This window comes from Amphibalanus amphitrite, unplaced genomic scaffold (assembly GCF_019059575.1).
Source record: "Amphibalanus amphitrite isolate SeventyFive unplaced genomic scaffold, NRLGWU_Aamphi_draft 000434F_arrow, whole genome shotgun sequence".
NCBI lineage: Eukaryota > Metazoa > Arthropoda > Thecostraca > Balanomorpha > Balanidae > Amphibalanus > Amphibalanus amphitrite.
In genome coordinates, this window is record NW_024881928.1 from 152,306 (window position 1) to 222,665 (window position 70,360).

Genomic DNA, 70,360 nt, shown 5'->3' on the forward strand with positions numbered 1-70,360 from the left:
TTTAGCCGAAATACTGAGCAAGCTGCGCAGGGCGATAGGTGCTCGTAGCGTTGAGGTTGGGTAACCTGTGAGCTGAACGCGATGTCGTGAGTTCGAGCCCCACTCCCGGGTCTGGTTTTATCTAGACACAACCAAACCCTTTCCTTCTACTGCAACACAGCTAAGCACGATGACATCTTTCCCCAATATCCTCCCCAAAAGTCAAAATTATCGCTTATAAACGTTTAGCTAAGTTTCATTTTTTTAGGAACATATTTTTGGTCATTTGTCTGGAGCCATTTCAACTCTTTTTTCTTTTCTGATTCTTTTCGACCCGATAAAACCCACCAAAACTGAACGTGCCAAATGAAAAATATCGAACTCAAATAACAGTTTAGAAAAGCCTCATCATGCATCATGAAAAGCATCATGCAACTATCGACTGAAAAGTTGCATGCTATGAATACGTCCTAGATTTCAATTATCATTGTTCAACATTTTGGCTGGAACTGACGCTGCTTCTGGCTTGCCCGTTTGTTTGAGATAATGATTCCCTTCAGTCGCGTTCTTGCCGGTTCCACATGAACAGGATACCACCATACCGGAGTGAACGCACCCGCAACCATCATCCCCTCCCCTCAGCCTCGGCGCAGTGGCGGGCGGCCCTGGGCGGCCAACTCCCGGCGCTACGCACGCCCCATGCGCCGTGATACCGCGTCACTCCCCCTCCCTCCTTCCCCCACAATGACCGGTGACCTCACTTCCCTCGGGATTTGGACTCGCCCTACCCCGACCGTAGCGCCACGTGGTGGCTCTGGAGATCTTAAATAGACCCACTGTACATGAGCCTACTCCTGAGTAGCTACTCGAGTCAGATGATGGTGTCCGTCTAACCCAGAATAGAATGATCAGGGCTCCGACGGGAATGATCTGAAGGTCATTAGGACTGAGCACTTTGATGCAAGAATAAAGGAAGGAATGAGTCGTACCTATTTTTAGGCAAGAATGTTGGTCGTGCTATCGAGCCAAACACCAGACGGCAGCGTCCCCTATAGCAAGGTAGGCAGGTAGTGCAGCGACCTCTGTAGCTAGGTAAGTGAAAGTGTAAAGTGAAAGTGTCTCGCTGGGGAGACCCACTCGTGACCCAAGAGCTGGTGCATGGTGTTCGAATCAGCCAAGCGTTGCATGATGCATGATGCATAGTAGCTAGCTCGTTGTCATCAGAGAGCAAGCAAGTGACCAACGGAGCGAGGGAGAGAAGAGACGTAGGGAGCCAGAGAAAAAAAGAGTAGAGACAAGACAGATAAACAGAGACCGACATAACAACAGCACCATATTTTACCTGTGCCCATGGGACCCATCATGAACCACAGATACCTATGTGTTCTCTAACACACCTACCTTCCTTTTCTCAATCTTCCCCTTATCTTTTATATCCTTCTCTCCCATTGTTTCTCTTTCCCTCTCCTCCTTTCTTCTCTCCCTCTCCCCCTCCTCTCTTCCCATCTACCCTCCCCTCCTACTCTCTCTCCCTCAGCCCTCTCACTCTCTTTGTCACCTCGCTGACCCTGTTTCTGACCTGCCCATAGCGCGCGCTCCCCGCCCGGGCACTTTCCTCGGGCGCCCGGCGGCCACACTCAGCGCTGGCTCTCGCGCAGTCATCGGCCGTTTTTACCGGCGCGGCTCTGGAGCCGAGACCGCTCTCCTATCCCGTCACAGGGCCATTACTGGGAGGTGCACGGCCCGATCGGTCACAGGGTGAGGGTTTCACTTCCCTAATGGCCGCCGCCGCCGCCGTAGAAAGGCTGAAGTTCACTGGAGCGGCCGATCAGCTGAGCGGCCGGCCGGCCCGGGAGGTGGTGGCTGAGTGTGGCACTTTTGGACAAGGCTTCACTGCTTCATTAGTTGAATTCTATTGAACTCGGTCGGCGCTTCTGTGAGACTGTTATTCCTTATCATCTCATTCATTGAAGTCCTGCATGAACGAAACATACTTTATTTCTTCGGATCGGAGTCAAAGATTTGCAATACAGAAAATTAGTTTATGCCTAAGAGCGTCTTGGTATGATAGGGATTCACTTAGTTGAATGCATACAAATTTCTAGTTTTTTATTTAGGTATATGAGACTTTGGGCAATTTGAATACACGGGTATCCAACATCTCTTTTATCGTGATAAAAACCACCCAGTAGACGGGCATCGTGACCAAGATTACTTTCGTGACTGCCATCAGCGCTCGTACGTCCGGCAGAACATTGATGAAGCTGGCACGTGCAGTTTCACCATCGGACCTCATTTTCGCGTCATGACAATGGCCGTCACGTCTCGGCCAATAGGTATCGATTCCCGAAGCTGTTAGGTCGGCGAGAGCCGCGGTGCGGTTCGACGGCCCCGAGAGCTCGATACCCTCTCAGCCGTTCACTATAGTTTACAGCGGAACGGTATCGGGGTGCCGTGGGCCACAGAGGACATGAGACATTTCTTTATATTAGGTATTCATTTGCTCACTTGACCTTGTTTAGAGGCCGTTTTCCATTATTTCCTTTTTCTTATTTTTAGTTATTTTCTGGTGACACTCTTACGGTAAAGTATATGTCTCAACCCCGGATTGGGAAAGTTTTCACTAGCATTTAGTTTGTGTCCGATTATAATTAACCCATGAGTGGCTTGGTGACTATTATTCCGGTAAAATGTGCCATGTGGGAGCACCTTTTAAAACTTCCCGTACCTCCAAATGCCGTCAATATGCTGAAATTATGCCTTCATTCGCAGTTAGCTTATTGATGTCATTAGTTTCGCTAGAGCCAGTTTGTGGCCGGCACTAGGGCCAATTGCACCTCCAGCAGACCACGAAACAGCACCGTCACGAGAAACCCGTCACGGGGCATTAAAGGTGACACCGTCACGGCGGATGTCACAGCAGACACCTTCACAGTGAGCGTCACAGAGACACCGTGATGGCAAGCGTCACGGAGGCACAGTCACGAGAGGCGCGGTCACGGAGACGCGGTCACTGAGAGCGTCACGGAGGCACGGTCACGGTTGACCGGTCAGCTGGTGGCTGGCGGCTCGGGGCGGGCGGGGACCGATGTTTGGCAGACGGAGAAAGTGACCCTGTGTCAGCTCACCGCGGCCTGGGGAGGAGATCGGTCTGGTAAAATTGAACCTATCCGCGAGCTCATGTAACACAAACAGTAATAAGCAAGACGAGGATAGCTTCAGACTCCATTACTTGACGCCATTAGACCAAGGTTTTGATGGCGAGACGGACAATGCCTGTTTGGCTGTTACCTCAGTCCACAAATCATTACGGCTCTGCTACCTTAGATTTACACACCTAAACTTTTGAAGTTTTTATTTTTAACGCCTCACAGAAACGTTCTACCATCTTTTTTTCAAGGGAATGTTCATTATTGAATGTGTCAACCACAGACTTCTCTATATATAGAGAAGTCTGTGTGTCAACGGATTAGCGCTTCCATTGTTTTGTTCGTGACGTGAGTTACATAGATAATGCGTAAATGTGCATTACGGAAACTTAATTACAACGGCCGGTAAACATACTTACACTGCTAAATAGCCGTTCTTGAATGGATGGATTTGTCGCGACATGAAGTAAATAAATAAATAAATAAATAAATAAATAAATAAATGAATGAATAAATAAATAAATAAAGGGATGAAATATCATTAACAAAATAAGACCGAAATTAACATCTGCTATTTCGCACGTTTCGTAGAAATTGTTACAGCTGGGCATTGCTTTTTGTCTAGTTAACTGCCTCCCATTTACTATAAATTAGCCGCTGAAGATTACCTTTCCGGAGTACCACACGATTAAAATCTGGTAGCTGCAACCACATCCTGTCATTGAAGCATCGTCATGGCTCCAAAGGACGGGAGGACACGCAACGACGAAGAAATTACTTTGGTTCCATTTCACCGTAGACCGATACCGTAAAATTGCCTGTGATGTTATATCTGCTTGCGCGGGCATGACCAACAGTGCTATAAATTGTTTTGATGTAGCGTATCCGTTGGTTGTAAGAGAGAGACTTGGGGAAATGGCTCACTGCTTTTCACTGAGCAAGCCATTCGCTTTCTGAGCTGTACTTCGAGCCTTCGGCTATGCTTGGGCAACCACGCTAGTCTCTAAGCTTATGAAGCTGGTTCTGGTTGGTAGAAAACGACTCCCTGAGAGTGAGGACATATTTTCACGTCATCGCTCACACTCACAAAGATTGCGTGAGCTGACAATTGAACCGTGTGATGCGACGAAAGCACCGGCGGCTCCTCCACGGCACTGTGAAGCCATTAGTGGTGACATGACTTCGGGCTGCAGCTACATGCGTTTTGTGTGTCAGCTGCAGGTTACTGAGACGTTTTTGTAGCGTTTGTAACGCAATTATAAACAGAAAAATCGTCAACGGTCGACTTACGGACAGCCACATTTATGATGGTTGAATGTGGATGGTGCATCCGTCTTATCAGGTGGGGCTAAAGTTAAATGCGTGACGATTCGGTCCTGTATTTCTAAATCTGAGATGTCTCACTTGTCGTGCTTGTCAGCGCCAGCGGTCACTCCATGATGTTATGAAGCCGTCCGTCACTGTCACGTAGTTAAGCCGGTTTGACGGAAGACTGTCAAACTACAGGGCGGCGATGTCGTGAACAGTCGTTTCGCTTAAATTTGTCTTTAAAAATACATTTAACTTTTAAACGTTGTGATTGGACTTAAAGCAAGCTTTATGTTGTTTTATAAAGAAAACATGTGATCGCTCGTGTTATGATTACATACCACGCTAGTCTCTAAGCTTATGAAGCTGGTTCTGGTTGGTAGAAAACGACTCCCTGAGAGTGACTTATGGTATTAAATGTAAACAATTATTAGTTTTCATAAGTCACTGACTATTCTAGTCAGTGTTCAAATAACTATCACCGGCCACACCCAACTCCACACCATACCATCGTTAGATCGGTCAATGCGACATCGACAGCACGGCTTTCCGCAACTGAGAGTACCTACCCATTTGAGCGTGACGGCGGGTCGCGACCGCTTTCAGCCGAGTTAGCCTGCACAGGGCGACAGCCGCGGGTCACGGTTGGACGAATTTGACGGCAGCCTGACCCGCTTCCAGCCCTGCCATGGTTCGGTCTTACCAGTGAGTGAGAAGGCTCAAAATGGTTGCACACGGTGGTGTATTTGGAGGTCTCACATGTCTCATATGTTCGATGAAGAATATAGCATCAACAAACACGCCAAAGTTATGCATTATGCACGATTGTGCTGATAGATAAGACACCTATTTGACTCACGTCGAGGTAAGGGTGGACCATCGTTACAAAAAAACAGCATGCTGTCTATACCATTGCAAGATCTATCGACGTAGCTTCTGTGCGCAACTGATCGCCATAATTTAGCTAGCACTTTAGACGGCAGTCTATCCTGCAGTCTGCGCTCACCTGACCCGTCTATGTATGTATGTACTGGCATTCGGCGAAGCAGGCCGGTTATGGACTTGCCGAAACCGCGCGATGAGGATTCGCTCTTACACCCGAAGGTTTTGCCATTGCGAAGCAGGCACGGAGTGGCGTCCAAACTGTAGCAAATGACAGCGTGAGAGCCGAGTGTTTCCACTGAAACATGTAATATGTATGTGAGAAATGCTGGTCTCTCGACTTACACTTTTTGTTGATGCTCGCTATTTATGCCAACTTGTCACTTATCAGCCTTTTCGATGCTTACCTACCCTGTGTCCCTGTCAACAAGTTAATTTACATACATGTTATGTTAATATGAATTAGTTTTCATAGATGTTTTTGAATGCTTTAGCGACAGAAATAGCAAATAAAATGGTAACAAAAAGAAACGGTCATGTCATTGGCTCGAAACTTAGGCATTTATAAGTCAAAATTAGATATTTTGTTCCTATGTTGAAGAGAGGACGAAAAAGAGAAGGGTGCGTGATCTTTTCACATAATAAATCACGAACGGTAGCTTTTTTTGGCACGACAACTGGTAATCGAAGACATCGCCTAAGCAGCTGATACCTACCAATGGGCGGCGATACACAGCCTTGCAGGGCACCACGCCCTTTTGGCCCGCGCTGCCGTTGCTCTTTTCTCGTCGCCGGGGCGCCACGAAACGTCTCCGCCTCGTTCAGTCGTGGAGCTCCCGGCTGAACGACTGACTGGAAAGCTGGGAAAACGCCGCCGAGACGAGCGCCGAGCTATAAATGAGCGCTGGGAAAGCGGTGAGGGTAGCACTGTGAGCTGCACACCCGAGCTCGACAGACATGGCCTCTCTCAAACTGGTGAGTGCCGGTGCCGTCGTACAGTCAGTCAGGCGGAGTGATGGAGAATGGAGCAGTGGCTGTGGTAGTTACGGACAGTGATGTGGCCATGGCAGTGATATTGCAGTGGTTACTTGAACAGTGTGCTGTCGAATACGCCAAACTGGTGGTATAGGGCTACATTTTAATTGATGTGATACGGTTTAGTGGAACGAAGCACTACCAAAACCGCCTAAAGTGATTACGAAGTGGAAATGCGATTGCCTCCTTTTTACTTCAGTGATTTGTGAATTTTAGAACCAAACTCTAATTACGACATGAGAGTTTGCTTCTACGATCAGATTTTCCTATTCTTACTTGTCTCTTTTATGACTGAGGCAAAATTATTTATTTACCGCTTTGCAATGGTCTGACATGTGCCGTCATTATCCTCTTGAACCCATTCTGACCCTTCTGACCGCTCTGACCGCACCGGGAACCCCTTTGACCGGTCTTATGGCTTTATCACCCGTATATCTGATATCAAGGGACCCATACTGACTCGCCACCCGTTCTGCCCGACAGTTGGCCCTTGGCCTGCTGGCGGTGGTCGCCGTCACCGAGGCTCTGCCCCGACCGCAGGCCGCCACTCCCGAGGACATCCCTGTCGGTGAGTGACCTGCTCAGGTCAGGTCAGGTTAGGTCAGGTCAGACCAGGGCGTTCTGGTCTGAATTTATATTTTTGCTATCACATAAGGTTGATTTGTAATAAATAATACCTTCAGCATTCCGTTTCATATAAACCGAATCTGCCAGATTGAGTCCATGGGACTGATCAGAGATACCAGCTTGTCCAGTGAAGCGGACTGTGACTTCGCTAATCGAGCGGCGGAGAAAGTGCCGGGGTGTTATTGATTGAGTTTCACTGCGCTTATCGTTCCTCCATGGGAAGAAAGCCAGCTGCGGTTCACTGGCTTCAGCCGCACTTCATTTGCATTCTCAGACCCTCCACAACTGATTCGCAACTCACCTCAAGGTCTTTCCTCAATGTCATGAATATGTTAAGAATACAACCTCCATGAAAAGTAGCTTGAACATTTGCATGCAATTATCATGATAAAATATCTACCAAAACGCTGAGTCCCTGACCCAGTTGACAAACATGTCATATCACATTCGCGGCCACAGCGAGCGAACCGAGCAGAGACAACTGTACTGTTGGAATATGCCGTCGATGTAATTTCCATTTAGCCCTCCCTCTCCCCGCCCCCTCGTGCAGTAAAGCCGTTCGGACGGTAGCCCTCTCTCCTCCCGGCGCTGTGCTGACCGGTCCTCTCTCTTTCAGTGGAGGATGTTCAGCGCATCCGGCGTCAGGGCGTAGCCGAGAACAGGGACGACCCGTACGGACCTCCGAGCTACCAGCCCGAGCCCTACAAGCCGGAGCCCTACAAGCCGGACCCGTACAAGCCCTCCTACCACAAGGGCGGCCCCGTCTACGTCAAGACCTTCGTCAAGACCGACTACGACGGCAACTTCAAGTGGGGAGTGAAGCACAACATCGAGGAGGGATACCACTAAAGATGTTGAACTTTGTTACAATGCGGAAATGATCAGATGTTGTTATACGGAGACTTGCCGCCGGTTATTGAAGACATGGAGTGTACTAGTCCCACTGTAGTCGCGCGCCGCCTATGTTGCTGTTATTGGTCCAACATGTGACGTCATCGGCGGGGAAGTGTGATAACGGCTGCGCGTCTCCGAATGTTATAGGGATGTACTGTACAAAACGACCCACTTGTTACGGTAAAATGGGGTCGGAATACACACAGAACATACATGCAAGGTGTTTTATGATGCTCGTATTTGTATGATTCGCTCGGTTGCTGTACCTTACCAGCACTCATATCGTACTTGATTGCCATGTAATTTCAACGACACCACTAGAGACAATTACGCATATGACCCATAACGGGCATGCAGGAGCGCCCAATATGGCTGGAGACAGTGGCACTACATAAGCTACAAATGGTCGCTGAAAAACGACTTGTACAACACTTTGAGCCGCCGCACGCCTGAGCTCAGGAGACATGGCCTCTTTCAAACTGGTGAGTGCCACCGTCGGCAGTCAGCCGGAGAGATAAAAAGGACGATAGAAATCCATTAACTGCACTTTAATTTTTTTCTGGTGTGTTCTGACTAGCACTGATTCCAAACTGCCTATTTATATTGTTTGTTGTGCACCTGCCTGTTAATCGACAGGTGGCCCTTGGCCTGCTGGCAGTGGTCGCCGTCACCGAGGCTCTGCCCAGACCGCAGGCCGCCACTCCCGAGGACGTCCCTGTCGGTGAGTGACCTGCTCAGGTCAGGTCAGGTCAGGCTAGGTCAGGACGTTTTTGTCTTCATCGACCCACACAAATCACAGTGGCATTGTTTATTCTCTGAAGGTTTAGCGTTGATTTTCATACTATTTACTTTTGTTTAAACCCGCACCCTGCTTGGTACACCTTATCATACATCTTTCCTACATATGTTGTGACAATTTCAGACCCAGGTCACTAAAGGTCAGGTCACCAGGTCAGGTCAAGTGACCTCAATACATAAGAAGTTTCAATGTCTGTCAAAGCTACACCGAGTGACTGATCGCTTTGAAACTTTCAGAGATTGATCAGAACAGAAATTTGTGCAAAATGTTTATCTTGGAATTTTGATATCGATGACCTAAGGTCAGGTCAATTTTGCGACCTCCCCATTATAATGCAATGGGAGGAAATTGAAAGTCGCCTTTTTAGACAGAAGTAATTATAAACACTCTAATAAAACAGTATTTTTAACACACTGAACATAAAAATGGCACCCGTGACCCCTTTTTATGGCCCCTGAGGTCATCTCAGGTCACCAATGGTATCTGACTGTTTTTCGCGAATAACTCTTGATAGAGGCATGCTAGAGCGATGAAAACACCTTAGTTGTGTTTGGATCGACGAAACGGATCGACTGATATGCAACTTGACCCTTACCGGTCAGGTCATGACCTTGACCTGAGGTCAAATTTCAAATTGACCTTTCAAGGTCAAGTGATAGTCAATTCGACACGTCTTGACGAGAGGAACACGATGCTGGTAAAAGAAATATTGGCTATTTTGGTAGTTTTTGCCCCCTGTATGCAAAATCGTTGACGGTAAGTCAAATCTGAGAGCATTATTCAGAAAGAACGCTAATAGGGCTATCAAATGAGCTTTTCCGCGGCGCTGTAGCCTTATTAGTTACTGAGCTGTGCGTCGATTTGTTGAAAATTGTCGACATCTGACCTGCAAATCGGCGAATTTTGGCCTTCAATGACCTCTGGTGACCTGACCTTGGACCTGACCAAAAAGTGACTGGAGTGATTTCTTTCTTATTTTTGGCGCTCTTTCGAACGCCGCCTTTCCCGTATCGCTACGTCATACGTGGCTCAGGAGCCGAGTTAGAAGGGGGTGTTCAAACACCCACCCACCCCCCACCCCCCAGCAGGGCGTGGAAATCCAGGACCCCCAGCTGGGCGCAATTTGAGGCTGACTTCCGTTACGAGAATAGTTATGCACGTCTGTTAGGTTAAATACCTCGTAATGTCATTCGGTAATGTTAGATAAATACGGTTTTGACGGGGATTTTTTTTTACGAATTCCCCTAAAGCTGGAATTACTTTCAACATATAGTGGGCAACAATATATTTTTACAGTAGGTACCGATCAACAAATAACGAATAATAATGGTGACATCTTTTCGTGCTAGCCTGTCCCGTTATTCCAGTCCCGTTACTCCTGCACTTAACTTATTCCAGTAGTAAGCCGTTTCGTTTGTGGTCTCTCCATGGTTCTATCCTCGGAGTTACACTTGTATACCTATTCCCTATCTCTGTCTATAGCGGAGAATGCTGAGCGGACCCGGCGCAACAGGGACGACCCGTACGGACCTCCGAGTTACCAGCCCGAGCCCTGCAAGCCGGAGCCCTACAAGCCGGACCCGTACAAGCCCTCCTACCACAAGGGCGACCCCGTCTACGTCAAGACCTTCGTCAAGACCGACTACGACGGCAACTTCAAGTGGGGAGTGAACCATAGCGCTCTGGAGTGATACGATTTAAGATGATTGTTGAACAATGAGCCACGCTGCAATGAGGATGTGATGAGGTGCTGTTATACGAGCCCTTGCCGCCGGTTTTAGGAAGATGCCGCTGCACGTAGGCACTGTAGCGCTACCTATGTCATGCTGCCATTGATCCAACACGCGACATCATTAGCCCGCGCCCTGGTGGGGTCTGTTTATAACGCGACCTGGTGGGGGGGGCTATTTTTTGCCCCCCCCCCCCCAGTGGCGGCGGAAGGTATTTTGGGATGGGGGGGCACACCTGATCCTTCCCGGAACCTAGGGTACCCCCAAATCTAGTTTTCTCACCGGTTTTAGGCCACTTATTTTTCACCTCTTGGCCTTTACAACAAAAATAAAAAATAAAACATTTGCAAATAAGTGAGATAATTAGTCTCATCTGAGTCAAGAAACTACCTTTTTGGTAACCTGGAATAAACGTTTAAAGCTTCCACACATGAGCTGTCAAGTCAGGTACGGGGACCCGCAGTTGCTACTGTACAGCGACCCTGAGTAAATTGTCCCAGCACCCTCACAGGGAACAACGATAAGCTGTCAGAAGGCACGCACAGAAAACCTCAGCTGCTCTTGTGCAGGGACCGGCAGTCGATATCAATGTTATCGGTTGTTACTGGACAGGACAGACGGCTAGAGTTGGGGTTCGTGTACAATAGCAACTGCGGGTCCCCGTACAGAGGGGAATTTTTTTACTTAAATAGGTATTGTCTTCCATTCAGCTTTTCTTTGAGGCCCTCGGCCGCTAATATGGGGAGGACAAGCTGCCCCGACGGTTCCTGGCCCTTTGAAACTTTGCGGGAGCAGAGACCCCCACGGCCCCAGAGTTGTGGGGGCAGGCTGCCCCCATGCTGCCCCCCGGCTCACGCGCCTATGCCGGCTGGCGTCTGGCAGAGTCGCGGGGAAAGGCCTGTGGCACGCTCAGACGCACTTTCGTGACGTCCGTGCCGCCTGCCGGGCCACTCGCGTTCCGTCCTACTCTTCCAGACTTCGGTTACCGGTAGCTCGTAGATAGCTCTGCTTGATTTCTGAGCATTATGTGTGGAGGGCGTTTGGTGGAAATAGTCCGTCACGGACTAGCTCGCCGGATAGCCCGTCGTGAAAACGGCTATTATCAATCCAAGTTACTTGCTATATCAACTTAATAAAAAGGTACTCAGCCAAACTGGCATATGTTCCTGACGTAGGTAGTATGGAAGTATTGTGGTACTTCGTCGATAACAATTTTGGGGGGGCAAAAAGATATGTTTGCCCCCCCACCCTGGAAGATGGGGGGGCGCCGTGCCCCCGCTGCCCCCCCGCTTCCGCCGCCACTGCCCCCCCCCCCCCCCCTTGTATCTCCGAAACTACTGGACGGATCCGCAAAATTCAAACGGCGTTCGAAAGGCCTGTCAAATTTGTCGAAGGAAACCAAATTTCATTGACCTCGGGGTCACCGATGACGTCACAGGTCAGGTCAAAGATGAAATGTTTCACCGTTCACGGGTCTTCTAGGGAATGCGCTATAACACCGAGGAAAACGCATTTTGTCGAGAATCAGCGGTAGGGCGTCAGTTGCCTAGTAGATATGTTGCTATTAGAGGTCACTGGCAATACCAGGTCAGGTCACAGGTCAGGTCACCAAGGGTCACAGGTCAGGTCACATGAGCCCAACTTTACTAAGGTTGTGTGATGCATGTTTTATGGCCAATTTTTCATTTCCAACTCAATGGTGTTGGTTATAAGACTATCAGGTACGGCTTAGGTCACTTTCTGGTGAAGTTCAGGTCAAGGTCAGGTCAAGGTCAGGCCAAAAAAGGTCAAATTTTAAAGTTGATAGTTTTGCATAAAATGAGTATTGATTCGATGCAGCTCGTCACGGGGAGTCTAATGGTGGTCTTTGTTTTGCGCTACGGGGTCTAGAATTGCTAAAAATTGAGTTTGAAAATTTGACGTCATCAATTTTGAACAGTTTTTTCGCTATAACTTCGCCAAAAAAGGAGGTATCAATCTCAAATTTGGTATGTGGATGTAAGACGGTAAGGACTATCACATATATTCCGGTTTTTGTGAAATTCAAAAAACTTTTGGGATTTTTTGATTATTATTTCCAAAAAATCTATTTTTTGATTTTTGGGGATCGAAATCCAAAAATTTCAAAAATCCGAGATAGCAGTTTTGTAGCCCTGTCCAATCTACAGCTTTTATGTCTTTATCATTTTTCTGTATTTGCAAAGCTATAGGCCTGACAGCTCTTCCCGCGAAACCCTTTTTTGGGTCGAAAACGGCAGAACATGACGTCACTCTGACGTCATTTCCGGCCAACCTATCATAGCCTTTGGAAAAAATTTTGGGCACAATGTGTAAAATTGATGTCCAGGAGGGTACTGAAAGTTTGGTGACGATTGGCGCAGCGGTTCTGGAGATATATCGAAAAGTCTGGAGGGGGGGGGCAAAAAATAGCCCCCCCCCACCAGGTCGCGGGTTAGCGAGGAAGTGTGTGATCGCCGCCGCTCGTCAACGATGTTGTGAATGTATGCAGGCATGTACAATTCATACCCATTGTACAGCACGTTGTTACCTTGTTACGGTAAATTATAGTTGAAATCAAATCATGATCAGTGGTTTGTAATACATGTGATTTCCATTCATCGTTTTTTTTTGTGTCCGCCCGCATACCATCTGTCAATAACCTTGACCTGACCTTTGCGTGACCTCAGCAGTCAGCATCCACTATAAACCATGGGACACTCAGCATGTCACATGTTGACACGTTTCTAATCACATAAAGTCGGGAAACGTACAGGCACATGCTCCGAATCGGTATATAACGGCCTGACATGGTCTCGAAAGACGTCTGGTAGGTCAAAGGTCACTTGGGTCAATAGGTCATGAAATTAAGAGTATCTATCTAGGCATTATATTGATTATCACGAGAGTAGGTACTAAAACTTTCGTCGCTATCCATCGCTTTTTACGTGATCGCGTAAAAATGACTAGAGTTATTCGTGAAAAGCCAAGGAATTCATCTGACCTCCCGCTCCTTATCAGTGCGACGGTTGATGCCCGTTTGTTGCCTTCAAGCCGTTATCTCCCACCCACACGCTGACATTTGAAGGTCCAAGGCCGGTCTGTGAGGACCCCAAAGACCCGAGGGCTCAAAGTTGACCTGTGGGGACCGTTTGAGTCACGCAGAGGCTTTAATGATCACGTCAGTCACTGGGGGACTGAGGACCATCCTCCTCTTTAGGACCATCCCGGCCTATGAGGTCCACCACTGACATCCAAGAACCCTACGTCGTCCTCCGAGGGCTACAAACTTGAGACGGCCCCACTCAGAGTGTTAATTTGAGAAATCTGACAAATTTGGGAAAACCTCACATCGGTACCAACTACTTAGGCAACGGTAGGTACTGATAGGTAGGTATACCTACCTACCTTTCCCTATGGACGACAAATTAGTTAGGCAAGTCCCTTGGTTTACTATATCCTGCAGATTTCGTCGATTCAGGCACATATATGCGGATCCAGAAAAGCGGTCTAGGACGTTGGGGGGTGGGCGGGGCACCCCAAAACAGTTTCTCCGAATTGGCCAGTGTTGGATCCGCCAGTGTTCAGGCAGTCAGTAAGTTTTATGATCGAAGTAGGAAACCTTTGATCTTCAGAGATTCAAATTAGGGGGAGACATTGGTCTGGGCAGACACCCTAGACTGAGAGTCGCCGGGGCTGAGCCCGTCCGAATGGACAAGCCGACCAGCCCCCCTCCCCCCCCCCCCAAGCACTCTCTGCACCCGGCTACGGGGTGAGCTCCCTCGGGAGCAGCGTGCCGCTCCAAGGGAGCAGCCCGCATGAGATCCGGTGCCTGTCCATGTCCCGACGTGGGGGTCGCCGCGTGGAGGAGAAGGATTTCAGCATTCTGAGGATGGAATTTGGAAACGATGGAACGGAGGGATGGAGGATCCGGAATCCGGATCACCACCGTCAGCCTGTTATGGAATTGTGGTTGTGATTTCCGAAGTCTGCGACATCTATAATCGAAACCCTAGCGCCACCTGTCACACGACTTCGCCAGCTATGAGAATTTGTGAGAAGAAAATCAATCAGTTGATGCATTTTTTATTTTAAAACTCATTTTATTTTTCTTCCTTTGTTTTTGAATATCAAAAGCACATCCTAAAACGAAAAAATATGGGGAGCATGGTCGAAATAAATACTGTAATATTTTGTGACGTCCTGTTTTCAATACGATTCGTCTGCCTATCTTGAATTCTTATGCCCTCTTTTGTTTAGGCTATTTTTACGTGTGTGTGCGAGTGCACGCCCCGTCGGCTGTGAGGGTTTGGGTGAGTTGGTGAGATTTATATTACCTCAAAATAAGTGTTATTTAAATTCGTATTAAATGAATAATGGCAAGCGTAGGATGTACGTTTCATCCAAGAGTGAAAAAAACTGAAACGCACCAGTACAAGTACTGAAACGAGTCAGATGCATTTTCTTTTCATGGATTTGAAGGAGGTGCCTTACCGCCTACTGGGTGATAGAGATTTGATATTGTAATATTGGTGTGAAGATTTGCGCTTTGGCAGATTTGGATATTTTCTTATTTCAGTTTGACGTGCACCATTCTATTTTGATTTCAGGTGTACCACCTGCCCAACAGCCTCACTGCCTCAAGCATCATGGGCTCCACTCAGCAATTCTCATTAAAGTGGAACAAGTATCAGCGGAATTGGGACAATTATTTGTCAAAGTTGTTGAATAATCACATGTTCAGTGATGTAATGGTGGCCTGTGATGGACAAGTATTTCAACTGCACAGGATAGTCCTTGCATCATGCAGCTCCTACTTTGAGAAGACACTACAGGTAAGTGCCTAATTAAAATTACTGCTTCTATGGAATGCTAGACAGATCTGTGCTCTTCTCATTGATTGGTTCAGTACATAGTGAGACCTCCAATCAACTTGTGTGGCCAGGTGCTGGTGGCCCATGCAATTCAATTCTAAAGTTAATTCTGGCCAATCTGATAAAGGTGTTTCAGCTTTTAGCACATTTGGCCCAGCCATTCCTTAGATATAGAATTGGCACCCTGCATACCTATGCATGTGTGCAAAATGAGACCCCAACTGGCTTGTGTGGGATGCCCTACTAAGCTAACCCTAAGGGCTATCTGATCTGAGCCTGATTGGCTCAGCCATTCTCGAGCTGTGGAAGCAGCCCCTGCAGCACTTATGTGCCTGGAGTAACACTCAAACCATGATGCGCAAGAGTGCATCATCTGGTCAATGTACACCTATTCACTAATTCACCTATTCACTAAGCCAATGTTCAGTATAATATATCCAGTCAATGCTGAGTTATTGTGAGGGGAATGATTTTGTCACCCCTGATTTTACAAGTGTTGTTATGCCTTATATCACTAACATCCTTATAAGACAGCATGCTCAGTAAGGATAGAATCGTGCATTATCAAAGAAATTCATACTGATATCCTTTAACACCTCCCACCCATTTTCCAGAACATCCCGGCCAAGGAGACGCCGATAGTGATGCTGAGTGAGATCACGGAGCTGGAGATGCGCACCCTCATCGAGTTCATGTACTGCGGGGAGGCCACCATCGACCAGAGCCAGCTGGAGGCCCTGCTGAAGGTGAGCGCTGTTCGTTTGTGACTGGAGTGTGGGTGTCAGTATAGGTTACTGGTAGCTCTGGTGCACTACGTGTTTGTTCTGGGTTCAGCAGTCATTCCCATATTCATCTGAAGATTGCAGGATGGATTTGTGTTTGGTTTGATCCTGACCGTGCATTGAACCAATGTCTGGGCCGGGAACCAAATGATAAGGGTGAGGCATTGGGCTGATTCGATTGCCGTCTGGTGTGCTGCCACTGTCCTGTGAGTCCATCTGCCTGAGTCTGATCTGCGAGAGAGGTTGAGCTCCTGCTCATCGTATATTCTCCCAAGTTGATGTGTATTTATGCTAGGTAGGTATATCGTGTGCAGCTTCCCAGTCGTTATCTCACTCCAACTGGACTCGGTTACACGAGGTTCCCAGCCTTTGGCACTCATTTTCACGTGTTTTAAACCATTGGACAAGTGACCGGGTTTTAGACCATCGAACCCCGCTCACTTGCTCCGATCCCGTCCCATGCCTGCACATCGCCGTCCATTCCCGTTCGATTATTTCCAGTCATGGTCGGTCACCTATGCTGGTCACCGTGCACTTAGTGCCAGCACAGGCAGAATATAGTCGATACTAAGCATGACGGTGTGTCTTTTCGGTCTGCCTCGCTAACAGTCCAATCGTGAAATGTAAAATACGGGGTTCAGCGGCCGCACTATGAGCTTACTGAAGCACTGTTTCTGAACACCCACTGCGCAGCAGCCGACGTGTGTTTCGACGTAGGTAACTAGTTATATCGATATTTGATCGCTACTTTTTGTTCGGAGTTAAAGGGACCCTCCCACCTTAACACCAGTATAACGCCTTATGGGGCGACTAACGGAGCGAGCGAGAGGGTGGGCCTTGCACGTGCGAAATTGCGAGGGGGTACCTCCAACTGACTTGTGCACGGCACCCTACTAACCGGTCTCTAGCGATGTGCCAAATTTGGGCACAATCGGCCCAGCCGTTCTCGAGATCTGGAAGCGGCACCCTGCACGTGCGCACGTGCAAAATGGGTCCCAACTGACTTGTGCACGGCACCCTACTAACCGGTCCCAAACTGTGTACCAAATTTGAGCGCAATCGGTCGAGCCGTTCTCGAGATCTGGAAACGACCCCTGCACGTGCGCACGTGCAGCAGCACCCCAACTCTGGCACATGGATATGCAGTGCCTAGTGGGTGCCTACCTACATGCCAACTTTGAGCGCAATCGGCCAAGTAGTTACCGAGATATTGCAACAATTGCAAAACTGACACCTCTTCGTTTTGCACGTGGCACGTGCATAAGGGGTCACCCACATGCATCGGGAATAGTCCAATACTTGGTAGAAGGAATGAAGCTACCCTACAAAAATTACCGCATGTAAATCGGTCAAGTGGTTGCTGAGATATAAGCCTCGCAAAAGCGTCCGCACGGCCGGCCGGCCGGCCGGCCGGCCGCTCATACTCAGAAATTTCCGTTAATCTAAGGAAAGACTCCGCTCGCTTCGCTCGCTCCGTAATTAGATTTGAGTTGAGATAGCCAAAATGGGGTCCCTGGCTCACAATTACCGGTTTCGGCACTCACAACATCGAGAAATGCCTTAAATCGGAAATATTGAATTTCAAAATTGCAGCATTTTGATTCAGAGGGGCTAATGCATAGGAATACCCCTCTGAATGTGTGACGTCAGCGCAGATATCTAACGATTTTTAAATGTTTGACTAAAACGTTTTGTAGCATGCGGTGGTATATGCTGCTTTGCGCGCAACAAATGCCGCACTTTCAAATAAAGTCGCTAGGAGCAGCGGAGATCCCAAAAAGTAAACAAAAGTAAAAGTCTAATATCTAGAAAACCGGTGAATATTTTCCGATGAAATTTGGTAGATATTCGTTTTCACTCTTTCTGAACCGAGCGACATCACTTTCATGCCAATTCATTTACTTTTTTGAAGGTGGGAGGGTCCCTTTAAGTTCGATCGGCTACATCGATGTTTGATCGGCTTTTATCGATATTTCATCAGCTACTGAGAACGAATAAGGCAACATGTGGTTGTCTGGTGATATGCTGGTAAGGATAAATGATAACAATAACACGTCAAATGTATATTTAAACACACAAAGCTTTCGGTATGAAAATACCTTGATCACTGTGTTAACAGAAATGAGGACAGAAATTGTCACCGGCAGCTTGTACAAAAATATAAAATAACACTCGAAAAATAGATCACAAATCACAATCACGAGATTATCTATCGGGGTCCTGCCACTAAGCTTACAGCGCATGTTGCTAAAGTTATAAATCCAGTCCTAGTAGGTATTGATGGTATCGCGTGCTGATATGTGAGCCGCTTCTAAGATTTTTCGTGTCGTTTTTCGTGCGCCTTTCTCTAATAATCGAGTTGCTCCCCAGTTCGGTAAATGATGAGATTGTTCGGCATGTACGACGATTGCGTTCGATGTTCGATGAAACTTAAGGTCACTTTTATGTTCTTTAAGTCTCGTTTCGACCCCCCTCCCCGTTTCTCCCACGTAGCTTTTGTTACACCCACCACAAGGAATTTCGTATACTACACTTTTCGGAGAATCGGATGTGTCGATTACCAATAAAGAAGATTATGTTCATTTTTACTCTGGCCACAGTGAACGTGTGAAAAGTGGTATAGTTATAGGTTTCTTTTTACGAGCAATGAGAATTTGTGATGAGGAGTTCCTGGACGAAGAGATTAAACATATTTACAACGCTTTCACGAAACTGAAATACCCGAAGGGATATCTCATTCGGCAAAAGCAAAAGGCCGAACGAATAAAGAAGAACCCAAAACAAAAGGAAAAAGAACAAGGAAGGAAAAAGCGAAAATGGATATCGATTCCAAACTTCAAGAGCGCGGAGGTTATTTCTAAATCACTTGAGAAGACAGGCGTACGAGTAGCAACGAACACGGGAACGAAGATACACGAGATGATTAAACGAAGACCGAAAGAGACGTCCGACACATCCGATTCTCCGAAAAGTGTAGTATACGAAATTCCTTGTGGTGGGTGTAACAAAAGCTACGTGGGAGAAACGGGGAGGGGGGTCGAAACGAGACTTAAAGAACATAAAAGTGACCTTAAGTTTCATCGAACATCGAACGCAATCGTCGTACATGCCGAACAATCTCATCATTTACCGAACTGGGGAGCAACTCGATTATTAGAGAAAGGCGCACGAAAAACGACACGAAAAATCTTAGAAGCGGCTCACATATCAGCACGCGATACCATCAATACTAGGACTGGATTTATAACTTTAGCAACATGCGCTGTAAGCTTAGTGGCAGGACCCCGATAGATAATCTCGTGATTGTGATTTGTGATCTATTTTTCGAGTGTTATTTTATATTTTTGTACAAGCTGCCGGTGACAATTTCTGTCCTCATTTCTGTTAACACAGTGATCAAGGTATTTTCATACCGAAAGCTTTGTGTGTTTAAATATACATTTGACGTGTTATTGTTATCATTTATCCTAACTGTCTTGGATATTCTACATATGCTGGTAAATTGTGACATTGCACCTCTATTTTTTACTATCTTACAATTGTTTGAAGGGATAAATATCCGAAGGACTGTCGGCACGTACCCCAAAATTTTAGGCACAGTGACTCGCTACGGTGTTGCGTTAGGCGGCACGGGCGGACATCGATAGCAGCGCCTCTATCGGTCACTAGGGAAAGCTGGGCTGTAGGCGAAGAAATACCGGCTGAGTTGTCACACGTTGAATAGGTTTATAGACATCAGTCTTGTGAAAAAATTTGAACTTTTGCCTTCAATATTTCTACAGGCAATTTTAGAAGTGTCTTCACATAGATTACAAAACCGTTTAGATTATTGTATTCACTTCAAGCCTTCCCTATTGTTCTTGACGATGATGCGGGAACTATTTCTAATTAGTGTTTATAGCTTAGTAAAAGAACATATTGTGCAAACGATGAAAAAAGCATAAATGTAAGATATTAAATGCAATTTTCTCTAGCAATTAATGGTAAATTATCTACAGATCAAGGAAAAGGTGCATGCTAACTGATAATTTAAAGTTCTTGGGGCCAGTTGTTTTCTTCTTTTCTTACGTCGCCCCAATGGCCGCGAATACACTTGTGATAACGCCTATCGGGGGTGTCTGTTTGTGCGGGATCCTGTCTAGGTGGGCTTTACTGGTGACCGTGTCGACTTTGTGGTGTCACCGCGGACCGTGGTGACATCACAGTCCCCCCGTATCCCTGGGCGCGCAGCCCCCTCCTGTGTCCCACGCCACTACTCCCTCACGTCCATGTCTGACGTCCCCCGTTTTGGTGGCTTACCGAAAATTCCTGAGCCTTAGACCCCGCACCCGCGCCCGCGCCGGAACTCCTATTTTATTCGGTAGACGTATTTGACGGTATTTGCGGCCTACCCCGTCTGGACCTTGCCGGCTTCCTGCGGAGTATTGTGCGCAAGTGCTATATGTGGAACCCTTGCGGTTTTCCCCTGGCGTAATGCGGCATAACTCATGTCTACTTATGGCCCGTCCCCGTGATTGATGGGCGTTAGAGGGAAGCGGCGACAAAAAAGGAGGGGAGTGGGGGACTGGGGCCGAGGTGGCCGGGCGGACGGAGGGAGGGGCGGACCCCCATGGAGGCATCAGACCGAACCAGGGTCGACGGTGGGTCTCCTCAGTCAGGTACTCGACAGTCGGCTGGCGGCCGGGATGTAATGGCCGCCGACCGGATTGTTTTTGTTTGGCCGGCCGTTAGTGCCACTATCTGGCACGGTATCGTGATTTACACAAGATGATGAAACTAGACGGTAGTCGAGACGCGCAGGAGGCAGGTGCATTGTCATTCATGGCAGCTGCTAGCTAAACTGCCAGTCATTAGTCGGTGGAGAGAAAGTCGCAAACGGGTGGTAAACAACCGGGGCTATATCTGGCAGACCGTTCTTTGTTTTAACGTGTAGATGTGCTACCAACTTGTGTAATCCGATCTCCGGAACTGACGAAGAAAGTGGCACACACACTGAAAGATACGTGATTATCTTCATCAATGCTTCCGTGCGTACTTGCATGTAAAGAGCTGAAATTCAGTAAACAAAACAAATGTTGAAATTAAGCAAACCATCTTTACCCGAGTCACTGTTAGTCAATTGTCAATATTTTCCGTCAGCGGCGACGCAGTGGCCACAGAGCCTGCTATACACTTAAACTTTACCGTCTTCGACCGGCAAACATAACGATCGTAGCTTTCTAAACTTTGTAAATAGCCAGCATTCGGAGTTTGGATGTGGACCGTGTTCGAGCTACAAGTTACATTGCTACATGAACGTTAACCATACACCGACACTACGGGTATGGTTGACAATGGCACCATGCAGTTGTTGAATCGATAAAGCTGCTCAAAAGCACGCAATTGATCAGCGTTGGATTCTTTTGTCTTGCTGGGGTTCGCTCCTGCAAGTCATAGAATTTACGAGTTGCTAGCCTTTGTTTATGTTCACGTTTCATTACACTATATTGTTCTCCTCCTTTCACTGCAACGAGCACCGACGCCCACCATGCTCGAATCATTGATCCGGTCTGTAACACCCGCAGTATATCCCGATACGTTTTCACCGCGGCACAAAAACATTCCATTGGTATGCTGTGTCGCTTCTGCTCCGATTGACGGCGTCACAACAGGCGGGTGTGCTCAGCATTCGCACCCGGTGGCCGCTCGGCATTGACGGCCTGTCCCGCCTGCCGCCCGGACGACTTTGTCGCTGATTACGGAGGAAAGGGGAGGGGGAGGGGGTACGGGAGCAGCCAGACCTACGGGAGCAACCTTTCTGGGACTCAAGATGGACGGCGGCCTCACCTTCAGTGAGCACATCAAGCAACTGAAGAAGTTGATGGCCAGACGCAGAAACTGCCTAGCCGCCCTCGCCGGACGCAGCTACGGCTGCAGCCGCCGCACGCTCCGAGCAGCCTATATAGGATATATTAGGCCTCTGGCGGACTACGGCTCGGCAGTCTACATGACACATGCCGCCCCGGCCTCTAGACAAGCCCTGGAAGCGGAGCAAAACGCATGCGCCCGTATCATCACGGGCTGCATCCGCCCGACCAGACGAGACGCACTGCTCGCCGAGGCACAGCTGGAACCCCTCACGGTACGAGCCAAGAAACTCTCCTCGAACGAAGTCCAGAGACTGAAGAGGCTCCCTCCCGACGACCCGGCAAAGGAGGTGTTTGATCGGGACGTCCCACCGAGACTTAAGTACAGAGCCCATGAAGCCTGGATTCGAGAGGTACAGCAAGCCGGCACAAACTCCGGCCCTCCCCTGCCGTGCGATGAGGACGTCGTGCTGGATGCAAAACCCTGCGTGCGGCGAGTCGCTGCCTGGATGGCGAGCGAGGCGGGCATAGCGGAGCTCCCAGCGGAGCCGCTGGCCCTGACACCGCCTGTCCTTCTACCGGACTCCACAAGTCTGACTACATCGACCTCTCTGACGGTGCCCACCTCGCGCACAGACCCACCGGAAGCGAGAAGAGCTGCAGCGGAGAAGACGCTGGCGTCTCTCCCGCAGCCCGACGTGTCCATCTGGACCGACGGTTCGGCTGGGGGCGGCACGCACGACGGCGGAGGGGGAAGCCCTGCTGATCTTCCACCAGGAGTCCCGCACCGTTCAGCTAACGGTAGCGGCCAGGAAGGTATGCAGCAGCACCCGGGCTGAACTCGTGGCCATCCGCGAGGCGCTGGCCGAGGCCGCGGGCGATCTGCCTGACCGGCCGAGTATGCTCCTCCTCTGCTGCGACTCGCGCGCTGCCATCCAGTCGCTACAAGACACGGCGGACTCCCAGTCGGCTCTGGTAGCGGAGATCAGGGACCTGCTAGACACCATCACTCGTTCAGGCCACAGGCTCCACTTGCAGTGGGTGCCCGGCCACGCGGGCCTGCCGGAGAACGAGGAGGCGGACCGTCTGGCAGCGATCGGGAGCTCGCGCAGACAGGACCAGATCCCTGTGGACCTGTGGTCGGCGAGAGCCGTGGTGGCCCGCCGGGCGCGGGCGATGTGTGATGCGCGCGCCAGACGCAGCCACCCGCACCCCGACCCGACGCCCGGGCACGACGGACTGGACCGCCGAGCGTCGGTGACCGTGGCGCAGCTCCGGGTGGGATGTTCGCCCCTGACAGGAGACACCCGGCACCGACTCGGACTGGCCGAGTCCGACGCGTGCGTCGACTGCGGCGAGCCGGACTCGGTCCCGCACCTGCTGATGGACTGCCCCGCACACCAGGGGCCTCGGACCCGCCGGTGGGGCCCCCTGCCGACGCTGGGGGAGATATTCTCCACCGAAGCTGACCTCATCGTAGACTTCCTGGTGGAGACGGGCCGGGCCCCGCGGGACCCGGCCTAAGCTGGCAAGGAAGGAAGGAAGGAAGGAAGCAGCCAGAAGCTAGGTAGGAACTAGGAAATTAGGGACGGTGGATGGTCTGTGGATGTGGCAGAGAATCGTTGGCATATTAGGGAATCGCCATGGCTCGTGAGAAATTATGATTGTGCTTTTAACTAGCTAGAATCCTGAAGGGCATTCAGCTGGAATCACGATTCGACATTTGATGCATGCTCTCCTAGATATTAGTACGTTTCGGTGGTAGGTATTTGATTCTGGGAAGTTCTCGAAGAGCGGTCACTATCGTGTCTGAAGGTAAAACCAGCCCGCCTACCAGCGACCACAGGGCACCAGCCAGCCTCCGTACCTCGGCTGCCTGCCACCGTTAGTGTCTCAGGCTGGCACGTTTTGCTGCGTCACTTCTGGAATCGTTCTATGGTTGGAATGACGGGACGCGGTAATCGTGGTCGTACAGATTCGCATCACTGCGCCTCTAGAACGTTAATGTCGCTCGATGAAATGCCACAAAAGGAGATTAAATGAACCAGTGAACTGAATGCGATGGAACTGTGCTTAAACCGATAAGTCAATATGCAAGTCATATTTGCCTCATCTTCTGTTGAGAAGGGTCGTGATAATTCGTAGAGCTCGCTCGCGGCAATTTAAGGCCGCCCCACACTGGAACTCGCATGCGGGTTGCGAGTTTTTGAGTTTTCGGGTTTCTTCAAAATTAAATAATATAATCTATGCTGAGTGACCCATACTACCATGTAACAAGCGAGTCTACATGTTTTTAGCTTGCAAGCCACCTTGCATCGCATCCCAAAAGTTGATTTTGGGTCAACTTTCGATTTTCCTCGCTGCGAGGTCTGCGAGTTCTGCGAGGTTTGCGGGTTTTTCGTTGGAGGCGAATTTTGGTTCGTTGCGCTGGTATTGCGACTATATGTTAGTTTCTGAAGGTGAACCGGCTTCACTGCATTCATTAAATTACCACAAGGGAGCGGTCTAATCACTCTATGAATTAGTGTTATGCCCGCAAACTTAAAACCCGCAAACTCGCAACCCGCATGCGAGTTCCAGTGTGGGGCGGCCTTAAGCTCGTTATATTTGTTTTCCAAACTTGCCCATCATATCCGTACGCCCTTCTTCCTGTTGCCAAATCACCATCATGTTGACTTTTTACCTTGTTATTTTCCTAAATGCTGTCCGAATCGCATTTTACCTATGGTGCGACATATTTACTCCGCGGATCATGTCATCTAAGTCCGCGCGTCCCCCGCCGTCGGCCCTCGTGGTCTGACCTCTCCGTCTCCGTCGCCAGGCCGCCGAACGTCTGCAGATCAAGGGTCTGGTCAAATCGGACGCGGACGAGGAGCTCTCCGATGACGCCGAGGACCGGGACTCTGCCGAGCGGCGCCGCCCGGAGCGGCCGGAGCCGGAGCCGGAGGAGCCGGACGGCTCCGAGTCGGGCCCGGAGAGCCCGGAGCCGGCGCCGGAGCCGGAGCGGCGGCGCTCGGTGCTGGACACGCCGCCACCGCCGCTGCAGCCGCTGTCGGCCGGCCCGCAGCCGCCGCCGCTGCCGCATCCGATGGGAGGACCGCTGGCCAGCGTCGGACCGCAGGTGAGCCGGGAGGGACTGGTCGAACGTTTGTGGATCTTTCGTCTGGGATAAACTAGTGTGGGTTGAGGGCCTGACCGGGAGAACGATCGAATGGTTGGCAGTTCGGATCGTGTGGGGTCCGAGGAGCAGTTATGATTTGGAAAGTTGAAAGGTGGATGGTTAGTAGCACTTCCATTACCCTTGAGGTACTGAAAATTGGTATTTTGCACTCGTTTAGATTATACCTACGGCACTTTACACGCGGAACAGTCTGCGTTGACAGGGCCAGTTTTGGAGGAATGTTGTTGCAGGTCTTCGAAACTGTACAACACCCACCCAATCCCGAGTCTTATGTTGGTCCGTGGGCCGGACGGTCTAAGTGAGAGGAGTAGGCCGGTCCGTGTTACGGTCTGACTGAGAGCGATAGGCCGTCAGGTGGACGGCGGGATCTCCTAATGGACACACGGCGCCTGACACTGCTCGACCATCTCGCCGCCTTTTTGCGTGATTAGCGGTCATCGCGGAAATTGGTTTCATTTGTCTCGTTTTTTGCGAGGTGGTTGCGAGGTTTCACCGTCACGTCTTAGATTGTTACGTATCTCGCCACCACCTGCTCTGGATATCTGGCTGATTGTCTAAAGTTGTATTATGTTTTGGTGGGAGACTCCGTTTTTTTTTTCGTTCTTTGGTCGTAAAGACGGGTCTGACCTAGATTCTATTCAGGTTATCCAACTGGTTGAATTTTGGTGTGTTTTCACCTCGTCATTTATTGTCACATCGTCAGAGTTCATCGCCCCAATATCAGTCCAGAGTTTCATCGTTCGCCGCCTGGAGCTCTGTGGGGTTTTCCAGCCACCACGATATACGAGTACGGAGCATTAGGCTCGGTAATGCTGAGTTGTTCTCATTTTGGCTCATCGCTATCGAACGTTGTGTTTCGGCCGTTTTGACTTTGCAAAGTTTTTAATAGCCTAGGCCTTCCCGTCGTTCTGCAGATAAGTTACAAGAAATCTTATTTATATATTTGTCCAATATTTATGCGACGTTTTGGCGATGTGCCGAAGCAGTTCTTAACAACGGTCACCAATACTGCTATCGGAGTCCATCTTTCACACTCATTCAGTCTTGAACCTCGCCCTGTTGCGACCGATTCTGGGTAAGTTCGCAACCGTTGCATACACCTGCCTCAACCTATTCGTACCCATGACGTCAACCATCCAGCCTAAGCCCAGACTGGCTTGAGCGCCGACTACCACCGAACCTGTGAAGTGCGTGATCCGGTGGCCGCTTCACTGCCTCGCTCCCTCCCTGCCGGCTCCCACACAGCGCGTGAAGTACGTGAGTGCGCGGGCGTCGGCCGGTGTGCGATCGCTCTGTACCTGTCTGTCGGGCCGAACTGCCGAGTCATGCCCAGCCGCCAGTCATTGAATAGGCTGCCCGGGAGGCACTGACCGCCGCCCGGCGGCCTGGGTGCTGATGGAACGGCATTACAGATCTAACGGTCCGAGCGGCGCGATGAAGGAATGGGCAGCGGCGCGCATAGTGTGAGGGAATCGGACCGGCGGCACGTTAAGTGCGAAATGTTGGACGGAGAGCTTGGGAGTTTCGACTTTTGATGTAGAAGTAGCCGAGTACTTGTGGTTAACGGGTCTATGTTTTGCATAATAAATGGCATTGTAGACATTGATGTGAAATTACGGGCTTTCCGTTATGTCTATGATAGTTGACCAACCCCGTTTCCGATTCACAGCGTTGCACATGTCCCACCGCACCTGTCGTATGCTGACGCTCCGTGTCTTTCCGTTCCAGGCACTGCTGGCCGAGTTTGGTCGGGAGCCGCCGGTGGCCGCCTCCCCGGACAGCTGTGGGGACGGCCCGCCGCCGCCGCCGCCCCCGCCCGTGGTCACTCTGACCCCTCAGCGCGGGGAGGGTACCGACCAGGCCGGGGGCGCCGCCGGCCGGCCGCCGCCGCCGCTGCTGCCCTACACGTCACCCCAGAACGGACACGGACACTTCTTCATGCCGGGAATGGGTGGAGACACGCCCACATCGCTCGGTAAGTAACGACGGAATCGGGCTGGGGTATTCGAGCAGAATGACTCGAGGTAGTCGCGCTTAAAAGATGGTCCCCCTAGCTCTGGCGCTGGGACAATTTGGAGGGAGTTGGGCGTGGTGTGATTTTGTGTGAGCTGAGTCTACGATAAGGTATGCAGCATCCCGGTGATTTACAGTCAAAGCCCAAGCTATGTGGGTGGATTTCATCGTCAGGTGTGCTGATTGTTCTAGATCGGGGCTCTAACGGCGAGTAGCGACTGTTTCTGTTTGCCAGTAATCCTAGCCGGTCCGCGGGCAGCTCCAGTCGCAGCACGGCCTGTACTATCCAGTCGGACCGCTCTGTTTGTGATGAGGTGCCCTCAGTATAGCTGAGTCACTGCCCGAATACCTGGCCACCACCACCACCGCTACTGCCGGTAACATCGGTGCCCGTGCTGTTGATCTGAGCCGGCGGGCGGACGTCGGGAAAAACTCCCACGAGAGAGCCGCCCGGCCCTGCCCGAGCGTCGGCGGCCGGCGCGGCTCGGGTCCACGACCTCCCGAAGTGGCCCACCATTTATCCGGCGGACTGCCGCCGCGGTGACGGCGCCGTTTTTGCCCCTGTTTACGCCTCGGGCCGCTCAGCGGGTGGTAGACAGCAGCGCCATACGGCGGGAGTTAATCGAACTAACACTTGTGTTTCGCCCGCTAGGTGTCTCTAAGCGGAACACGCCCGACTCGCCGCACGTGCTGGCGGCGCTGCAGCAGATCTCCGCCGGTCTGATCACCGTGGCCGAGGCTTCCATCCAGTATGACATCCCCATACCGACGCTGTATGTCAACATGCGCCGACAGGGTGTCAAGGCGCGCGGACGCGTCGGCATGGCAGGTATGTGAGAGCCTTGCCTTGATGATTTGATAAGATGAGTGAAAACGGAAGGGGGGATTAGAACGTCCCGGAATTATGATAGAGTTGCTCTGTATGGCCTGGTAACGAAAAGCAAGGGCATTATCAGACTGCTAGTGATATTCTCTTGCCTGGCAATATACCGTTCAACGCGTCGTTACGATTACGATAACAAGTTCCAGCATACGATCTATACAGGCACGAATTATTTACCTGCCTGTCACGGTGTGCATACCATCTATATTCCCCCATGTTCCCAGCAGCGGTAGCCCTTACCGCACACTGTATGTTATGCCGCTCCCTGCACCCTCACCGCTCACACCTGCCTACTTATCTGTAACTCTGCAGTTATAGCGTATGTGTTCTAGATTTTAGTGTTCCTTTGCCGTTGTCCGCAGGCAAGAGGAAGCCGCGCGGTGTGATGAGTGCCGAGATGCGGGACGCCCTGGAGGAGATACGCGCCGGAACTATCACCGCCTCCAAGGTCAGTGCACGAGTCTCCATGACAGTAGCCTGTGGGCCCTGTCCGTCTCAGTAGTCAGTTCAGCCAGTCAGCTGCCTATGTAGAAGAGGTCGGGGGCTAGCGCTGGTGTAGTCAGGTCTCTCTCTCTCTCTCTCTCTCTCTCTCTCTCTCTCTCTCTCTCTCTCTCTCTCTCTCTCTCTCTCTCTCTCTCTCTCTCTCTCTCTCTCTCTCTCTCTCTCTCTCTTTCTCTCTCTCTCTCTCTCTCTCTCTCTCTCTCTCTCTCTCTCTCTCTCTCTCTCTCTCTCTCTCTCTCTCTCTTTCTCTCTTTCTCGCTCTCGCTTGCTTGCGCACGTCGTGCGCTCACTCATTTACTTATATTCAACCCCTCAAGCACTCAACTGACCTCACTAACTAAATGTAGCTATGTAGTCGGCGCGCCCTAAAGCCCCAATAAACATCAACTACTTGGCGAACAGTAAGCATTCAATACGTGACAGTTCCAACTTTTCAGATAAGGCATTTTGTTTTGTTAAATGTAAGGGTATTTTCTGGATATGTGCAAATAATCGCATTTCTTTTAGTTCATTACTAGCGTCTGAATATATCTTTCGACTTTCTCGCTAGGCCTCTCGGAAATACAACATCACCCTACCACGCCTGGTCTCGTGGATGCGCAAGACGGGCGTTAAGAGCGCCTACGCCAAGGGCCCGATGGCGATGCAGGCGGCCTCGGTCGCCCCGCCGGCCGTCCCCGTGCCCATACCGTCGCCGGTGCCGGAGATGCGCCTGGCGTAGTGCTGCCACCTGACGGAGCGACCGTGCTGCCACCTGGCCGGCCGGCGCTGCCGAGCGACAGCAGCATATCCGGGCTCCCAGAGAGCCCGCCCTCTCCCGTGACGTGTCATCAGCCGCGGCGCGGCGCCTCGCGCGCGAGCTGGCGCGCACCCCGCGCCAACAGCCATCGCCTTGCATGGACCACGTTAGACGCTGATTGTAGTGTTCTAAACACAGTGTATATATATACAAGACGGCGTTCGAAATGCCTTCAGGTAGCTTAACTCCGGTTTTGCCAAAGACAAGAGATTTTCCTGTCGTAGCTAGTCAGCGATGCGTTTCCTTACAGTATTGTCGTCGAGTCTTTTTGTTTTTGTAAGACAGCTAGGTTTTGCAGCTAAGTATTCTCAGCAGCTTTACGTTTCTTTTGTTTTTATTTACATATGCATGCTGTATATTGTAGCTGAGTGTTTTTTTTTTTTCTGCATGATCTCCTACGTTTGTACCAAATAGCAGGCCAGAACGTTTACAGTATATGTTTTCGTTCGTTGCGTAACTGTTTGACTTGGGCGATGTAGCCCAGATATTTCGTTTTCTGTGCCAGTAGAATTGGATCTGTGTTCAACTCTCGGTTCTTGAGAGTGAACTGTTGCCTTTGTGATTGTGAATACTCGCGTTTTGTATTAATATTCCTAGATTGACTGGGTATCACCCTTCCTGATCATTGTGTAGAGGAGTAGAACTCGCTACATGTCGTGCAGATATTTGAATTCACGCCACGGAGGCATTCAGTGGTATTTTTATAGTGACAAGTTTCTTCCAGTGGCCGTCCTCTAAGGACACTGATCAGTTGTTTTGGACGGCATGAGTTCGAGTATTTGTCCGTGTGTGTAGCGGAGGTGTCGCGCTGTCATCACTCGCCTTCGGTCTCGCTGTTCTTTGTACCGTGCCGTCTTTCACCTTTGCGATTTCGGCCGCTGGCGGCTCTCCCTGTTGGGGCATTGCGGACGTGTGCGCGCGCTCGCGCCCCGTCCGCCCGACCACCTCCCGCGTGCGGCGTCTTCCCTGCGCGGGCCGACCGGCCAGCTCCGGCTGGCGGCCCGCTCATATGCATCTCGCGCGCCTGAAATCGATTTTCGGCTGCGGCGGCGCGGAGTGAGACCTTTGCAGGCGTGTGTTTTGTAGTGGCGCTCGTTTTGTATTTATCTTTACATCGGCGGAGAGCAATAGTGGTACGCAGCGGCCAGTGATTTATCTGTACCCCGAATGGGTGTCTGTCTCGCGTGGTGAGGTGTCTCGGTGTTCGGGGTACCCGCTGTCTCAGTATTAGCGAACATCAGCTCTCGGGGTGGGAGCGAACATCAGCCGCCGTCTGGAAGGGACGGGGCTGAGCCTCTGTTTGAGGAGACGGGACGGAGCCGCTGTCTCTTGGAACGGAGGTGGAGCGGCCTATACCTCCGGTCTGTACCTACCGACTGTACCGCAGCGGCTGGTACCTCTCCTTCTGTGACCGGTCCCCGCCCTGCTGAGGTCACTGTGAACGACCGCCGCCACTGTACCAGTACTCGCATCTGTCTAAATACTCCCCCTTCTCGCCCAGACACTCAATAAAGAACAAATTTTCTTTACACGTGCGTTTTTATCGGTCGATCAGTTTGTTTGGTGTAAAACAGTTGCAAACGACTCGAGTGCTAGTCTAAGGATTTGAGGTGTCTTCGTGCTGTCGCCACTCGGCGAAGGTTTTTTGTCTTTAGGTAAGCTTCAATTTACACTGACAGTCAGCCCTGAGCTACACCGTGGCTCTCCATGAATAGGCGTCTGCGTGTCCGTTGCACAGCGCGTCTATCGGCGCTGACCGGCGACTGCCGACCGGTCGGAGATAGCCCGGCCGGTCCGGAAACTGTGCTCCTTCCGCCTGGAACTGCGAACAACGGACCTCTCCGTCAGTGGGTGGTGGCACGTGTTGGGGGTCGCTCGTTACAGCCATGTCTCGTCTTGGTGTCAGTGTCACGTGTTTGTCATGTGTTCTCCATGTGGTGGTGTTCAGCATTCTGCTAGCAGCGGCGGTGAGTCTGCACCCTCCCGAGTACCCGACAGGTCAGGGAACTCTCACAGCCGGGCCAACCACCGCGCCACCTCAGGCCGCCTGTCGTCTGCCCCGGGACCGCGGCCGTCGCTGTTCGGCCGGTCCCACACTCCGCTGGTACCTGGACGAAGAGCAGGCCGACTGTGTGTCGTTCTGGTACTCCGGATGCGGAGGAAACTCCAACAACTTCCCCACGGAGCGCGCGTGCAGGGAGGTGTGTGTGGAACCGGACGGCCCAGCGGTCTGCCTCCTCCCGGCCGGCCGCGGGCCGTGCACCGACAGCCAGCTCCTGTGGACCTTCGACGCCGAGACGGGGCAGTGTGTGACGTTCGTCTACGGCGGCTGCTACGGCACGGCTAACCGCTTCTTCACGCGGCGTCAGTGCGAGCGGTCGTGTCTGACAGACCACGACTCAGCTGATGGGGACAGCGCGGTGGACCCCGACTGTCTACAGCAGGCCGGAGTGAGCGGTCAGTGCGGTGCCGAGCTCGTGAGGTACACCTACCTGGCTGCCGCCGATGTGTGCACGCCGTTCCTCTACGGTGGCTGTGCTGGTAACGGGAACAACTTTGACACACTGGAGGATTGCAGAGAGAGATGCGAGACCCTCACCGACGACCAATCGAATACCAAAGAGAACTCTACTGAGACTACTATCAGCCATGAAGTAACTCCAGCCAGCGTCAATGTGGCTGCGGCGCCCCCGGGAGGCGCGGACATCTGCTTCCTTCCCCGAGACTCCGGCTCTTGTCGCTCGTACGCTCCCATGTTTTACTACGACGTCCGCACGGCGAGCTGTCATCAGTTTATCTACCGAGGCTGCGGCGGCAACGCTAATCGATTCCACACGAACGCGGAGTGTCGGCAGAGATGTGTGGATACAGGTGATGGTACGGTGAGCGGCTCGGAAAGCAGTGGCATGGAGAGCGTCGATAAGCAAGTCATAATTGGACAAGCTCAGATGAACATCACAGGAGGCGAATCAAGCACTGTCAGCAGCCAGGTGCAGGACGGCGGCGTGGAGAACGAGACTAACGAAACGAAACGAAACGAGACTTCAAGTGTTCCACCAACAACGAATCCCTCTACTACACCTGCTTTGGTTTCAGGAAAGGGGAACCTAACCTCCCCAGCCATCTCAAGAGCGCCCCATCACCGTCGAAGCCGGCCGCTGCCCCTCCACAGACCCCCGGGTCGTCGGCGGCGTCCCCGCGGCCGGCGCGCCTGCCTGCTGCGTCCCCGACCCGGCCCCTGTCACCACTACCTACCTCAGTTTTACTACTACAACGCCGACCTGGCCGCCTGCTTCGCCTTCATCTACGGCGGATGTGGAGGCAACAGGAACCGGTTCGTCACCAAAGAGGCGTGTGAGAGCCACTGCCGGGGTGTGCGGAGGCTGGGGTCGCACGGAGAAAGAGTGCTCGATGGTGGAGGGACGCGGGGAGAGAGGGACCGGGGCGGAACTCGGAGACCATTGCCGGACAGGGGAGGTGGTAGAGGGACGCGGGAAGAGACAGACGATCCTGGGAGGTCAGTAGCAGACAGCGGAGGAACGCAGGGAACGAGGTACGGACCTTGGAGACCAGTGCCGGACAGGGGAGGAATTCCTCTTCGTGAAGGGACCCGGGAAGAGAAAGACGATCTTCGGAGACCAGTAGCAGACAGAGGAGGGACGCGTGGAGAGACGGATGGACGTCGGAGACCAGTGCCAGCCGAGGGAGGAGCGTGGGCTAAGAGAAACGGCCCGGCGACTGCTGCACCAGTGACGTGATGCGAAACCTGGAGTATGACCTGGATGAGATGTGAAAGGACCGGTCTGAAGGGGGATGAGTGGAAAGTGCCTGCTGTCAGAAAGAAAGCCTTAGAACAGTGCGCTAGAGTGCTGAAGCGGTAACTATAATAAGATGCGAATTCAAACTCCTCTGTGGGTGATTGATGTAGTCATGGCCTGAGAACATTCGTGACCTCTAACCCGTTCAAAAGTGTATCAAACCCCTTGTTAGAGAAACACATTCGTTTCGGGATGTGTGCCAAATCGCGATCAGGAGGTTGAAGTGCACGTGGGCTGTCCGTTTCATACTCCACAGTGACGACACGTGTTTTGCATACGGCCGTCGGGTCAGCGGAGACTGCTGGGCTGCCGTAGTTGCATATCGGTCTGTCAGGGAAAGTGTATCGGTAAGAGGAGTGTGTGGTCTGTCCGGGACCATGTTGGTTGGATTATGTTGGTTGAACGGCCGTAATGGTGTGCTGTATTATTTGTACTTCATGTTTAGTTCACGGAGAATGGCAAACTATCTTCTTCTGCGTGCTTTTAGTTTTGCCTTATGTCCACATGGAGTGAGGTAGAAGTGAGCGGCGAGTAAGCGGCATACGTGCAACCGTTTGAAGGTGCATGTCCTGTATCATACGCAATTTCGCGCAAAGCTCCATCAAAATTTCCACCAAATTACAGAGTGCACGTAAGGGTTATTGAGAAAGGCGAGTGACTGAACGCCGAACAGTTTGGCGCCGCAATGATTACCGGCAGAATTACGGCGTGTCCGTGTGTTGGCGTCGGTGCGCGCGCAACAGTCGTGTCGGGGGCGGCGGCGGAGATCTGACACCGTCATCGTGTTTGTCATGGCGCGGCAGTCAGCAGTGACGGTTGTGGCGCACTCGGCGCCGCCGCCGGCCTGTTGCAACGCGCTGGCACGAGCCGAGCCTAGTGCGCCGAGGCCATCTCACCAGGCAGGGAGAAACGCCACTCGATATAGGAGGGCGCGCCCGCCGCCCACGGACCCGGCCAGCGGAGAGCGTCCGGTCTCGGCCGGAGCTAAATGTAGTCGGTCACCTCCCCTACCAGAGCCGAAATCCGGGGACACAGCCCAGTTTCACAACTGGGACACATTGGGTTCGGCGCGTCAGTCCGTCGTGAACCGCGCGTGAGGCAATGACGCCTCTGCCGCCGCCCGTGCCTCCCGCCGCCGGAGAGCACCGTGACGTAACTGATGACGTCACCGCTGACCTGCTCGTGCCGGGCACCGATCGCCCCAGGCAGTCAGGTGCCCCTCAAGGCAGGGTTATGGCCGGATTCAACCCGGTCTCAGTCCTCATCTCTGAGGTCTCGTATGACGGGTCATGTATTGATCTACATGACGGGTCAGATGTATTGCTTGCGTTGGCGCCGATCTCGAGTCGGGCATCCGTTTTGTTGACAATTTCAGTTCGAGTCGGAGTCGCAGCGCAGTCGGAGGGACGCTATACCACGACTCCGAAACCTCTGGTCACTTCTGCACCGGTGTGATTCTCAAAACGTATGCATCCGATAACTTTCCATATCAATTTTGATTTTGGCTCAAGAGTGCGACTCTTGTCTCTTTTTGACGGTGAAGCCGTTCAGAATGTAAAGACGATAGTCGCCTGGTAACAATCCCAAAGCAATTTTTACATTTTGATGTACCTACTTTTTGAATTTGTACTTCCGTTTGTAAAAAAGTTAACACCTCTCCCCTTCGGACGTAGCCAAGTGATCGTGTGTTTTTAGTTATCGCGACTCGTTAACACCTGTCCGAAGTCATTGATAATTTGGCATGGATAGCACGCCGCTGGGGATCGTGGCAGGCCAACGGATAGGTACACTTTACGAGTATAAGAAGGCACTAAGACATTATTACATATGTAAGTTACTTCAGGCTCGCATGTCAATCGGGACTATGCGCGATACGCATTATACAATCAATCTTTTAACCCTCGCCGGCCGAGGGGGGGGCGGGTGCCGCCCCCCCCCCATAGGGTTTTTTCGCGATAGCTCCGAACACGCTGGCGATAGAGAGCTGAAACTTGGCATACCTGACCTTTGATCCAAGCCGCATCTTTTGACACCAACCGCATTTTTGGGTCAGGTCAGGTCACTGACCTATGACGTCATAAGTGAACCTCTGCACGGTCTTCAGATGTCGCAACTTCGCAACGCTCTCACTGCCAGAGGAGATGTCACAGGGAAATGAAACTTGCAGGATCTAGTATCCATTATGAGTCCCACAACTTGTATATCTCGGATTTTTCTTAAAGGTCATATGAGGTCAGGTCATTTTCGTGACCTCACCATTATGAGTCAATGGGGAAAAATGAAAACTGCTATTCTGGCGCCGGGAGCGATCTCCAACTATCTCAAGCACACAGAATCGTGATTTTATGCACTCCTTGCAAGGTTAGATGCGTCACTTTTTCAATGTTGACCTTGCGTGACGTCATTTATGACGTCATCAAGGTCATATTAGTTTTTCGTCAATAACTCTTGATCAAATTGAGCTAGCGAGTCGGGAAAGCCACCAATGGACTCAGGAAGACCTGCCGAATCGAATGATATGCGACATGACCTCTTTCGACCAACTTCGTGACCTGGGGGTGCTGACCTGACCTTGACCTGAGGTCAACACCCCAAGTTGACCTGACCCGGACAAAAAGTATATCATTCGACGCGCCTGAGCGAGACGAACACGATGCTGCCAAAATCGGCGCTCTGCGGCCGTTTTTTGCGAAGTTATTCACCAAAAACTGAACCGTACCTTGGGGCACTTGACCTGACCTCAGAGGTCACCGGTTGACCTAGGACCTTAAAATCGGGTACCAATCTCTGCGTCTCGTAACGGCGCACACGCTCGTTTTTTCCGCGACGCGCTAGCTCCACCAGGGGCGAAACGGCGAGGGGAGGGGTCGTACCCGCCCCCCCCCCCTCGGCCGGCGCGTATGTAGAAAACCAATAGGTCCGGCGAGGGTTAATGAGTGAATATTGGACGGGAGTGATGCTGCGCTGATTTTTGGATTATCTATGACGCAAGTAAATAGACGGTCGTCAATGGTGCGACCCGGGCCGCTGACGCTGTAAAGATCAATTTGAGTCACTGCTCGCTGACTATTGCGGGATGACCTGTGCGCTGAAGTAATGTCTCAAAGCGGGTGGTGACGTCAGCTACCCAATGAGTCGTGACTCCGAAAACAGGGGACACAGTAGCTTGCTTCAGTGATTTGACACGGGATGAAGAAACTGCCTTCGTCGGAGTCTATAGAAGTAGGTCGTGGGAGCCCCATTTCAAAATTGCGAATGTCAGGTACCTAGCTAATAAAAAGTGATGCTGTTTGCTGTATAGAATATAAGGAAATGTTCTTGTAGATGCTAAATGTTCAGTTGCTAATGCCTAAATCTCTTAAGTTTGGTCTTTAGACGTCCAGTTTCCGCTCAATCACCACAGCCACAGAAATTAGGGTGCGGTGTTCTGCTCACCTTACAGCACTTCACCTTTAGAATATCGGAAGGTCCCTAGAATGCAGGCTTCTGGCAGCCGTCTGCACTCTGAAGTGTGTCGTGTCTTCTCAGTTACCTATACACTATACAGTGGTGTGTATTTACTATTTATTCGGCATGCTATCCCGTTTCACGTTAGGCGGCACGGGCGGACATCGATAGCAGCGCCTCTATCGGTCACTAGGGAAAGCTGGGCTGTAGGCGACGAAATACCGGCTGAGTTGTCACACGTTGAATAGGTTTATAGACATCAGTCTTGTGAAAAAGTTGAACTTTTGCCTTCAATATTTCTACAGGCAATTTTATAAGTGTCTTCACAAAGATTACAAAACCGTTTAGATCATTGTATTAACTTCAAGCCTCCCCTATTGTTCTTGACGATGATGCGGGAACTATTTCTAATTAGTGTTTCTAGCTTAGTAAAAGAACATATTGTGCAAACGATGAAAAAAGCATAAATGGAAGATTTTAAATGCAATTTTCTCGAACAATTAATGGTAAATTCTTTACACATCAAGGAAAAGGTGCATGCTAACTGATAATTTAAAGTTCTTGGGGCCAGTTGTTTTCTTCTTTTCTTACGTCGCCCCAATGGCCGCGAATACACTTGTGATAACGCCTATCGACTCTTTTAGATGATGCTCCACTTTGCAAGCGCTTGCCAACGTTGTTTGTTTCCGTATGATAGGCTCAGCATCAACAATGACGCATGCAAACTGCAATCTGCAGCGACGTAGCGCTTCTGCTTCCTGTGCTTTGTATTTGTAACGTGCCGACCTTGCACGCACAACGTATGCAAAGCACGCATTGTCATCGTCATATGCCTTGAATGACGCGCTGGAGAAGCTTCCACGAGGTGTTTTTTAGTCAGCCGTAAACACCAACAGGCCTTCTCGAATGCGTCCTCGTTGAGTGGACGTTTACGATGGATGCCCGAGGGTCTCCTCAGACCGGATACTGGCGACCCTGGCCCGGCTAGCACGGTCCGAACCAACCGGAACATTCTGCGGATTCGGTCCCACCTCCGTCAACGAATTTACGCGCCGGGAACCCCCAAGGTCGCGGCCCAGTGCCGGTGGCGCCGTGACGCCCCGTGACGCGTCACGGCGCCGCCCGCGGCTGGTGAGAGGCGGCGCGCCGACCCTGACCACGGCCGGTTCATTGACTCGGCGGCCGGCTGCCTGGAGTGCGGTACAACAGAGGGCGGGGGTGTACACTGTACAGTGGACCGACGAGCGACGCGACGACGCTGGCAATGGGAGGGTTCGACAGCCGACGGCGGCTGCTTAAACCTAACCGGAGCGCTCGAGCGACCCGAGCTACTTGGTCGGCCTCAGAGCCGAGGGCCATCCGGCGATGGTTGAGCCGATGTAGTATCTTCTGCAATGACAGAATGCATTTGAAGATGAATTACACGTTCTTGACCCCAGGGTTGCGCAGTCTGAGTCTGAGTCGGAGTCGGTCGAGTCGACAGTTCTGCCCGGAGTCGGAGCTGGAGGTGCCCAAATCTTACCGACTCCCTGGTTGCTTGACGATTCTTTGCTTGTTGATCTTTCAAAAACAGATTTTGTCGAAAAAAGGTGGTATTCCTGGTTGAGACGAGCGTTTTGAGCGAAAGAAGCAGAAAACGACGGATTTGCCAGAACCTGCTTTTAATTTAGCATGCTATTTATCAAGCACATTTGCAATGCAAGATCTTGGAACGCACAGAAGATCGTTTCAGACGAAATACAAACATGTCCACTATGTTATAATTATATGAGTTGAGAGAAACGTCCGGAGTCGGAGCTGGAGTCGGAGTCGGAGTCGATTGTCGAAGCCGGAGTCACCCGAAAATCCATCGACTCCGCAGCCCTGCCTGGCCCTATGCACAAGTACCGTTGATCCCTGAGGTCAAGCAAAACATTAGTGGATGCCGCTTTCTTTATTTAATGAGTTTAAACGATAAGCGGTAGGTATAGCCTAGGTAGAGCAATTCACACTTTCAAGTTTGTCCCAGTCTAAAAATATGTAACACTTAATAGGTTGTATATTGGGGGTTTTGATGTTTGAGACTATAAATGTGTCTGATGGGCAATATTTTATTAACAAATATTGTCGTTATCCTGCCCATTAGGTACCTGTTATCATTTACTTGTTATCCATGTCCATTACCTGTTATTGTGATCGGTTGATGCCATCACAAGAAACGACACAAATTCAAGGATTCGATCAGTTCGACTTTGAAACGCTCTAATTAACTTTTTAAAAGAAGCAGCTTTATCGGTTGATGCATTACAAGAAACGACACAAATTCAAGGATTTAATCAGCTCGACTTTGCAACGCTCTATGTTTAATTGTTCTCACAATTTCGTATATCTTGGATTTTCTACAAGCTCAGGAGGACGTGCACGCTATTTCGGCATTATCATTCAAGTTTGGGAAGCTAGAAAGCCGCTCCTTTCTTGTTCCTGAATTGACTGCAATAAAATACGAAGTGTTATGCCTCAAGCACTTGAAATATGGTTTCGTAACCTCTTTGCAAGGTTCGATGGTTACGTTTTCCCCTTTAAACCTACCGTGTCGTCATACATATGAGACATTACTAAGGACATGTCACATGTGAGGCCATCGGAGTCTTTCGTCTAGAACATATCGACCAAGTTGAATTAGTAAGCCAGGATAGGTATTAGGTAGGCACTACTATAGAGTTCATAACGATCGTTGCCAAATCGAATGATAAGTAACACCATGCCTCCCATAGACGAACATCTTGAGTGTCCGGCCTTGACTTGATCTTGACCTTAGATCAAGGGCCAAGTTGATGGTCTTCAAGGAAATATTGTATCGTCGCGCCTGGATTAGCAAACGCGATCTTTTCTCCGTGACTGTTGCTTGCTGAGACTAGTTACGAAAAAACCGTAGCCTGAATGCTTGGTCTTTTACCTCTTCTCATAGATCACCGGTTGACCTGTGTCATAACTATTGGCTGCCATAACTCATATCGGAAAAGGCAATCTGATCAAAACCCTGTGCTCCAATGGCCCAGACAAACCTGTTGATTGAATGAGCTTGTTTTTTATGTTTAAACGTTTTTTTGCCCCCTTCTATACGGAACAAGACATTCTTATTCGTAGATAATCTACCCATAACTCATATGCTGTTCCGGTGCGTTGTAACATCTTTATTCAGCATGCGATAGTCCTTTATCTTTTGTTTTTATTTATCGTGAAACGTGACCTGGAAAATACATCCCGCATTCTGCAACATGGTTCGCTGAGCTGAGGTATGTGCCCTTGTATTTTACGCACATAATTTGATTTATCACCAATGTATTTTGTAATTAGCAATACATGAATCATTACGAGCTGCTTAATTGAGCAACGAATCTGTTCCTATTTATTGCACTTTATACCTTTGATGCATCTTATTTGACAGGTGTTGTGTATCTGCATCATCGCCTGTGTTTCCCCATGTTATTCACCGCCGCGCGGTGACCTCCAGATGCAGCCTACTACTCACTGCACGGCGGCGGGGCACTCAAGGTCCCGGCCGGCGGCCGATATAAGCGCCCGCTGACCCACAGACGAACCACTCTTGGTTTCGGTGCGGTGACGGAGCGCGTGCGGAGAGAGACAGAGACAGCGAGAGAGACAGAGAGTGTTCAAACTACTATCAGGTGAGAGAGGAGGGGGAGTGGGGTCGTGTGACAGGTGCAGTGACGGATCAGAGAATTCTGTGGTTGACGAGCGACCGCAGAGTTCTCAGCTGAGCCGATTGTGGTTACTGTGGTATAATGGTGAGGTAGGACTGGTGGGACAGGTGCAGACTGCAGAGTTGTACCGTATGTGTTTGTCTGTGTCCCTTTCTGCAGCGTGAAATAAGATCTCAATTTTGTACGTAACATTTTTTATACGAAATAATGAGTAAAATACTACATATATTTTTACTTTTGGTACCTCAAATGGGATAGACGAGAAACCTCAAACCGATGTGTATGGTGGTTGCTGATGCTGTGCAAGGGTGCAAAACAATTGCTAAAACATCAGACATAGTTACCTATCTGGAAAATATCAGCTTGCTTCTATATCTACCATGTTTAACTGAAGTCAAAACAAATGCATTGCATATTATGTTGAAAGGAATGGGGAATGGGTTCGTAATTCCTTTCGGAGGATATTTTACGAAAAAAAAATTTGAAGGTTTGTCTTGATAGCAGGGGCTTTGTGTGAAGAAACTGCATATTTATATAGTAGTTATGCCTATTTATCATTCATGCCTTTATCACTCGGCATTCGAGTAAAAGACTCGAGTAAACCCGTCATAAACCCTTCGGTTGTGTAACGTCAAATCTTTACTTTGCGAGTCAAATTCGCAGCAAAAGATATCGCTCGATACCTTAAATTCGCAGAAAAAAGAATAGGTACGTACTCGATTTCACAGAAGAGTATCTACCAGTATAACGCCTTTTGGGGCGACTAACGGAGCGAGCGAGAGGGTGAGCCTTGCACGTGCGAAATTTCGAGGGGGTATCTCTAGCTGACTTGTGCACGGCACCCTACTAACCGGACTCTAGCGATGTGCCAAATTTGAGCACAATCGGCCCAGCCGTTCTCGAGATCTGGAAGCGGCACCCTGCACGTGCGCACGTGCAAAATGGGTCCCAACTGACTTTTGCATGGCACCCTACTAACCGGTCCCTAACCATGTACCAAATTTGAGCGCCATCGGTTCAGCCGTTCTCGAGATCTGGAATCGACCCCTGCACGTGCGCACGTGCAGCAGCACCCCAACACTGGCACATGGATATGCATTGCCTAGTGGGTGCCTACCTACATGTCAACTTTCAGCACAATCGGCCAAGTAGTTACTGAGATATTGCAACAATTACAAAAGTGACACCTCTTCGTTTTGCACGTGGCACGTGCATAAGCGGTCACCCACATGCATCGGGAATAGTCCAATACTTGGTAGAAGGAACGAAGCTACCCTACAAAAATTACCGCATGTAAATCGGTCAAGTGGTTGCTGAGATATAAGCGTCGCAAAACCGTGACCACGGCCGGCCGGCCGGCCGGCCGCTCATACTCAGAAATTTCCGTTATTCTACGTAAAGGCCTGGCTACACTATGCGTTTTCTTCGTGCGTTTTTTGCGTGTTTGCGTGTTTTGCGTGATATCGTTCTAGAAAAAAGAACGATATTACGTTTTTGTGATGTTTTTCACCTTCAATTTTAGTTACATAAGAGTTATATTAGCTTTTGTATATAACCAAAGTAAAAATTATATTGTTTATAACTCTTTTCCTAGAACGATATTACGCAAAACACGCAAACCTGCAAAAACGCACGCAGAAAACGCATAGTGTAGCCAGGCCAGGCGCATAGTGTAGCCAGGACTCCGCTCGCTTCGCTCGCTCCGTAACAAATGCCTAACCTCTGAATTGGAGCGGGAGATGAGCGATTTGTGCTCTTGCTGATTTTATAAAAAAGTAATGTATCAAACAAACTTATGTGTTTTTTTAGCATAAAAGGGGAATGAAATATATTGCGTAGGGCCACATTGATGACGTCATCCGTTTATGTACTATACCGACGGACACCTACCTCGGAGATACGATGGAGAGACTTTCATGAGAGCCACAAATTGACCCTCAATTGACCCTTGTCGATTCGCCCTTGACTCCCTTAGTAGCCGCAGGCTATGAGTCACGCCACAGTCTCCTAAAAACGCCACAAAAACGGGTGTACGATACGGACCATTAATTGCCCAGCTGTGTTGCCCAACACCGGAGTAGCCCGACCGAGGGTCACTGCCGGTTACGCTAGTACGTCGTGTGAACAGCAGACCGAGCGAGGCACGTAACGTCAGACCGAGCGTGACACGTGACGTCACGCCAGGAGTGACCTCCAAGGTCGCTCGGCGGCCGGCGGGGGATGCGTCACGGTCCCTGTGGTCCGGTGAGTCCGTGCTCGTGGTTGTAAAGACGCCACTCAGTAGGTCGCTGGTGTAAAGACGCCAGGACCCGGACCGCCGAGCGTTGCGCAAGAGGTTTACCCATGCTATGATCACCGAGTGAGTCACCGTTTACGTCTTTTGATTACCTACCGAATGCACGCACTGTTCACATTCGATAATTATAGCCATGATATATTTGCATTAGACTCTTATCTCAAACATTATTGATGCATACGGTAACCACATCACGCGATTGACAAAACTAATCAAATATTTGAATGCCTAGAAAAAAAGGTAACCTCAAAGACACGATCGACATAAATTGAGTCGAATTTTAGAACGTTTAACGCTGCTCAGGTCAAACGAGGTCACATGTGCAGTAACGGTTTGTGGTAAAAGTTACAATGGCCTGTGGACTACCGAGTGATATGCATTAATCGCAATTGTAACTGCTTTGCAGGTGTTTTTGCACCTGACCCGCAAATGACAAAAGGTCATTGCGTGGCCTTTAGCCCTTTGGGGGTAAATTCGATAGTGGACATTTAGGAATGTTTCAGCTGTCTTGAGCACGGATAGGCGCTTAATGCGGTAACTGATCAGCCATGTTATCAATATGCGGTAATGCTCAGTAATAACCGGTAGAACTCGTCTGTCCAGACTAAGAATGCAGTGACCGAACGAGTCTGGCATTGTCTGACCATGTTCAGCCGACTTATGGAATGACGTGGGTTTTGGAATGCAATGTCCGTTTCCTCTCCGCGGGAGTGCTGTCGGCGGCTAGCTGACCTCGGTCAATGCTATCGGATCCTAGTTGATATGGAGCAAAATTTGGAGCCAATCGGGCAATGTCAAGTACAATTTATCCAATGCCAGCTACCGCGGAGTTAAAACCTTATCTGACTCTTTTTTAAGCGTGGCGCTCCATACGAAATAAACAACTAGTTGCACTTATGGATGCGGTATGCTGGCCCATAAAATAGCCAGATCTGTTTTGCTTCATTTCATAAAGCCTTTCCGTCAGTCACTACCTACGACTGTCCGGTCGTTCGCCAGTCCTGGCTGGTGTCAAAGTGTTACGTTATTTATGTTTCGCTGTTACGTGCCGAGGTCAATTGGTATGGTACCGTATTGGCAGTCCCACGCATATGGCAAAACTGCTTTCTCTGGTCTAGTTTCGACATCGACTCGATATCGGCATGATTATCATGAACTATCGGCGATTGCAAATTGGGTAAAGGTACCAGCGCCCTTACAGATTGTTACGTTTCATTCTACAATGTCACAGCTTACGAGCCCGTATATCACTTGACATGAAATCTGGTCTCAGCGGCATATTATCATCGCGCATATCATCGGGCAGACCCCGCTTTCCCAACGGTGAGGTCAGATGAGGCTATGTAGAAACCAGCCGGGGTCCATGCTGACCTGGGCTCGCAGTGTCCGGCCGCTACCCGATATCGGCCGTCTGTATAAGGACCGGCCGGCTCACATGGGGCGGCCAAAACGTGGCGAAAGTCATGGTGGCAAACACCGCCCTCCACTGCCGTGCTGCGTCGTGACCGCGGCCTCGGCCAGGTGTGCATACGGTCAGCGGCTCGACCGGGCTGTGACACGGCGTTACCCAACCCGCCCCCGACCTGACCCGGGCTGGCGCCGCTGCCAGGGCGGCACGGGTGCCACTGGTGCCAAGTGGCCACCGATGGCACCATCCGCGGCCCCCGGACAAGATATGGAGATGCAGTTGGTGGCACCGTCCCAGCCCGGTCGAAGGAGCCATGGTGGCGCAACCGTGTGCACCTTGCGTAAGGTAGCTGAGGAAGCAACCTTGCATGTATTATCGGCGTTTCAAAACGATGCGGGGGCATGGCGTGTTGTTCTGGTGTAATATGATCGAGCTGACTGGTGACCGCGCTACCGAGACAAATGGAGAACGGCCAGAGGGAACCGAGCGGAATTCCCTCGTCCAAGTCGTGCAAACATTAAATAGTTTAACTTCTAAAGTGTAACTTCACAACATAACAACTTCATAGTTTTAACTTCACATTCCCACAACAAAATGTGACCATTTTCCTCTCATGGCTGAATTCAGATACCAAAACGCCTCTTTATTTTTAGTTCATTCCCGCTGGATCCTTTTTCCCTGTCATACGGCCTCCTTACCGACAGAGAACGTTATGCCCTCTCTTATATGGAGTGCCCGTCCACTTTTCCGTCCCTCCCCCTCCTCCTGCTTGCTCAACAAACACCAATTAAGTGTCGGTACCTTGACCAATCTTCCAGCAAGAATCCCTTGAGGAAAACTGCCGTCTCCATGCCCCCGGTTTCCACCCTCCCCTCCTTCATCCCTCACTGCCCCAATCAGTGGCGGCGGAAGGTATTTTGGGATGGGGGGGCACACCTGATCCTTCCCGGAACCTAGGGTACCCCCAAATCTAGTTTTCTCACCGGTTTTAGGCCACTTATTTTTCACCTCTTGGCCTTTACAACAAAAATAAAAAAAATAAAACATTTGCAAATAAGTGAGATAATTAGTCTCATCTGAGTCAAGAAACTACCTTTTTGGTAACCTGGAATAAACGTTTAAAGCTTCCACACATGAGCTGTCAAGTCAGGTACGGGGACCCGCAGTTGCTACTGTACAGCGACCCTGAGTAAATTGTCCCAGCACCCTCACAGGGAACAACGATAAGCTGTCAGAGGGCACGCACAGAAAACCTCAGCTGCTCTTGTGCAGGGACCGGCAGTCGATATCAATGTTATCGGTTGTTACTGGACAGGACAGACGGCTAGAGTTGGGGTTCGTGTACAATAGCAACTGCGGGTCCCCGTACAGAGGGGGATTTTTTTACTTAAATAGGTATTGTCTTCCATTCAGCTTTTCTTTGAGGCCCTCGGCCGCTAATATGGGGAGGACAAGCTGCCCCGACGGTTCCTGGCCCTTTGAAACTTTGCGGGGGCAGAGACCCCCACGGCCCCAGAGTTGTGGGGGCAGGCTGCCCCCATGCTGCCCCCCGGCTCACGCGCCTATGCCGGCTGGCGTCTGGCAGAGTCGCGGGGAAAGGCCTGTGGCACGCTCAGACGCACTTTCGTGACGTCCGTGCCGCCTGCCGGGCCACTCGCGTTCCGTCCTACTCTTCCAGACTTCGGTTACCGGTAGCTCGTAGATAGCTCTGCTTGATTTCTGAGCATTAGGGGAGACCCGGGAGGTATGGGCCCCCTGGAGGTATGGGCCATCGCAGTTTTGAAGAAGTGTTGCGTATTTTTTCACATTTGACGGCGTTAACTGTTAGCAGCCATTTCATTATACAGCCCACGCGATTTTCAAAATCTTCCTCAGTCTTCTTTGGCAATGAGCGGTGATAAAGCGTTTTTGCCCTCTCCGAGTAAAATACGGTAAATACAGAAAATTCGTAATAAATTTGAGCCAGCCTCGTTTTTTATGTCAGACCATCGCTAACATAACGTTTAGAGCATGGAAATTATGACTGGATAGACAATATGAAGCTTTCTTGCAAGATTATGAGCTGAGATGCTACGCACATGCTGGCGTCCTAGCCGGGAGGTTCGGGCCACCGACCCCCGTTGATCCTAAATAAATGAAAAGATGCTTTCATGGAATGAGCCCGTCAATAAGTTTTATTTTTGTCGCGCAGGGTCGAAAATTTAACTTCAAATTTCATTCGAACAGAAAAATATTATTGATCTTATATGATGGTGTATGATTGATTTTACCAAAATACATATGGGCCCAAGTGAACTCCATAAAGTAAGCTGTTGGCCGCTTATGCGGTTCCTGGGCTCTAGAGAGATCAAGGTAGATACCAGCCACGAGTATTCTTCTAATTGTCGAGAAAAGAATATGAAACATGGCACCGGCCCATACCTCCCGGGCCATGGCCCATACCTCCCGGTGTATTTTGATGGATCGAAAAAGAACATGATTTATTGAAAGTTATCTTGAGACAAAATAGTTGATCCCAGATGCATAATATCAGGCACACGTTGCAGGCGAAAGGCAATTTCACGTACACAAAGTGAAAAACCGGGTCTAGCCACTGCCCACTGGAAGAAAATTGCCTTTTCACAAAACCGGCCCATACCTCCCGGGTCTCCCCTATGTGTGGAGGGCGTTTGGTGGAAATAGTCCGTCACGGACTAGCTCGCCGGATAGCCCGTCGTGAAAACGGCTATTATCAATCCAAGTTACTCGCTATATCAACTTAATAAAAAGGTAATCAGCCAAACTGGCATATGTTCCTGACGTAGGTAGTATGGAAGTATTGTGGTACTTCGTCGATAACAATTTGGGGGGGGGGGGGGCAAAAAGATATGTTTGCCCCCCCCACCCTGGAAGATGGGGGGGCGCCGTGCCCCCGCTGCCCCCCCGCTTCCGCCGCCACTGGCCCCAATGCAGGACTGGGTCGTCACATGGGCGCCTCTGAGGGGCGACAGTGCGACCTTGGCGCCTAAGGAACCTTCACCAGCTCGGTGCCTGTCAGTGACCTGACCGCTGACCCAAATAGTGACGTCATCAGCCGTCACGGTGCCTCTGAGCACCGATTTTGCAGTTAATTCACACCTTTCATGGGCATTTATTGCGACATGCGTTGTGGTTGTTTGGTGCTGGCGTGACAGAACTACTATCTAAATAAGTCATTTCAATGTCAAGTTTTGGTAAACCGTCCGTAGCCCATACAGAGCAGTAAATCAATCCGGTATCGAAATGTGAGCCTCTCCCGTACCGAGCTGTGAATTTGTCCCCGGTTGGCTCTAACGCTGTCCCCGTCCGGCAGGATGCGTCTGAGCCACGTAGCGGTGCTGGTGTGTGCCCTGGGCTGGGTGGCCGCCCAGGACGCCTACACACAGGGCGTGGTGAACGGAGCCACACTGGCCCTGGCCGGTACGGCAGTGGTTGGCCTGGGAGCCATCGCCATCAAACAGCATCAGGTGAGCGACCGGAGACGAGGGCCGGTCCGGAGTCTGTGGTCTGCGTCCCGGTCCCCAGTTGAGAGAAAAAGGGTAACAGCTAGTACAAGCTCAGTGGTCCGTCCATTGTCCTAACAACGGACGGTTAGTTGTCTGCCTGTCTATCGCTTGTATGTATTTCCGTCTTTCTCTTGTCTTTCTCTTTTCCCCATCTCCCTATCTATTGCGGTCACCTTTCTGCTATCATCTCTCCCTTCGCTCTCAGCTCCCTCCTTCTCTGGTTTTCTCTGATTTCTACTAATTACGAGGAAGTGATGTACTTTATGCTTCACGTTGCCGCGTTATGACTCGTTAGCACTCATCCCGACCCATTACATCCCGACCCATTACTGACCCACACAGCACCCATTACTGACGGCTGCTATGGATCTTTTTCAGAACCGTAACCGCTACAGGAACCGGTACCGGTACGCGTACCCGTCCTACAACTACTACAACTACGACCCGTACTACCAGCAGCAGCAGTACTACTACGTAAGTACCAAACTGAATCCGAAACATGTACTGTTAGTCATCTGAAGTACGCATACGAGAATAGCTGATACTGTCGTTTCGTTTATAATTACGTATCTTTATCAAAGGTGTTCCAGTATTTTAAATTTCATGACTAACTGAAGACGCATTAAACCCAAAGAAGATAAGACACGATGCAATACGACATGATGCTGCAGCTTAACGTTTCATCTTTTAATAACGTTTTATCTTTTCTGCGCAGCGCCGTCGCCGCTCCACCGAGCCTGAGGACGACCTGGAGCGCGACTTTGAGAAGATCATGGCCCAGGACAAGGGCCAGTGCGGGATGAGAGTGGTCTGCGAGCTGGAAGCCCAGGCCGCTTCGGGAGCGGAACTGAGCGACTTCGGCCGGCTCATCGTCAGCCTGTTCGGGTCAGTGGAGGGATCGGAGGGTCACCGTCAAAGAGTCAGAGGATGGGTCATAGGGACGCGGCAGGGTCAGTAGAGGGGTCACAGGGTCACCGTCAAAGGGTCCGAGAGGAGAGGTGAAAGGGACGCGGCAGGGTCAGTAGAGGGGTCACAATCTTGAATCTTACATGTTGCCCAGTATGAAATCTCACGGTTGACGAGATCATTTATTGGGTCATGGGCCAAAGCTTCGCTGACAAATTCAGTTAAGTGACCAAACCGTTGGTTTCGTAACATGTCAATTGAAAAAAAAAACTGGCTCTCTGCATAGCTGTGCTTAGAGACTTGTCGATAGATGCAACGAATCGCCACCTTCTAACTCTTCGCCCCGCCCACTGACATCCCCTTCTCCCCATGCAGACCGACTCCCGGGCCGGTGCCGGCCGCAGCGCTGGACACCGCTCACGGACGGTACGGGTACGCCGCCTACGTCGGCTTCAAGAGCGGCCTGGCCTCGTGTGCCGAGCTCTACTCGAGTTGCCAGTTCGGTAGCAAGACAATCATGAGGCTGGTGCAGGCCTCGCAGACCCAGCCAGCCGCCGCCGAGAACCTGTGAGGAGAGTATGGGTTGTCTCTGAGCTCTGAGGCTCGAGACCGTCCGAGAAAGGATTGTCGGGAATGCATGTGAAGGGAGGTGGTCACGGCACTACAGGTTGGTGCCAGAGTGGTGTACAAACAATGCCTTGCTGTCCGAAGTCCGCGGAAGGTATGTTATAATTCGAACATCTGAGATTCAGTTAGTCATTTGAGAAGAAAGTCATATTGATGTTTTTGATACGACTTTTTCGCTGTTTGTTATAGCGCTCCCCCATAATAGCTCAACCAAACATTCGATAGCTCTGTGAAGAGCTCAGAGCCACTGGTCTGAGCACAGCAGCGGGTCTACGGAAGTTCAGTTAGCACTTGTATCGGACATCAAGGACCGGTGGGGGCCCGACCGAGCACCCCCCCCCCCCCCACGGTCGGCGACGGGAACGCAAACGCAGCGAGGTCGATTTGTTAGAGGCTAACGTGCGTTGTATTGGTGAGCGAGTTTCAGCCTACTATAGATGGTGACAGTTCCAACCATTGCATTGTGGTGATTCGTCATATGTTGTCAGTTGTGATTTTGTGTTGCCCGGAGCGATTCTTACTTCTTAGCAACCAAAGACGTCTTATCTTTAAAGTCAAAGTGCCGTCTTATCTTTGGTGGATTTAGAGTTGATACATTCTTTGTGCATGTAAGGCGGATGGACGTTCAGTTTTCCTTAAAATTAGTCAATAGTCATAATGTCGTTTGGATGATGTTATGTTGTACAGACGATAGTTAACGTTGAAATACTCCAGCAGTATTGTACTTAATAACGGCTAGTGCCGCGTATGTGGCTGGTTACTTGGAAGTTCAGTATTGAAGTATGATTTACGGTGCTTGTTATGTGTATGCTGAGTGCACTTTTATAAATAAACATAAAAACATCAACCGTATCATTATTTACTGGTCGGATCACCGGTAGTTGTATCATGCAAGGCGTGTCCTGAATCGCCACTGCTTTCTCGCCGAGCTGATCGTATCTAAAAGTGGCGCACTGTGGTTTCCATTGTGTACTAAGCTACCTCCTTCAGTGCCATCAGCGCTCGAGTCAGTCAACGAAGGCTGGGTTCGCTCCGCAGTATCGGTCGCTTTTTGTGCCGCTCCGAGATGATCTCTAGCCAGTGTCAATGAAGTCGATGACGAGAACGAAGGCATAGAGCCAGGCTTCCCTCTCTCCCTCCCAAGCCCCAATTAGTAGGGGCTATGCATGCCCATTACCAACAACTGACAAAGCTGCGACCACACGTTAGCTACAGAACGTTTATTGGGTCCAAGTTGACAGGTCAAGCGTTGAGCTGCACAAGCGATTATTAAACACCAGGCTACATACAGTTGTCATGGTATGCAGCACATGATGTTGATATACCCGATATACCACACAAGTGACAGGTACTGTCGTCATTTAACCCGCGCCCTGCTGGGGGGGGGGGGGGTGTGTTTGAACACCCCCCCTTGTGGTGGTTTTTCGCGAATATCTCAAAAACGGCGGCGCGGAGCGCCGCCGTTTTTGGTACACCTTATCATACATCAATTCTACACATGTTGTGAAAATTTCGGACCAAGGTCATTCAAGGTCAGGTCACCAGGTCACTTGAAGTGACCACACCTCATAAAAAGTTTCAATGTCTGTCATAGCTACACTGAGTGACCGATCGCTTTGAAACTTTCAGCGATTGCTAAGAGCAATAGCATGTACAAAATGTATATCTCAGAATTTTGATATCGATGACCTAAGGTCAGGTCAATTTTGCGACCTCCCCATTATAAGTCAATGGGGGAAAATTGAAATGCGCCTCTTTTGGACAAAAGACATTATAAACACTCCCAAACACCGAATTACAAGTGGTTTAGACACACTGAACATGAAAATGGTGTCCGTGACCCTTGTTTATGCCCTGAGGTCATCTTAGGTCACGAATGGTATCTCACAGTTTTTCGCAAATAACTTTTGATAGAGGCATACTAGAGCGATGAAAACGCCTTAGATGTGTTCAGCTCGACGATACGGATCGAATGATATGCAACATGACCCTTTCCGGTCAGGTCATGACCTTGACCTGAGGTCAAATTTTCAAGTTGACCTTTCAAGGTCAACTTATAGTTCATTCGATGCGTCTTGACGAGAGGAACACATTGCCGGTAAAAGTAAGCTCGTACAAGGCTTGGGTCAAAAGTTATTGCAGAAAAACTGTTTCCGAAAAAATCGGCTATTTTTGCAGTTTTTGCCCCCTGCAGGCAAAACCGTTGACGTTAGGTCAAATCTGAGAGAATTACTCAGAAAGGGCTTTAATAGAGCTATCGAATGCGCTTTTCCGCGGCGCTGTAGCTCTATTGGTTCTCGAGTTATGCGTTGGCTTCTTGGAAATTTTCGACATTCGACCTGGAAATCGGCGAAATTTTGCCTTCAATGACCTCTAGTGACCTGACCTTTGACCTGACCAAAAAATTGACCGAAGTGATTTCGTCATTAATTTTGACGCTCTTTCGAATGCCGCCTTCCGCGTATCGCTACGTGGCCCAGGAGCCGAGTTACAAGGGGGGGTGTTCAAACACCCCCCCCCCCCCCAGCAGGGCGTGGAAATCCAGGACCCCCAGCCGGGCGCGGGTTAATGACTTTATGAAACATATTAGACGTAATGACAGTAACAATCAGCCGACAGTATGGCTCACAGTGAGCCGTCAGTCTGTGACAGACTCGTCATCTCACGGCACTATCCATCACCATCATCCACAGACGTCCATGCACCTCAACGGCCATCGGGCGTCATCAACTGCCGCCCCACCAGATGGCAGCACAAGCTGCAGGACCCATCCGGGCGCTAGTAGTAACTTGTCCCTACCGTGGGCCCATCATCAGCTCCCGCTTCACCACATATTAGCTCCCTCTCCCATCAGACATCATCAGCGACTGACGACACGTCATCAGCGACTGACGGTCCGTCATCAGCAGCTGACGATCCGTTCTCTGCAACTGACGGTCCGCCCTCATCGGCTGACGGTTTGTCATCAGCGACTGACGGTCCTCAGGGCCGCCATGATCTCCTGGCCGCTGGCCGGACAGAGCGGGAACATCTCCCCACAGCGCTCTGCCTCCCCGCTGCTCTGCCCACGGTGGAAGGCGCTCACATAACGCTGCCTGGCGGGACTCATGGTGCTCCCCAGTGTAGCCACCTCGGACCTGTGGTACAGGGAAGGAAGGTGTACTGTCAGGCGTCAGCACAGGGTGGCTATCGTAAGTACACAGAGCTCTTAAAAATGGGCGATAGATGTAATATTGTGTTTATCCTGGAACAAGGAATAAAAGACGGCAAATGACAACACATGTGACTTAGTTACATGGTACGAAAAGGAGGAATTAACTTTTACACCCATCAGTGTATGCCTCGATCTACCAAAGTGGCTCACACTCCAAACCTCACACAGGTCCTATTCTACAGCTCACAGACTGTGTTGTACGAGTGTAACCCTCGACCAACATATTCAGCTCCCCGTGACAACCCCGACCCTCACTGACCTGAACAAGGCGATCACATTGCGCTGCCGTTCATCCATCCGACCCAGCTCCTCCTCCGCACCCAGTTCGCAGACCAGTCTCAGGCCGCAGTCGAGCAGGTCCTCAGCGGCGATCACGCGGAAATAGGCGTCCAGTTCGGCGGCCTCCAGCGCCGCCGTCAGCGCGGGGTCCTCGTCCACTGAAGGGCCGCCGGCGGAGAGCTCAGCTGCAGTGGGGACCGGGCTGATGAGGCCGGCGGCACGGCGCCGACGGCCGTAGTAGCCGCGGTGGTGGCTGTCGAAAGGGAGAGATGTTAAACCGGGTTGTGGAAGAGGGGAGGGGAGGGTGCTAGACCTTGAGAGCGGGGGCTGCTGAAGAGGCGACAGGAGATTTTGCCTGTAGAGGAAAGACGACCTCAAAGTGCGTCATAGTCTCATTTTAGCTGGTGTGCCGGGTCCGCTCAGTGGTCACGCTGGCCCTGTCCTCACTCAGGTATAAATATCAGTGTGGTTAACCCTTGCCTTCCCCCGGGATCCCTCAGGGTGTCTGATTCCCGACTCACTGGTGGTGGTGGTGTCGCCGCGACGCCCGGCCGGCGATGTAGCCGATCCCTGCCGACTCCAGCGCGATACCCGCCCCGACCACCGCGCCCGGCCAGAACTGAGCCCTAAGCTCGGCACACAGCGCGAGCGCCACCAGCAGCGGCAGCAGCACCTGCATTCTGGGCGGCTGGGGCACAGACAGAGGCGTGGCGTCAGAGGACGGCGCACTAACAGCAGTCCGCACACAGCACGGCCACACACGACGCCCTGGTATACGTGGTCAACAGTAACTTGGGTTAAGCCTGAAACAGACTTTCCGCAGTCAGGAAATCGCATGCGAGAGCCTAATCAAATACATGGAAGCACGCTCGCATCAATCGCACGCACCTCCCGCAAGCGATTGATGCGAGACGAATTATTATGTATTTGAATAGGCTCTCGCATGCGATTTCCTGAACGCGGAAAGAGTCTGTTTCAACCTTTAGCGTCAACGAAGCGTCGGGTATCGTAGACTTTGAAATGAGAATTGCTCACAAAGCAGACTTCTTTATAATTACGCGGGGATAACACCAATGTTGAGCAGCTACGAATGAAGGCGTATGTTTTCTACGAAAACTTTCAACTTTTTACTGAAAAATAAAGAACGATCTGAAGACCTCACTACACTAAACATTTAGTTGGTCCTTCAAACAAGTATTGGATTTTCGCACGACCCACCCAGTTAGCACCAAACACTTACCTTTCAAAGTCTGACCCGAGGATAACACCGGGCACAGCTCCCTGATACACCTTCTTCACTCGGACTCTATCCACTGCTTCCCTTCCTGAGGCCTTCCAGCCTTTATAGCTGCCGCCGTCCGGCAGATCCGCCTGAGGTCCTACGCCGCCATCAGGATGTTTGGGGAGGTGTGTCCTGGCTCAGTGACCACACAGACGTGTTGACTGCCGCCCGGAGTTCCCAGGTGGGCTCTGCTTGTGGGCTGCAGCGTCACGGAGCTGCTTAGCTACCTTGGCATTGGGGTGGTCAGAGAGCAGGTACCGGCTGGAACAGTGAGTCACAGTGTACTCGCCCGATGGAGGTACCACTGAGCAGAACTGCGCACCCACCGTGACTGTTGGCGGACGCTGACGTCTGTTTGGTTGAACAGCAACTCGCCAGGTGACCTTCTCAGTTCGAAGGAGGCTTCAAGGCCAAAGGTCAACAGGGTTTGAAGGGCGCGTACATGACGACAGTACGGTCACAAGGTATTGTTCTTAACGCTTAATGAGCCAAACTCCTTGGATGTTAAGAAGCAAACTAGTGCAACATCGTTAGACCAGACTACAAAAAAACTACAATACAATCCTGTCCATATATTGTAATCAAAACATCAAGTTGGTCAGCAACACGGTGGGCAGTGCATAATTATCACAGACATTACAACATTATTGAAATCGTGGCACATACGTGATGTGGTATCGACACACAGCGTCCACTGAACCGTCATCAACTGTGAAACGTCAACAAACTTCGTTCCCCGAGCACACAATGCCGGACGAAGTGCACTTACAATTTATCAATGAATGTCACATACACTAGTCACGCGATCGGCAAACCGGCTGCTTTTGAGTCTCACAGCTCATCTCGAAAGCATACCAGACCCATCACAACAGTGCCCGGAATATCTGTCCCTAAAACATTATCCAAAGGCAAATCACAGGCAAGTACCTACAGGGTGTTGCAGATAAATTGGGACAAAGTTTATGACCTGATAAAGAAGTTACACAGGCAAGGGAACATCATGAACATCATCGCGAACTTCAACTTCAACGTCAGCACCGGCAGCGCTGAATATCGTGCCAACCGGAGGCAAAGGGAAACGTTGGCTTTCAGTTTGTTGTCAGTACCTAATCAATGGGGCATGTCAAAACTTTTGCCGCCAGATGGCAGGACCACCGTTCCAGTCCATGTGGAAATCGAACGAAAAGCATCCACGTAGACAAAACCTGGCGCAAGCTTGCGCCGTTTTCACACAAATGTAAAACACTTTTAGCAATGACGTCATATATAACATGCCTGCCAATCAAAATAGTACCCTGTGATTTTTGACGTCACATTAAAAAATATAATAATTCACAGTAAGTTTGATGGCGTCTTGTACTGCGTTTCCCTGTACAGTGAGATAGATGATCGAGAGGAGAGGTTGTTGGTGTTAGTTAAGCGATTTAAGTTTTTTAGGAAAAATCATGGAGAAATATGGTCACATGAGAACTGAGCAGCTCTTTGTTTGTTTGTTTGTTAATTGGGGCTTTAGGGCGCGCCGACTACTTAGGTCATTTTGCGCCCATAACGTCGTTTTAATAAAACAAGTGTGTCAAAAGAGAGAACCTTCTAGATACGAAGACTAAAAAGTAAAAGACTCGATATAAAACAGCAAGGTAAGATAAAGCAGCGCAAGAGTGTCGTCCTAGACAACTGACTAGATGTAAGGACTAGAGAGGACTAGTTGGATTTAATGTCAGGTCGAGTAAATCGCTTGGAAGTTGATCGAGCGGATAAAGGAAAAAATATTGCCGGATAAAACCCAGGGTGAGTCGTCACCCAGAAGGTGGCGGATAGTGGTATCCGGAGCGATGCGCCCGAGATAGCGTGTCCGGTTCGGTTCAGCGAGAGGACAAGATAAAAGCACGTGAGAGACAGTGAGAGGCACGGCACACCGACTGCATGTGGGTTGTTCCTCTCCACGGAGGAGATAGCCATGAGTCGCGTACGTATGACCAATACGTAATCTGCAGAGGGCCACTTCCTGGTGCCTGTTGCTTTGGAAGCAAGACTGCCAGGGCTCCAAGGTAGGCTTCACGCTCCGCAGCTTCCCAGATCCTTGGAGATGCCACTCTGCCTGCCAGCTTGACATCGTGAAGGTTTGGATGGCTGGGTAAAAATCACGAGCCGGCAGGGGCAAACGCCGAAGGCATGGAGCCGCGGCCGCGCGTCTCGCGGCCGCGTCGGCGAGCTCATTGCCAGTTATACCCACATGGCTTGGAATCCAGCAAAACTTAATAGTTTTGCCTGACTGCTCCACCGACGTGAGCCGAGATAAAATGTCTTGGACTATCGGATTGTCTGGGTTGAACCTCCGTATAGCCAGCAGGCTGCTGAGAGAATCCGATAAAATGAGGTAAGACAAGTTGTCAGACACCTCGATAAAACACAACGCCTTCTCGATTGCAACGAGCTCGGATGAGAAAACGGAGGCAGAGGAAGGCAATGAAAAAGGTTCTCCTTCGCCAAAAGGTAGCAAAGGTGACCCGCAAGAAGCGTGACCTTAGCCGCGTTCGCAACGACACTTAAGGCACGCAGCTTAATAAGCTACCTAGGTAGCTAACTAAGCTAGCTTTGGTAGGAGAGCGTATAGTAGACACGAGGAGGCGTCTAGTTTCAACTATAATAATTCGAAATATTGGAAATTATAGGGCAGTTTTGCGGTAAATACATAATATTATGCACTATTACTTAATGGAAATTGTTGTTGAAGCATGCTGTAAGTCAATAATCCAAAATAACTTAAATAATGTATTCATCCGGTTATACCAAATTGTCTACCATAAAATATCCCAAATAGGCCGCGGGAAGGCAGTAGTGGCTATGATGAGGTGCAATTCGATGTCTTCTTTTATTTGTTCTGTGTTAGAACCAGTGTCTTGAGTGGTGCTCCAGCTATTTGATGTGTACATATTTGTGAATGATATTAATTTATCGCAAATTGTGCCTCATACGTTCAGGTTAGTTAAATTGGCAAGTATATCGTGTTCTCAATTTTCATCTTTTCCCAATACCGTCCACGTGTTGCGGTGTTTGGCCTTGGGCTGCGATAGTTTGCGTGCAAGATCGTCCGGGCTGGATACGTGGCTAAATATGGGCCGCGCGTCGGCCCCAGTGGCGTGGCCCCAGCGGCGCGCGCCGGACCGAGCACAGACCCCAGCGGCGCTGCCAGGTCGCGCGCTGACACCAGTGGTGTGGCTCCGGCGGAGCGCCCCGGTCCCGGCAGGACGGCCGGAAGGGGGCGCGCTAGCCAGGGCGGCGCCGCTGAAGCGCCACCTGCCGGCCCCGGAGAAGTAGAGGCCGGGCAGGACGGTCGCAGCCCCGCTCCAGGAACAGCGCGTCGTCGTCGTCGTAGGGCAGCTGGATTGGGAGAGGAAACACTCCTGGCTCTCCTAGAGCTGATGGAAGAAAGAGACGTGGCCAGGGTCCACTTTAATAGAGGCTTCTACTGTAATATTTTTTAGCTGACAGTACACTGTACAGTGAATTTTAGCTGACAGAAATTATTTCAGCTTCCATCACTAGTTTTAGCTGAGATAAATCCAACCATTCAAAGCATTCAGACTAAATTGTGGAGCGCCTCGACGCTTATGACAGGAACGATGATTTTGGCCACATACATAGAGCCCAGTGGTGAAACAGAGGTGCAGTTTTCAGTTCCAAAGGAGGTTGAATTAGCAAGTCTGAGTGCTAAGCACGGCTGGAATTCCGAATATCGACTATGGGTCCATTCAAGAGTACATGTGTGGTCATGGTGGCCAAATCCATAAGAGCGCCTTCCCCATGTTCAAGGCAAGGTTCGTGAAAAGTGTCATGGTCGGTACACTATCAGGTACCAGCTATTTCCAAGGAATGATACGAGATGAAATGAGAAAACACATGACATACACTGTAGTGCTATCTCTGGATCATGCAGCTATGGTGAGTCGCAACAGAAGGAACAAGAAGTTATCAAAGAGGCCCATCCATCGTCCCTCATCCAAATGGTGGAAGTGGAATCCAAGAAAAACTTATTTTCCCGCTACCGGCCGAATAGCCTGGTTTGCGGCCACCTCGAGTGCCGTTTCTCACTTGTCCAAAAACATGTTTCCTTCAAATGTGTTCTTCAAACCAGCTTCAAACGTTAAATACCAAAGAACTTGAATTAAGGAGATTAACTTAATCACGTTGTGACAACAATGCCCGCTCCTCTTTGGCGCGGGTTGCCTGACCAGGCGCGGGTTAATACAAATTAGCTACCGTAAAGTGGGGCTATTTGAGACAGTGGGGCTATTTGAGACAGTATTTAAAATCGCTATAAAATGAAGATAGTTTGATTTTTGTGTGATATGTTTTGCTCAGCGAGGTGTGGAATCGAGCATTAAATCGCCTGAGCAAAAAATTAAGCATAAATTTTAGGTGGTTTTTATTTAATAGCAATTTTAAATACTGTCTCAAATAGCCCCACTGTCTCAAATAGCCCCACCTTACGGTAGTTGTTCAAAACCAATATTAGGTATTTGGAGGCTCTAGCTCCGCCTGTTCTAGCTCAGATATTACTAGCTCTGTTGTTAGCTGTCCTGATACAAGTTTTTTTTTTGTCATGCTATGTAAAATTGGTTGTTTTTTGTCTTTTGTTTCGTTTTTTTTTTTTAGAGGAAGTCACACTCATGGACTACCTCCTTTCCCTCTTCCAAGAAGAGGATGTCATCTTCCCGGCGGAGCGACCAGTTGGAGGGCCACCAGCAGTGGTGGATGGTCGTATTTACGTGGAGGGGGCTCTTGTCACACACACGGAGTCTGTGACAAAAGAAGAGCAACTGCTGAGCTGGGGGGGGGGGGGCAACGTTTGCAGTGTTTGCGCATACTCCGTTGTCACGTCGATTCGAAAATGTGGCATGTGTGATGACGCGCTATGTGGTTGAAAGGACGAGGGGCGAGTGCCCAAAAAGCTTGCCAGCGTGGCTGACAAACTGATACTCTAGCGACGAGCGTTCGGGTTAAACGTAGTTCCATGAGGACCGGCACCGGCGGCGCGCACCACACCACAGTCTGAATGATAAATAAAGGTGTTTTCCTGTACCCTAGACTGTCTGTTGTGGCAGCTCGCGGTGGAAGGAATAGCGAGCGAGCTTACCCTCCAGGGTCCAGGGAAGAATTTTTTTCCGTTACTCTTCGCTGGGGAGTAAACTATCCGGGGAAGGGTTATTGTATCTGCCGCGAAGGGGTTACAGAGGAAGATTTCCTTTATGACAGAGAGAGAGGGTAACAACTCCCTGACAAAGGGTAACTTGGAGTGATAACTATTTGGCAAAAGGTTAAGTTGAAATGGTAACTCTCGTACAAAGAGTAGCAACGCTCTGACAAAAGGGTAACGAGAAACGGCTTATCCACCCCTAGAAGGTAATATCTCTAAAATACTCTCCAGGTGAGGGAAATTGAAGAATTTACCACCTGGTAGGTGATAAAAGTCTGTGGGTCTTAGCATCCGTATATAAGTGTTAACTTGCCAGCAAAGGGTAAAAAATTTCAGTGCACTACCCGAGGCTGAGGTCGCACTTCCGTGCAGTTATTGGTGCCGATCTTCTTTGACATCTGAAAAGGCGACACCGCTACCTTTCACAAGAGGGAACATAGACAATCACTTACTACGCAACGACACGACAGCACCGGCAGCGCAGAATATCCTACCAACCGGAGGCCAAAGGCAACGTTGGCTTTCAGTTCGTTGTCAGTAATCAATTGAGCCGCAACAGAAGGAACGAGAAGTTACCAAAGAGACCCATCGGCCGTCGCCCCTCATCCAAGAAGTGGTCTCCGCAAAGGAAATGCAAACAATGAACGCCCGAAGACACTCGTCGTCAGGGTATCTTACGCTCAGAGGCCAAGTCCAGTTACAAGTAAAAAAAAAAAAAACGTTTCATTCCGTTCTAGCAATGACAATCCGTTCCAAGAGGGAAAAGTTGTCACAGTAGGCATTGCAATCACTTACAATGTGTCGAAGCGCGGTGTTTCCCGTGAGACGTTTAGTTGGCACAAACAGTCTCGTCTGCACTCCTTGCAGTTTGTGTTGAATACACAACCATGTTGCAAAACATCGCTTGCCCGTAGCTCGATCTTAGTTAAGTGCGGTTGGATAGACTTCGCTCAGGCGCTGTTAGGTCGCCACCACCCGGGCCGAGCTGTGCCCGGGTAGGGCGGTCAGTCAGTGTGTAGGATAGAGTGACGGTGTGAGGGTGTGCTAGTAGTCAGAAACGACTTCAAGCTATTTCGGCCATCATGGCGAACCTCGATTTGAAACTTATCCCGGAGTATGATGGCACTAGTGACTTTGTGGGTTGGTATGCGATGGTAGAATTGGTGTGTGGCCTGCAAAAACCGGCAGTGGAATTGGTCGTGGTGATGCCATTGAGACTAACAGGGCGTGTCTCGGCTGTTTATCGCCAACTGAGTGATGCGCAGAGAACAACTGAGTGGACACAGAGAAAGTGCAAAGTGCAACGTGCGTTTGCAGTTGACAAGTTCAAATCTACGAAGAATTGCGAGATCGCCAGCTACTGGAGGCCAAAGGCAACGTTGGCTTTCAGTTCGTTGTCAGCAATCAATTGAGCCGCAACAGAAGGAACGAGAAGTTACCAAAGAAACCCATCGCCCCTCATCCAAGAAGTGGACTCCGCAAAGGACCTGCAAACAATGAACGCCCGAAGACACTCGTCGTCAGGGTACCTCGCACTCTGCGCTGCTCCACACAGAAAAGCCAGGCATGGGCACATCCTCAGCCAGAGGCCAAGCCCGGTTCCATGTAAAAAAGGTTTTATTCCGTTCTAGCAATGACGATCCCTTCTAAGAGGAAAAGGTGGTCACAGTAGGCATTTGAGTCACTTACTACGCTACGACGAGAAAGCACCGGCAGCGCTATATGTCGTGCCAGCCAGAGGCCAAAGGCAACGTTGGCTTTCAGTTTCAGTTTCAACGTCCCGCAACGTCCCCGGGCGTTGCGGGACACCAAACTGGGCACGCCGGAGACGGAACTCCCTGAGACAGAGTTAGGCCCTTTAAGTTAGGGCCATGCTCTAAAACATTCTTTAGCGCAGGCTGATACTGAAGTACGGGGGTCAGGGCGGTGAGCTCAGTGAAATTGACCAGTCGATGGTGTCAGAGTTCCCGGAGTGAGCGAGGCATCCGCTGACGGATCGGGGATATCAGTGGGGCACCAGCGCCGCAGTCCATGCCCTCATGTTGTTTTAGTATTCTGTCGTTTTCACGAATACTTCTGTTAATGCTGTTAACGATCTGAAGTGGCATGGTTTCGTTTTCCACTCTCTATGAATGTGACGTTAGTGATTTAGATGTTGTATTTCTGTGTCCCCACTCCCAGGATGAAGGAACAAACGCAGCGACAGGAAGTTTCCACACTGGTGGCCAGTCGCCGGCTCCCCGATCCGGTGACACGGGCCACTGAGCCGTCGCCAGCAACCGCTGAACTGCTGCGCTCCCCGCCAGTCGTCCAGGAACCAGCGATGGCCATCACTGAGCTGGACACAGCCCTCCGGCGCTGGGCCATCCGAGCCGCAGTTCGTACCCTCCCCCGCGTAGTCACGCTCGTGGCAGGCGGTAATAACCTCGCCAGGAGGGACTGCCGCGTCCGGAACTGGCTCGCCAGCCTTCATGAACTGACGCTCGGTCTCCTGGCGGCCGGAGTCATTCGTGTGTATGTGCTGCCCAACCATTTTTCCTGGGGTCTATCTACCCGATCGGCGATCGCGGTAGTCGTGGATTGCCGCGCCCCGGGGCGTCGTGCTGTCCCTTGGGGGCAACGACATGGTATATACAGGCACGACCCAGATAGTGGTCGACCCCCAGGAAACTATCAGGAAAATCATCGACTCAGTAGCGGTAGTAATACTATGCTATGCTATATTATGTTATGCTATGCTATGCTATGCCATGATATGCTATGTATGTATGCATGTATGTATGCGGTAATGTATATGCTTCCTTTCCGTAATCCCGCGGCGCCAGCTGACGCAGATGGTATAGTCAATAAGGAAATGGCACGCTTTTGTTTTAAGCAGACATTCAGGCGGCTGCGTGACCTACTCCGGAACCCGGTAACGGGGCAACCGGCAGATACCGGCGGGGAGCGGGCTGTCCACATCGTGGCAATAGGAGACAGCCACACCACGCCTCCCTCTGAAGACAACGCCGCTGGTCTGAAGCCTATTTGGGAACACATCCATCCGGGGCGAGGGGATGGGGAGCCCCTCGCTGGGCACTGGATCGCGACAATGGAGCGCCTTCACGGTGAGCGCCCCGCCCCGCGTCCCGGGGCGTCGTGCTGTCTCTTGGGGGCAACGATATGGTCTATTCAGGCACGACCCAGATAGTGGTCGACCCCCAGGAAACTATCAGGAAAATCATCGACTCAGTAGCGGTAGTAATACTGTGCTATGCTATATTATGTTATGCTATGCTATGCTATGCTATGCCATGATATGCTATGTATGTATGCATGTATGTATGCGGTAATGTATATGCTTCCTTTCCGTAATCCCGCGGCGCCAGCTGACGCAGATGGTATAGTCAATAAGGAAATGGCACGCTTTTGTTTTAAGCAGACATTCAGGCGGCTGCGTAACCTACTCCGGAACCCGGTAACGGGGCAACCGGCAGATACCGGCGGGGCACGGGCTGTCCACATCGTGGCAATAGGAGACAGCCACACCATGCCTCCCTCTGAAGACAACGCCGCTGGTCTGAAGCCTATTTGGGAACACATCCACCCGGGGCGCGGGGATGGGCAGCCCCTCGCTGAGCACTGGAGGGCCATGATGCAGCACCTTCACGGTGAGCGCCCCCACCCTGCGCCCCGGGGCGTTCTGTTCTCCGTGGGGGACAACGATATGGTGTATTCAGGCACGACCCAGATAGTGGTCGACCCCCAGGGAACTATCAGGAAAATCATCGACTCAGTGCGCTGGCTTGTCGCTGGTCTCGTTGCCTTCGACACCCCCGGCGCAGTGATATGCTTACTTTCCGTAACCCCACGGTGCCACCTGACGCAGATGGTCTGAGTCAAGGAGGGGATAGCACGGGGCAGTGTGTAACTATCTGAACGATTTTCTCCGGCAGAGAGGACGCCCATGCGCGTCTCCCCACTTCCCGCACGGAGATACTAGGCGTTGAGGTGAATACGGCCACTATGACTTTCGCGATGCCGGAACGGAAACTCCGGCCACCATGACATTCGCCATGCCGGAATGAAAACGTTGTGGCAGGGATGGATTCGGTGACGGGGGTGGCAGCCTAGCGAGGGGACGTTACACTGCCAGCGAGGAACCAGCCAAGACATCAGCCAACCGGGGAAGAAGGGTGTCGCCGGCCGGGCAGACGGGCCATGACCCCAAAAGCTCTTTGTCAGCAGCCCGGATTCGGTCAGACCGTCCGCCACTCTCCTTTCCAACTCGCCGGCGGCGTTTATTGCCGAGCGGAGAGGGTGAGCCAGCGCCGGAAGCTGCCCTTGGCTACCCCACTCGAGTGCTTGAGAACCGACGAGCTGACCCAGATTACTGAGTACTACAGAGCTTTCATGTAGGTATGGCAACCACCGTGCGGGAGGCTGCCCGCGCTCAGTCAGGAGGCAAGGGACAGGCGTTTCTGCGCTGCTTCTGTGCCAAAAGGTGCTTGGCGAGGTACAAATGTGTGCGGGCTAAGGTGGCATGCAACAGCCGATGTCACCACAGCAAAACGTGTAACAACGTCTGAATGTGTGAGTGTAAAGCTAGCATTAAAACAGGTGTGCTCAAGGCTCAAACGGTGAACTACACGAGAAAAAAGGCAGGACATTAATTCTGGAAAGTGATATTTGCGAGCAAGAACGGAGTGGGCGGCGCGGTAGACGGGCGACCCCACGGCCCACCCTGCTCCTCAGTTTTCTTCGTTTCTCTCCGCTTATTTTATAGGTACTTCTGCCAGTGATTTTTACTATCGAAGCGCTCGCAAACTTGAAGTGCATATCATGGAAGTGTTATGTGAACAGAAGTCGCAAGTATTAACGAGAAAATCACCGAAAGGCGTAAGCAACATCTCTAGCTGTGCCTACCGTGCGGCCGCGAGCTTGGGCCCACCAGCAACTAAATATCTGAGTAAACTCAAGATACTAGTCCAGTGATATAGATTTCCAGTGTTGTGTTGGTGATAAATGTTTTTTTCCCAAATAACAAACACCATACGGAAGTTCTGCTCGATTTTTCAAGAACTACTTTCTCGCCCACGAATGCTACCAAGACGACGCGGAGGAGTTCAACTCCTCCCCTTTCGTAACCATGACAACGGAACTGGACGGCCGAGTTCCCCTCTCTCGGGGTCGCTCGAGGGCTCACCGTCCGGCTAAAGTCAACAGTGCCGGCCAGGCGGGGGTGCCGAGGCGGGTGCCCCGTCTGACCACGCACCAAACCCGCTACTACTACAACAACAGACGGAGACTAATCATCAATATAAACATACCAACATAACGCTGGAACTACTCAACATTCGGTCTCTTCTCCCAAAACTACGAGATGTTCGACAAGAGCTCACCCGGAGAAACGCCGACATTCTATGCTTCACCAAAACAAACCTGAAAAGTGGCACGCCCGACCGTCTTGTCAGCCTCCCCGGCTATAATATCTTCAGACGGGGCCGGATTGCCGGATGTAAGAAATCTGGTGGAGGAGTCGCTGTCTTCATCAGAGTCGATACAGGCAACCAGAGTACAATCTCGTCTATCTACCTGCTCAAAATCACACGCCGAAACCTTGTGGCTTAATGTCAAACTCAACAAAAAACAATTAATCATCTTGGGCGTTATATACCGGCCCCCTTCCTCCAAAGTATCGCAGACCAACGGCGACTTCGACCACAACGTCAAATCAAGGGAGTTAGCGCCAGGTGATCAGGGAAGTCATAATCGCCAAAGAGCTATAAAAAGCGCGATGAAGGGTGAGTTGAACGACAGTTACGCGACAAAGGATACGTTGTGGGTAATACGCAATAAGATGGACCAACAGCAGCGGCCAATTGCCACATGATGATTGTTAAGCGGCTAAGAGTGTCCTCCCTCCTCGCCAGCAAAAACCAAGGCTTTTTACTTTTGGGCTGTGCTGTGCAGTGTGCAAGCTGTGCTGGTTTTGGGACGTAAATATATCGCGTACCGGGCGCCGGGCCGCAGAGCGGTGACGTCACGGCTGACCAGGGCCGGGTCAGGGCGCCGGCCGGCGGGCAGTGGTGACCGGAGTGCGATGCCGGGCGGTGGTCGGCTGGGGTGTCGCGACGGGTGCCGCCGTCGCTGCTGACCGATGTAAGACCCGGCGGACTGCTAATGCATCTACATATAAGACTGCTGGTGTGTCATCTAACACTGGTGATGTCCTTCGGTCGGCCAGTGTTAGTTAGAAAAGCCAAACATTATTTGAGAACCGCGGCGACGGCGCACTTCAAGAGCGCCGTTCACCAGAAACAGAGTGAGGAGACTGCCAAGCGCCGAGAAACGTCAATGAAACGGGCCGAGGGGTGAAATAAGGACATTCCCTTCGCACAGGCTACTTTGGACTAGAGCGAAGCCCGCCGGATGGAATGTCTGAAGAGCTGCTATGTCTTCAAAAGCAGAACAGAGTCAAGGTCGGTGATATTAATCACTCGCCATCCTTTGCTCGGAAACTTCGCAGTGCCGTCGTAGACGCCCTGCACAATGCGCATCAAACTCCGCGATTTTGTCCAGTCTCCATTGTGATTTGTGTGTGGCCTTATTTGCAGATACGGTTACGGTGGCAAAACGAACTGAGAACTTCACAGCAGTCTTAGAGTTGTGTGAGACGCACCAAAGAACGCTATAACACAGTCCTTATTATATTTTTGCCGGTGGTTTTGTAGTCTGGACCATTCGGGTGATGGCCTGGCCAGAGAGCTGGCCAACTCACGACGCCGGTGTGGTACATCCCGACCAACTGTCAGCTATCTGTACAGACGGTCAGTACCATATGACTGGCGTTCCAGCGAAGCTGAAGACCATCATTGCGAGCTCCGACAGTTCGCAGAGCATCGCCCCACGTGTACCAGCGTTGTGGGACCAGCCCACCTCCTGGAGCTCTCTCACAAAGACGCGCGGAAGGCCCATGCATGGGTGGATGAGACAATCAGCCACATGTCGTCTGTGACGAAGCGCAATCCATACGGAAACAGATTTGAAGACCTTCAAGAAGCTTGTTAAGACCTCCGTTGTATGCCCTGCCGGACTGGCTGACGCATAGTGGCAGCTCTACTCGCATAGTGATAAATGCGCGTTTTCCTTGCAAAATAAAGCTATCGATGTAAGTTATTGATACTCCGTCTCGCCCGATTGGATATAGTTTAGCGTTTTTTTGTGATATGGTTTTGTGTACTACTATTTCGATTAACTGCTTCAAGATGCAGGATAGTGAAATGTTTCCATTAGTAACGTGGACCGCTAAGCGGATTAGCGGAGGCGGGCCCTTTTCTCCGCTAGCTTCCGTTGTGGACGGACGTATGCTACGCGTGTGGATCGCAGACGCTACGTGAGCAGAAATGACATCCGCGAGTGTCCAGTTCGATGGGGGCCCTAAGCCACCAATGATGGTTTTTCCCAGGGCAAGATCACTGAGAATGTACTGGCATACATTGCGGGATACCTTGTATCCAAGACGGAGGCAGACCAAACGTAGTTTGCGTTTAGTGCCGCGTTGTGCGCTGGACGAGTCATTGTGACTAAGGACAGAGAAAGTCTCATTGGCTTAAAAAGCTTCACTGGTACGCACAGCATCGAGGTTGGCAGCCTGAAGGCGTCATCAGAAGAGCTGTTTCGGGTGATGACGGTTGCCTACAGATGAGTCGCAGGTGGCGAGCGCCATCCTTGGTCAAGATGTGCTCCGTCGTCTCGTAGAGTGCATCGCCAGTACCCCCGATTACGCCGGTCCGCGGGAGTCGATGTGCGCAAAACGCCGCCTTCGACAGATGACGGGAACATTTGTCGACATGCAGCTCTACGCCCACTGCAAGGGTGTCACGGCCGCGGCCGGACTTGGTGTGAATGGGCTGAACCGAAAGCTGATGAAAGTCTCTTCGCGTGTGTATGCGTCAAGGCCTGGCCGTGGTAATGTCCATTGTGTATGCACATCAGAGAAGTGTGTGACGTGATGTCACCTTGGTGCTCGGCTACGGTAGTTAGCATTTTAGGACGCGTTTGTGTCGGTATCAGTTTTCTGCTTGTCAAATTGGTACTGGCCGAGTTGCTTCCATGGCCAGCCCCCGCCCAGCTGCACCGACTCCGTTCGCGACCGCCCATCTCCGAGGCGTGGTACGGGACAACGTGATGGAAGTACTGCAGGCGCCTTCAGCCAGCGCGGCGGTGGCCGCTGCCACGGTCGAGGCGCCTGCGGCTGCGGTGGCCGGCCAAGGAGCTTCTGTCGCGTCCGCGTCGGCGGTGCCACCGGCACCTGAAGCAACAGGTACCGGGGATCGACGTCCGTGGAGGGTAGCGACAAGCTGTGTTTTGGCGTAACGCCATCAATATCTTCGGAAGCGGGTGATCTTTCGTTCGGCGTGTCGTCTGCTCTTCGCCAAAAGATCATAGAACATGAATTTGTCAATCTTGATCAACTTACATCTGCTGCTAGTTCTCATAATGATCCGGCCACGAACTTTGCGGTGGTGAACGGTCGTATACAGATGCCCTCAGTCTCGAAGCCCATTTCGACTTTCTCTGCCTGGTGCACGGCTTTTCTGCGATTTGTCGGCATTTTACCTTACTGCGCACCCGTGCGATGTTCTGGGCCTGTTTATATACATGCGGTAGGTTGGCCATTTATATGGGCATGTTCAGTGCTATGCTTGGGCTGCCTCTAGCGCCGACGAAGCATTCCGGTACCGGAAGATACCCGGATTTGAAAATTCACAAACAAATAGAAAATCAAGTTAGTGTCTTGAAAAGTTATTGATAACCTCAAGGTGAGCATTGTGAATGCTGTGCAATAGCTCTCTCGAAGATCGGTTCGTTGAAATTCATAAAAATCCTAAGATGCTGTGACCACTACACACCAGAATGGCACATGCGGTACGTAAATGATCGGGGTGATGTTAACAAGGTGAGTTCTGGAAAATGCATCTGTGCGGTGACAGGAGTGAGGAAAGATAGACACCATGGCTACGAACTGTTAGTAACGACGTGGAGGGAGAGGCAGCCAACAGTTCAGCCTGACTAAAGCTGAGGATGATATGGGCTGCCGATCAACAGGGCTGCTGTTGGGTGTGTATTATAATTATTGCACTTTTTACCTTTGTCCAATAGTTGTAATTGAATTTCATTCCTGATTCTGTGTATATCAGCAGTTGCAGCTTAGTTCAGTTCTGTAGAGGTGAAGCATGGATATCTCTAGTGCTGGGTCCCCAGAGACCGACCCAGATGCTGTTCAAGAAGTACAAGAAGTTGAAGTAAAGGTGTCTACCAAGAAAAGGAATGCTTCATCTCAGCCATCAAATCCATCACTCGATGCAGATTTGTATCATTCATTTCTTGTATATATGTAGTCTGTGAGTATCAGTGCAGTACAGGGTGTCCCAAAAGAATGTACCTCATTTGAAATTAAGATATCTCAGTGTTTGAGCATACAATGATCCTAAATTTGGTACCATATGAAAGCTCATTCCATACCATTTTGTTTGATATAAACTATTTTACTGTACGTTACGTGATAGCCGAGTGATAACGAAAGAGAAAAACCTTTGCAATTTCGCCCTTCAACTATTTCCACGGGCGTTTCTGGGAAAAAGCTTTCAATTGTTTTGCCGATATTTTCAGCAACTCAGAACAAAACACAAATATCATAAGAAATATTGAAACTAGGTTTCATTCACGCATTGCTAACATAACAAAAAACACATCGCATCACATTAATGGATGTGATAGTGATTTTCAACACATTCCTAACTTCCATAGAACCTATGGCATTTCACTCCAGCAGTGAATGCAATTGCTATTTTTGCATAATGTGTATGTCAAGTTAGTGTACTTAACTTGATAAATGACTTAAAATGAAAGTGTATCCTTCGAGACACGACAACTTCTACCAGTAGGAAAACTCCTCCTGTTCCAAAGTACATGATGAGTGTCATTAGTTTTCGAAAGGTGGCAGCGGTGTTTGGGTTGTCTGTGGGTGCAGCCTGGGGCTGTGGCAACGATGTGGCTGTTGGCCTTCTGATGATGTTGGATGCGAAGTTCAGACTTCCAAACAGAGAAAATCTGGAAGACACGATGCATGGCTTTGAAGCCATGGGAGTAAGTGGTGTCATAGGCGCAGTGGATGGATGTCACATTCCGGTCAATCGAACGCTAGTAAGCGAGGACGCTTATGTCAACAGGAAAGTGTGGCATTCGATTGCTTTAAAGGCGGTGGCTGACGACAACGAAAGTTCGTAGACAGCTGTGTAGGCTGGCCCGGTTCTGTCCACGATTCACACATCTTCAACAACAACTTAGGAAAAAGTAAGTGTCTGAACAGCTTCGATTGGCTCACATTCCAGCTCGCACGCGGTAACGGCGGAGCGGTTACTGCGCGTTGAGGGGAAGACGGACGCGACACGACGGCAGGGAGGGGGAGGGGAGAGGGAGGGGCGAGGCGAGGAAGTGAACAAGAAGACGGCAAAGGTAGACGGCCAGTCGCCCGCACAGACCAGAGGGGGCAGGTTGGGAGGCGCCGAGCGTCGGATCGGCACACCTCGTTATTTGCCCACTACCTTTTATCTCTGATCCTTCTTCCCGCGTTGTAATCCTACACCGTGACCCCTACCGGGGGCGGGGATCCCTCCCGGCCGGGCGGGTGAGGCCTGGGGGAGGACCCCGTCACTGGAGGGAAATCAGTCAGATATCATCCCTCCCGGCCGGGCGGGTGAGGCCTGGGGGGACCCCGTCACCGGGTGGAGATCAGTCAGATATCAGAAAATAAGGTACGGTAAGAATAGTAATTATCAAAATAAGGTACGGTAAGAATAGTAAGTGTACGCAGAACTGTGAGTCCGACCACTTCCTCAACCTAGGCGATTCGCCATTCCAGTTGCAGACCTATCTCATGACGCCTTTTCGAGGAAATCAGATGCGCAATCAAGAACAGAATCAGCCAGACGCAGCAAAGAAACGCCACCACAATAGGACTATGTCGAGTGCACGAGTTGTCGTCGAGCATGCCTTTGGTTTGCTTAAAGGATGGTTCAGGAGACGTACGTAGAGACGAAATCAATCCAAAACGCGGTAGCCCTGACAACAGTCGCTTGCATTCTCCACAACATCTGTCTGGAGCAAGGGGACGAATGGGGAGGTGTGCGAGGAGATGAGGCGGGTGCCGTCGTTGTCGACGAGAGAGACGTCGACAACGACGGCACCCGCGTCAACGACGAGGGAGACGCTGTTGCTGTTGCCGCTGACCCCATGGCGGGTAGAGATTGCACAGAAAAGTGAGAGTGTCGTCGGCGGTGCCTCCCGTGTGGCGGCCGACGCGTCAGTCGCCACTGATGACTCGGGCGTTCGAGG

At 50.6% G+C, this 70,360-nt stretch overlaps 5 protein-coding genes across 5 annotated transcripts; 4 read left to right on the forward strand and 1 right to left on the reverse strand.

The window, feature by feature from the left end:
- Positions 1-6,158: 6,158 nt before the first annotated feature.
- LOC122391354 lies at positions 6,159-8,088 on the forward strand. The gene is made up of 3 exons (XM_043385157.1): positions 6,159-6,293; positions 6,837-6,921; positions 7,597-8,088. The coding sequence occupies exons 1-3, from the start codon at positions 6,276-6,278 to the stop codon at positions 7,827-7,829; spliced, it is 336 nt and encodes a 111-aa protein (XP_043241092.1). The 5' UTR covers positions 6,159-6,275; the 3' UTR covers positions 7,830-8,088.
- Positions 8,089-14,660: 6,572 nt separating this feature from the next.
- Positions 14,661-29,438, forward strand: LOC122391356 (protein bric-a-brac 1-like). Its single transcript, XM_043385159.1, has 8 exons — positions 14,661-14,713; positions 15,011-15,235; positions 15,889-16,020; positions 24,724-25,023; positions 26,812-27,058; positions 27,749-27,925; positions 28,342-28,427; positions 29,031-29,438. The coding sequence occupies exons 2-8, from the start codon at positions 15,050-15,052 to the stop codon at positions 29,199-29,201; spliced, it is 1,299 nt and encodes a 432-aa protein (XP_043241094.1). The 5' UTR covers positions 14,661-14,713; positions 15,011-15,049; the 3' UTR covers positions 29,202-29,438.
- A 1,371-nt stretch (positions 29,439-30,809) lies between these two features.
- On the forward strand, positions 30,810-33,568 carry LOC122391355 (papilin-like). The gene has a single exon (XM_043385158.1). It carries the CDS (start codon positions 31,166-31,168, stop codon positions 33,035-33,037), a length of 1,872 nt encoding a protein of 623 aa, XP_043241093.1. The 5' UTR covers positions 30,810-31,165; the 3' UTR covers positions 33,038-33,568.
- A 6,559-nt stretch (positions 33,569-40,127) lies between these two features.
- Positions 40,128-49,856, forward strand: LOC122391357. Its single transcript, XM_043385160.1, has 5 exons — positions 40,128-40,212; positions 47,284-47,437; positions 47,855-47,950; positions 48,192-48,361; positions 48,758-49,856. Exons 2-5 carry the CDS (start codon positions 47,285-47,287, stop codon positions 48,951-48,953), a joined length of 615 nt encoding a protein of 204 aa, XP_043241095.1. The 5' UTR covers positions 40,128-40,212; position 47,284; the 3' UTR covers positions 48,954-49,856.
- A 1,593-nt stretch (positions 49,857-51,449) lies between these two features.
- On the reverse strand, positions 51,450-53,824 carry LOC122391358. Its single transcript, XM_043385161.1, has 4 exons — positions 53,743-53,824; positions 53,024-53,190; positions 52,483-52,755; positions 51,450-52,146 (listed from the first exon to the last, which is right to left on the reverse strand). The coding sequence occupies exons 2-4, from the start codon at positions 53,179-53,181 to the stop codon at positions 51,975-51,977; spliced, it is 603 nt and encodes a 200-aa protein (XP_043241096.1). The 5' UTR covers positions 53,182-53,190; positions 53,743-53,824; the 3' UTR covers positions 51,450-51,974.
- Positions 53,825-70,360: the final 16,536 nt, after the last annotated feature.

Bases quoted from the DNA above. Each gene is read 5' to 3' on its own strand.
- LOC122391354 (XM_043385157.1), top strand. The intron at 6,922-7,596 runs GTGAGTGACCTG...TCTCTCTTTCAG, and splicing joins TCCCGAGGACATCCCTGTCG to TGGAGGATGTTCAGCGCATC.
- LOC122391356 (XM_043385159.1), top strand. From the start codon at position 15,050: ATGGGCTCCACTCAGCAATTCTCATTAAAGTGGAACAAGTATCAGCGG. The intron at 27,926-28,341 runs GTATGTGAGAGC...CGTTGTCCGCAG, and splicing joins CGGACGCGTCGGCATGGCAG to GCAAGAGGAAGCCGCGCGGT. The intron at 28,428-29,030 runs GTCAGTGCACGA...CTTTCTCGCTAG, and splicing joins GAACTATCACCGCCTCCAAG to GCCTCTCGGAAATACAACAT.
- LOC122391355 (XM_043385158.1), top strand. From the start codon at position 31,166: ATGTCTCGTCTTGGTGTCAGTGTCACGTGTTTGTCATGTGTTCTCCAT.
- LOC122391357 (XM_043385160.1), top strand. From the start codon at position 47,285: ATGCGTCTGAGCCACGTAGCGGTGCTGGTGTGTGCCCTGGGCTGGGTG. The intron at 47,438-47,854 runs GTGAGCGACCGG...GATCTTTTTCAG, and splicing joins TCGCCATCAAACAGCATCAG to AACCGTAACCGCTACAGGAA. The intron at 47,951-48,191 runs GTAAGTACCAAA...TTTTCTGCGCAG, and splicing joins AGCAGCAGCAGTACTACTAC to CGCCGTCGCCGCTCCACCGA.
- LOC122391358 (XM_043385161.1), bottom strand. From the start codon at position 53,181: ATGCAGGTGCTGCTGCCGCTGCTGGTGGCGCTCGCGCTGTGTGCCGAG. The intron at 52,756-53,023 runs GTGAGTCGGGAA...CCCTTTCGACAG, and splicing joins CGGCGACACCACCACCACCA to CCACCACCGCGGCTACTACG. The intron at 52,147-52,482 runs GTCAGTGAGGGT...CCTGTACCACAG, and splicing joins AATGTGATCGCCTTGTTCAG to GTCCGAGGTGGCTACACTGG.